Raw genomic sequence first — 70,390 nt, 5'->3', positions numbered from 1 at the left:
TTGATTAAATAAATTTTTTTTAACTCTTAAAATTCGAAAGGTACAACATAAATTGAAGTCGATGAGATATTTATTAGGGTTTGTGTTAATAAATTATCACCCCCATTAATTATATTTTTAAAATATAAATTTGAATATTATTACTCACTTCGTTCACTTTTAGTAGCCTAATTTAGCCTATTAGTTTTTTACCATAGTTTACCTATATCACAAAAAGTAGAACAGATAATTTAAAATAAAAGCTATTTTTAGTTTAAGAAATAAGTTTTTAAAAAAATAGAATAGTACATTTTAGATTATGTTATGATGGATGGTTGAGCTCCATTCACAAAAGTACTCTTTTTTAAAAAATGTTTTGGATATGTCTTTATATATTTTTAAATTTTTGTGTCAAATTATACAAGTTACTTCTTATAAATTGAGACAGAAGGAATATTATGTTTAGTTGAAAGTTCAACAATACCCAATAATTAAGAAGTTATAATCTCAAAACTATATGACCAATCTAGTGCTTGGTCATCAATTTTGAATCAAATGTTGATAATTAATCTTTAAATATCTATTTAGTTATATTCATCAAATTGTATAATTTTTGTCTTTAAATATTTTCATAGTTCTCAAAAATTGGCTCGAAATAGTTTTTAGGATTTTCTACTTACAGATCTCCGAATTCACAAATAAGCTATATTTTTTTTTGGATATAATTTTAAAAATTTATAATTAAAAGAAAATCAAATATTATCCTTTGAGATTCATGCAAGAATACAATTTAGTACAACACAGCAGGGTAAACTGCAACAGTGGAGAGTAGATTGATCATAGCTTTTTCTTTTTCCTTTTCCACCCAATGCCGAATTTCGTATTAGAGCCCCAATTAAATTTGAATCGTACACTGCAAAATCCATTCTGAGTGGTGCTCCTAATATGATTTTTGTTCATATCATGAACTCGAAATTTCTGATCAAGGGTGAGATAGTTTCACCACTGATACAACTTATATTGAACTCGAGTACGAGATTTTTAATCAAGGGTGAAACAGTCTCACTACTAGTACTAACGTTTGTTGGTGCTAATTAACTAGCTAGGTAGTATAATTGCATTGTTTGTGGTTTTGTTAATTGAGTTTTGTAATAACCTTGAATCTTTTTTTGGCTTCGATTGTACAACGTTTGTCATCGTGTGGTTCATAGTGAACAAACAGTTAGCCCACCAACTCTAAATTAAAGTTCTTCCTGACACGTTTGGTCGAGTGATGGATAAAGAAAAATAATCGTAACATAAATTTTTATTATTATTGTTGGGAACAAGTTATTACAGGATAAGTTATTTTAGAGGTAGCTATTCAGGAATTATTTATCTCAATACTATGATATAAATGGTGAATAAGTTAGCCCAAACATAACAACCAAACAAGATAAAAATTTTTTTTATCATATTACCGCTATTTTTAATACCTCGCACCAAACGACCCTATAATTTTAAGTTATTATTGTCTTGAGTGGAATAATAATGAATTAATGATGAGATAACTTATTTCACGAAAAATAGTTAAACAAAATTTTCCTCTTAAGCTCTTTTTATATTATCACTTTCACATTTACGAAGAATATCTTTGTAAAAAATAAATTATTCTTAAAAATTATGCTATACATATTATTTTTAATGCAACAAATCAAACATTCACTAAAAAATAACTAATCATAGCATCATAACTTTCTTCAAACCAAAACACCCCTAAATAAAAATACCTCACATATATGGAAAAATGCACAAGTATCCCCTCAACTTATGCCCGAAATTTCAGAGACACGCTTATACTATACTAAGGTCCTATTACCCCCTGAACTTATTTTATAAGTAATTTTCTACCCCTTTTCGATCTAAGTGGCACTAGCTTGAAGAAAAAAAGTCAATCAGCGTTGGTCTCACAGTCTAGTGTCACGTAAGCAGAAAAGGGGTAAAAACTTATTAATAAAAATAAGTTCAGGAGGTTTTAGGACCTTAGTATAATATAAATGTGTCTCTGAGATTTCGGACATAGATCGAGAGGTACTTGTGCATTATCCCTATATATAATGACAGTTGACACCATGAATAATTGACTTAAAAGACACATATAGAAACTTGATTTTTCCTTGCACTTTTTTCCATTTAGGAATTAGGGTTTCTTCTTTTGATGCTCTCCTGCATAGCATCTTTTAATTCCGAATTTAGACATTGTGAGTTTTCATTTACGCTTTAATTTTAATTTCAAATACCCCTACGTTTCAAAAAAGTAATTGTAAACGTTATTAATTCCATGTATGGTGTTATTGAATAATTTTTTATTAGATTAGAACTCGCTCTAAATCCGTCTCTTTTGAAAGATGGGGCGGTGTAGGGTGGAGATGAAGCGGATTGAAAATAAAATAAGCAGACAAGTTACATTCTCAAAGAGACGATCCGGTTTGTTGAAGAAAACCAACGAGATCTCTGTGCTATGTGATGCTGAGGTGGCATTAATTGTTTTCTCTTCAAATGGAAAACTATTTGAGTACTCTACTCAATCAAGGTTCATAATTATTATTAATTGATTAAAGGAATTTTATTAATTAGTAGTAAATTTTTTATTAATTTTTTTTCTATTTTTATATATAGCATGGAAAATATATTGGAAAGATATGAAAATTACTCATATGAGGAGATGAACTTGAATACAACTTATAAGGTACTATTTAATTATATCCTTCATTTAGATCTTTTTTTTTTTAATTTTTAATAGAGATTATTTATTTATTTATTTTTAATTGATCCTAATAAATTTTACTCTTCTCATATCTTGGTTACAATGGTTTTTTTTACTCCATTATCCATCTTCAATTTGTTGTATATAATTGATTTCTCATATTCTCTCTCAATAGTTATTATCATTTTTAAATCATTTTTTTAAGAATTAGAATCACCATGAAACATGATTTTTTGAGTAAATAATTATTGAGTGCTTTGAATAGAAGATGAAGAAAGCTATCCAATTAAATTGTGAAGAATTATGATTCTTCAAATCCCTAATTATCTTTCACAATTCCTTTTTTTCTCCTTTGCTATAATTGACTTTTTATTTCTTTAATTATCAAAGAGTCCATTCAATTGATAGAGAGATTTATTAGTTAACATTTTAATGTCTCAATTATGTGAGATGTTTAAGCACGATTTAGGATAAAAGAGAACATACATAATAATTTTATATTGTTTGGACTCTCTAATAATATTTGATTTCCTCGTTATAGATAACCTTTGAGATATTCGTTTAACTTGATCTCCTACCTCCACTATTAATAAGTGGTTGCAAGACTCGAATTCTGTATCAGATACTTTAAAGATACGTTACTTTTGAAAAATACTTATAACATTTTTGATAGAATCGAAGTAATATATAGTAGTATTCTTGAAATCTTGTCGTATGATTTCATGGATTGTTGTAGGAAAATTGGACTCTTGAGTACCCAAAGCTCATGGCAAGAGTTGAACTTCTGCAAAGAAATATAAGGTACCTATCGAAATAATTACTTTGTTTAATTTGACACTATTTTCTTATAAGTATGTTAAGAAAAAAGACACATTTCTCTATTTTTTCTATGAAAAGATTTTATCGCCAAAAATACATATGTTATCTCATGTTTAAGAAAACAAGTTTTAGAGATGTTGCAGCAAATTAACTCTATATCGACGGTCAAACAATTACTCTTGTTTCAATTTATGTGACACTTTTTGTAATATGAGAGTCAAATAAATTAAGTTTGACCGAAAATTTAATTTGTACATAAAATCTTCAAATCTTTTGAAATGAAAGTTATATATATATATAAACTATGTAAAAAGCACTACAAATTGTAATAATTGAATATTCAAAATATTTAAAAGATACATAAAAAAGTTATAACCTATTTAAATTTTGAAATCTAAAAAATTCAACATAAATGAGATGGAGGGAACAATTTAAAACGGAGGGGAGTTTAATTTTTATGCTAAAAAAAATTAAGTTGTTAAGTTTTGTACACTGGTAATCTAAATAACTTCACCTTCCTAGAATATGGAAATGAAACCTTAAAAATCAGATATGTTACTTGCTATAACAGGTAAATAAAAATGCGAATATATAAAAACTATTCATACTAACATCGTATATTTCTTTGATTTATATTCGTAATCGAAATCCAAATATGAATGCAGGCATTTTATGGGCGAAGATCTGGACGCCTTTAATCTGCGTGAATTTCAGGGTTTAGAGCAACAGCTCGATACAGCTCTAAAGCGAGTGCGATCTAAGAAGGTTAGTATTATTCTCAACCATTAATAATATATAAGAAAAAATAAGTAATATCAATGGTACTTTCCATTTTATTGAATAAAATGACATTTTACTTTTTTTTTCTTTCAATAAATTATTAATTGATTGGAGAAGCTAGAAATTCTATATAAATATAAAATTTAAGTTTGGATCTGTATTTAAAGTATAATTTTTCGATAAAATACGTTCGACTAACTAATACTAGTGGTTAATTATGTATTAATATGATGTTGTTTTAACCTAAAAAATAAAAAAGTGCTTAACATGACCTGTCACTGGAATTTGCAGAACCAACTGATGCATGAGTCCATTTCCCAGCTGCAGAAAAAGGTAAAAATTATTTCTTTTAACTTATAAAAACAAACTCATTAATATTCACGTATAGTTACTGAATTTTACTCCTATTAATTGTGTAAAGTCTAAAAACACTTTTTACTTTATTAAAGTAACTGCACTTTATTTAATATTTCTTTCTTGTCACAATTAATTATGTGATCTACGAGTGGATTTTTTTTAGCAATTAACGATGACGATAGTTGAATGATAAGTATTTCTTTATTCTTAATTAAAATACTGATATGTTTGAGTCTCCTGATATACGGAATTGTATTAGTTAGAAAGTGATTTACCATATCGGTGGGACTTTCCGGCGCGGTGTGAAACAAAAAAAAATTCAAAGCATACAAATGACTACAATGTGTATAAATACTATTTATACACGTCATTGTGTATGGTAAATGTACAATATTGTATGAGTACAGGTGCAAAAAAGTAAATAATTATGCTGATATAATGTGAAGATATGAGCTATGTGATGTAATTTATTTTTATAAATTAAAGTATATATTTTTTTAAAAAAATTTAATATTATAATTAATGTTATGGCATAATAGTTAATTTTGTCACATCAATTGCAGGAAAAAGAACTGCAACAGCGAAACATCTTAATTTCTAAGAAGGTAATATATACTATATTATGAGTTTTTTTTTTCCTTCGTTTCGTTTGATATTCAATATTTATATTAAAGCGCGGAACATGAATTAAACAGCTTAAAGAAAATGAGAAGAAGCAAATTGTGCAAACAAATCCAGGCCAAAGCTCTACTATGACTTTCTTGCTACAATCTCCCACAGTCACTAACCAAACAATTGGGTATTACTCTTTTTCTATCTTCGAGAATTCTAATTAAATCCATATATTTTTCAAAATAAATTTATATACGAATGTGAAACGTATGTTTGAATATAAACTTCTTGATTTAACATGTCTTCAAGCTTCAAAACTTCATTTTTTGAATCTTTAATCTTAATATATAAACAATATTGAGGTCATGTGTATATATTTTTAGGTTTTGTTTAAAATACCTTATTTACACATGACACACACATATAGGGGATAACATGGTGCATTGACGATTAATTTAATATTGTATATAGTCTTACCTTGTATTTCGACTTATTATTTTGAGATAATAAATTATCAGCGGTCCTTCTCAAGCAACGGATCAAAGTCAAAATCGCGATGGTTACAATACCTTGATGCCTCCATGGATGTTCCACCATGTCCACAACAAAGGATGAGATATACATATAAAATCACAATTGTATGTCTATAATTTGTTGTACCAATTAATTAGTTGTAATCAAATCTGTATTTAATCAACCTTTGTCTACTTGTTTTGCTAAATATGGAGCAGATGATGAGCTAACAAATTAAATAGTCTTAATAGTTTGTATGAACTATTAGAAATATCACCTTCATTTGTGTTTGGTACGATTGAAAATATTTTTTTCTACAATATGTTTTCAATGTTTGATAGATGGTTAGTGAAAAATATTTTTCCAAAGGTGTATATATATTAAGAATAATTTGAGAAATATCCCTTCAGATTTGTCTTCTATAGAATTTGTAATTTTGTGATGTTAGGTTTGTTAGGAATCAAAGAAACTAGAAGTTCCATAATATGTGTAACATGTAAGTGGATTTTTGAAATATGAATTAATGTTGATTTATTGTTGTTGTTTTCCAATAAATATTTAGTCCTTGATTTCAAGTTAATTAAAGTCTACTGACAACATACCCAGTATGATATAATATGCAAGTTTGGTGAAAATGGAATATATGCAGACCTTATCCATAACTCGATTATGGTGAGAATGAGGAATATATAGACCTTATCCATACCTCGAGCTAAGGTAGAGAGATGCGAGTTCGGTGAGGGTGGGGGGTGTATGCAGACATCATCTAGACCTTATTCATACCTCGTTAAAGTAGAGAGGCTGTAACGGAAAACAATGTGAGTTAGGTGAAAATAGGGTGTATGCAGACCTTATCTCGACTTTATTCATACCTCGTTAAGGTAGAGAGGCTGTAATGGAAAACAATATTTCTAAACTTTGCTCTAGTAGATTTTTATTTTCAAAAAGAATTGTGGGTTATCGATGAAAAAAACCTTTCACCAAACCGATGTTATTATAACAAGAGAAGAATCTGTTAACTATGTACCTGTAAACAACAGCGGAAATTGTATTTGGAAAATACACCAAACTGGGGGTGCAACATTAAAGTGAAAACCATATAACAACATGGAAACTCAAGCATTAATCAGGGATATGTTTCAAGAATTAGTACTTATTTTATATTTTACTGTACATGATAACATATATGAATTTGGCAAAATGGTATACAGACTTTAAATTTATCTGTTCTGGTTTTATAATCCCTTACTACTGCTGGTTTCACCCCTCCGCGACTGCAACTTCTTGAAGCAGAGATTAGGTTGTTTCGTCAAATGCCATCACCTACAAATCAAAAAGAGAAGGCCAAACTTGAAATTTTAGAAAAATGTTTTTCGAAACAATGTCTGCTGTATACGAGTATTTATCTATTAACACATAACTTTAACTGAAATAAGTACGATAAAACTGAAGGATTTATGAGGGAGCTCGAATTAGTGTGTTGCAAGGTCAAAGAGAAAAACTGGAATGCTCCTCCTACAACCTCATCTACATCTTACCATGTCTATGAAAAGTAAAGCAAACAAGAAGGCCAAGAAAGACGAAAGACAAATTATTTCCACCAAAATCATTTAAATGTGTTGCACAAATAATAACTGTATGATACATTAAGTGTATCTGAATCAACATAATATCCTAGTTGACTCCCTTTTCTTTTTTCTTGTTTTCTCATTCCCGGTGTTTTCTGGTGCTCTGTTGCTGTCTATTCTTGTTTTAATCCAAAATCGACAAATCTACTATTTAAAAGGGACATGTGTTGTAAATTAGTCGCACACGGTGAAGCACTGAAAGAACTAAAGCAGATCTGTGATTCTTGAGCGCGAAATTGCAGCACAGTCCACTTGAAACTGAGATTGATAACTCTAACTTCTACTGCCAAGGATATAATATGATGTATCGAGTTCTAACATGCATATGTGGTGCAACTTAGCAAAAAGGAACCTTCTTCTATTCATGAGACAAGGAAAAACTATAGCAGGGAAAGGGCAGCAAAGGCCCTGAAGAACATGGCACGGATTTAAAAAAAGTAAAGGAGGGTGTAGGGAGGAGAAGCAGCCAGAGTATACTCTTGTGACTTGCCACATAGGTGGTTTTTATAGCAACATTAACATCAATTGAAGTGTTCGGTCTTGTAGAAGACCCATTGATTTTTTAATTTTTTGGGGGTTAACAGAACTGAAAGTGTCCCAATGCATATCTTTGAGACTGCATGGTGTCAAACCTTGGTGGACACCAGAAAACATATTATGGGCCCTATACGTGGTCCTCTTTAATTTTACATAAGACTTCTTTAATCTTTGCTCTATATTAGAGGTGTCAAATACCACTTATCTGTCGCGTAAACCCTGACATAAGCTAATAGATGGAAATTAGCTAGATTTACCAAACCTTTTCATGAATCTCATCTCGACAACTCTATTAAAATCAACACAGTTAGAAACTTCCAATCACTTTCACGCAATATCTGGTCGCAAAATTTCCCAAGGAACATTTCCATGTGCATTATCAATAATAGGCCCTACAGAGATTTGTGGATAAGCATGAAAAAAGCCCAAAATAAATGTACCTTAAAAGGGTGGACTGGTTGGCTAAAGCCAACACCAGATCACGGTACAGCATTCTGGTGCGGTTTGACTTAGAAAGATAAGTAGGGAATAAACTCTGTTTAGACTGCCTTAATGGCCCTGACAAGCTCTAAGCAAAATTTTGGACCCATCCAACCATAGACTAATTTAGTTAGCTCAAGCATAAGCCTGAGTTATTGCACCAAATCAGGTCAGGCAAACAACCAGAATAGTTGCCATTCTTCATCGTTCACAAGTAGTTTGATTGGATACCTAAATCCATTTAATCATTTTCACCACATAAATTGGGATGGAGGGAGTACTTGTTAGGGTTATAAAATGAGAATCGAATAACAAAGCCAGAGGAGGTGGCATCAATCACAGAGGATGAGAAAGTGTGGCTGGAAAGACCGAGGAATCTGAAGCACTTGCCTCTACAACAGAAAGTGCTTCAATAAAGCTCCGGACCCTGATGGATACACCATGACATTCTACCAAAAGGCATATGTAGTGATCAAACATGATGCTATGAAAGCTTTTCAGCACTTTCATCAATCAAGAAACATGGTCAGATCATGCAATGCATCATTCACAACTCTAATTCCTCAGAGGGAGGGGGTTGTGGAGTTGAGAGATTAAAGGCCAATCAATTTAATTGGTAGTGTGTATAAAATTGCCTTAAAATTTTTACAGTGAAAATGAAACTGGTTTCAGGGCATCAGCATGCATTTATCAAATCAAGGTAGATTTCTGACGTGGCCTTGTTAGCTAATGAGGTCTTGGGATGGAAGTTGAAACCTGAACAGCCTGGTCCTTTTTCAGGACATTGTAAGCTATGATCAGCTGAACTGGTGATATCTATTCTCTCTTCTGAGGAAAACGGGATTTGGAGAAGGATGGCTTAAGTGGATCAAATTCAGTTTTTACTACTGTTAAATACTATCTCAATAAATGGTGGAACGTGTAGGCTTTTTTTCTCTCCTCAGGTAGGTCACAGGCAAGGAGATTCCCTCTCCCTATTCCTATCTATTTTAGCTATGGAGGAACTCAGTAAAATGATTGAGAAAGCCAATCTACTACGTTGGTTGGAAGCTTTAAGGTTGGAAATGATGCTAGGAACTCTGTCAAAGTTTCTCATCTTCTCTATGTATATGAGACACTAATATTTTGGATAGCTGAGAGGTTACAGCTTGAATCTCACACTTATTCTCTTTGAGGCCTTATCAAGACTAATTACGAACATGTTAAAAAAGCACCATATACCCAGTTAATGTAGTCCCTGAACTGGAGGTTCTATCTCAGATATTGTGCTGCAATCTGGGATCCTTCCCAGTAACATACCTGGGCTTCCCACCAGGTGGCAAGATGCAAGTCACAGGGAATAGGATTATTGTGAATTTGAGAAAAGATCGACATCTTGAAAAATACAGCTACTATCTTTTGAGGGCAATTAATTAAGTAATAGTGAGTTGGGCAGCATACATACTTCATGTTCCTTTTACCAATACCAATCGAAGCACAAAAGAAGTAGAACAGCTAAGATGAGAATGGGGAATGAAATTGATGGAATCAGTGTTGTCAAAGGCATGCATAAACCCGGAAGTGAGGCTTAAAACTTGTTGAGAGCTTCACCTCACTTAATGTGAGGTTTAGTGCCGTCATCAAGGCACTAAGACATATTTTTCCTTGCTAATGAGCGTTTTCTGAAAGAGACTGCACTAAACTATTGATATTTCCCTTTATTGTAAAAAAAGTTCAAGTTCATCATCCATATATTTGTTATTTAACCTTGTATACTTGGACTAAACATATATATTTGTGTTTTTTTCTCCATTTGCGTCTTTTTCATTAAAGCTCATGCTTTATTTGTGCTTAAAGCCCCAACATACATTAGAGCTTTTTTGAGTTTTTTGCTTTTGATAACACTGGCCAGAATCACAAATTTCATCTGATCAAATGGCCAAGAGTAGTGAAGGTTAAGTTTAGGGTTTAGTGTATGACAGATCTGGTACTACATCGCAAAAGCATGCTAAGGAAATGGCATTGGCAGTACAACATGGAAAATCTAGGGTTGTGGAAAGCCGTGATCAAAGGAAAATACGGAGAGCTGAAACATAGGTACACAAAGCAGAGCAGATTACCCAATGTCACAGGTCCTTGGAAACATATTACAAAATTGTGGGATGAGTCTAAAATCAAAATTCAACGCAAGAAATGAAGCAAAGGTAAAAGTTTGGATGGACAAGTGGTTGGGGTCCGTGGCTCTGGAAAGTGAATTTTCACTTCTCTATCAACTGGCATCAGATCCAGATTCCACTATAGAGCACTCAGAGCAATATTGGCAGAATAACCAATGGGACTTTCAGTTAGGAGAAATTTCCAAGATTGGGAGTTGAAAGCATTAATGAAACTGTATGCCAAACAAATAAGCAACAGTTAAGGTGAAAACAAGGAGAATAACATCCTACCAGTACACTAACTAATACTAGAACGCTTGGCTAACTATTACCCTTCTAAGCTTATCCTTGACCTCCAAATCTTTTTATCTAAGGTCATGTCCTCAATAAGTTGAAGATGTGCAATGTATTGACTAATTACCTCCCCTAATTCTTTCTTTGACCTGCCTCTACCTCTACTAAAACCTACTACAGCCAACCTATCACACCTCTTCACCGATGCATGCTCCTCTTCTTTCATATGCCAAAACCATCTCAGTCTCAATTTCCCACATCTTATCCTCCATGGAGGCCATTCCAACAACCTTATCCCGTATAATCTCACTCCTAATCTTATTTCTCATAGTATGACACATTCATCTGCTACATTCATTTCTGAACGTGTGCACTTTGACTAGCCAACACTCTGTCTCATGCAACAAATCATGCTTAACCACTACTCTATAGAAATTACATTTCAGCCTTGGAAACACATTCTTATCACACACTGACACAAACCTCCATTTCATCTACGCTGCTCCAATAGAATGTGCACATCATCGTCAATCTCCCAATTTCCTTGGATTATAGACTTAATATACTTGAAACTTCCTCTCTTGGGTATAACTTGTGTATCAATCATCACTTCCACCGCCACTTCATGCGTCACATCACTCCACTTTCACACCAAGTACTTTGTTATAGTCGTGTTTAACCTAAAACATTTAAATTCTAGGTCCTAAAGTCTGTCTACAAACCTCTTCTATCAATAACTTTTTCTCATATCTCGTCGATCAATATTGTGTCATCTGTAAATAACATACACCACGACACCTCCCCTTAACTTTGTTGCATCAATTTGTCTATCACTAAGGCAAATAGATACAATTTAAGGGTGTCTAGTGTAACCCCATCTGACTCGAAAGTATTATAAGTTGCCTCTACTGTTTTTACTCGAATTTTGGCTCCATCATGCATGTCTTTAGTGGCCCAAATGTAAGCTACATGTACACCTGTAGACTCCGAACATCTCCGTAGAACCTCCATAAGGGCTTTATCATATGCCTATTCAAGGTCAAGAACACCATGTGTAAGTCTCTTCTTATCTCTGTATTGTTCCAGCAATCTCCTTACAAGATGAATGGCTTTGGTAGTTCATAGCCCAAGCATGAATACCAAATTGGTTCTGGGAGGTAGACACATCCCTCTTCATCCTCATCTCGACCACCTTCTCCCAAACTTTTATAGTAACTTAGTAGCTTATTACCCCTATAGTTGTTACAATTTTGAATATCACATTTTTTTGTACATACAACGGAAAAATTGTACTCCAACTCCACTTATCTGACATTCTAGCCCTCTTAGAAATGACATTAAACAACCCAGTTAGCCACTCCAAACCTATTTCGCATGCTTTCTTCTAAAACTTCAACGAAATCTCGTCTGGCCTAGTCGTTCTTCCCCTTCTCATCCTCTGAATTGCCTTCTTAACCTCTGTAATATTTATGCACCCACAATACCCAAATCCCTATGACTCTTGGACTACTCCGACTCTCCCAGCACACTATCCTTCCCTCATTCAAGAGCTTATTGAAGTACATCTACCATTTTTGTCCAATGTGAGCTTCTTCTACCATTATTTCTACATTCACATCCTTGATGCACTTCATTTGGTCCAAAGATCACGAGCCCTCATCTCTCTCGCCTTGACGAGCCTATACAACTTTTAATCCTTGATGCACTTCCAAGTATCTTCTTGATGCTTACCAACGACAATCCCTTAATGAAAAGGACGGATCTTTTAGTTTCTCACTGAACTTTTAATCAAACAACTTTTCCAAAGAAAGTTGCATGTGACATCTCCCCCTGAATAATCTATCTAATGTTGTATCATCTCCAAATGTTTACTTAACCTCAAGATATTGTCCTCATTAATCGTTAATTTATTGTTGCTTTGGCTATTGGCATCAATTTTCATCGGTCTGATGAACTTCTTTTAGAGACCATTTCCCAAAACTTACAATTTACTCAAGATAGCCACACATAGTGGGCTTTGACTATTGCACATGTTTAACTGCATAACAAGCCACTAGACTTTGGTACCATAACTGAGAGCACTTAAAGAGACCTTGCAAGTTGTTAGCCAATCTAAAAGCATGGTTATATGAAGTATCTTAAGAATAGGACAACATTTGAAACAAACATGCACATGCAATATAATTGTCAGTGTTCAGGTTGTATCACTCTACCACCTCGTTTAGATTCTCCACACTTATTCAGAATTTATTCTACTGTTCATTTAATGTTATTGACTTGCTTCTGGCGGCCTAGAAATGCTACAAGTTATGAAATCCTTGACATGCTTTTCTCTGCTCAGTTCACGATTCAAGCTCTCACACTACAATTGGTATTTTACACTAAACCTTCTATACTTGACAGCAGTTTGGCTGGTTTCACTCTCATCACCGGCACTCATTAAAATAAACCTATCCTAGAGATTTTCCGATAAACTCTTTTCCCGTGTTTATTCCATAAAACTACCTTTGATATAGAAAACCTCAGTATTTCATCTAAAGCAGTATTAATGCAGGAAAAGTTAAGTTTGCTCATTTGGGAATAATTACCAAATAGAGAAAAAGATAACTAAACAAATAAGCAATGAGCCACTCCTCCATGCCAAAACAAGCTAATGATGATAAAATAGATGCTAGCTATATCCCATGCAAGTATTTGTAATGAGTTGGCCCATGTATCAGTAGTTTTTCCTGAAGAATGTCAGCTCATGCTTTTTTGTGCACCAAGAAGATAATCTTTGACAAACACAGGAGTGTAGCTGAGAATAAGAACTGGGTAAGTCGTGAAAAAGAATCTTAAACTAATAAAAACGAGGGAGACATACAGTTCCTTACAACCCCCCTCCCTCCGGGTTTTTTTTGCCTTTCCTAGTTCAGACTTTCTCGACAATATGAAACAAAAGACAAGAAATTTTAGATGTTCCTATTTTTATCTATAAGAAATAAATTTAATCTTTACACCATGAAATTGCTAGAACTGCCTTTTATTATGGATCCACATTTTAAGATTAAGCAGTGAGGGAAGGATTTTTTTGATTAAGTGAAATTTCATCAAGGCATCCAGTAGGTGTGAAGTTACAAAAGGGGGATCGGTCAGCTCAGAAAGAACAAAAAACTTATAGAGCTAAGGAGCTGAAAAAATCCAGGTAGTGATCTAAGTTATTTACAGGGGTAGAGTTAGCCCAGCTAAAAAGTGTAGGGAGGATTTGTGCAGCTTCATGAAGGGATTTGGGTCTATATTGTCAGGCTATAACGGCTATATGTTAGAACTACTTGATTGCCACTACGACAGAGAGGTCAATGTAGAAAAATATAAATAAACATACATCTCCCTTGGACAGCCTGGGACCTGTGCGTAGCATAGCAGAATATATAGGATAAGCTCAACCATAACAACAAATCAAACATAAAGAAAAATAAAAAGAGAAGGAGATGGCACATAAAATATAAATGATAGCACAATTACCTTGCCACAAACTGGACAGCTGTCACTTCTTTCCATCCACTCATATATACAACTCAGGTGGAAATGGTGAGAGCATTTTGTTATTATTTTTGGATTTTCCTCCGTATATTCTGAAAGAAACAGGATCATCAGGGTCATCTTTAGTTTTGATAAGGTAAGATTACAGTATCATGAAAATTAATATTCAAAAGATACCTTGAACCTTGCTATCAAATACTATTGTTCGTTTTGAGTGTTTATTCTTTAACAAATAGTATTACACCACTGATTTTAGATGGAAAAACGAAAAACTATAACAGTGACTTGGGTAGTTAAAATTTCCACTGTCCACATGATAAACTAATGTCTAAATTACGCTACCAGAGGGTGGGACAAGAGGAGTAGAAGAAGACTTTTTATAAGGCTCTGTGCAGACGGCATGCATTAGACTACTTGTTACATCCAATGAAGTAGAACATAAGGCTATAAAAAATTTACCTTCAAGACATGTTGGGCAGACATCTTCATCTTCTGAATAATAATAGCTATGAGCATCTCCAGAAGTCATTTTAGCAGTTGAGAATTCCACAGAAGACTTATTGTATTCTTTTGATCCTTCTTCAAACGTAGGCAGACTCCATTTATTTACATCACTTAACGATTCAGGGTCATTAAAACTTCTTTGTAGTGGTTCAGTTTCCTCGTGTGAGCGGCTCGAGCCTTTCTCCCTTCTTGAGACTTGTCCATCTTGTTGCAAGCGGAAATATCTTGGATCAGCATCATATGGCAGTGGTCTCGGAGGAGAACGGTACATGTCAGATAGTGAGTCATCAAGAGTGGCTGTAGAACTCAAAGATGCTGCACCTTGATCCGATGAAGGAATGACATGTCTTTCTCCTCTATGGAAAAGTGATGCATACTGCAAGATAAGAATGAGGAAATGTAAATTCTATAACTCATAAAGGGAAGTAATTATCATCAGCACCTATTCAGTGAATGAAAAAGGTCTTGATGTGAAGCTGATGATGATCTAAATACAAGACCATACACAAAGATAATATTTTGTGATACAAATACCTAAACAGATTATGCAGAAAAGTTCAGCTACCAGACACTCTCAAAAGATTTACGAGTAATATTAAGCTCCTTACTTTCCATGTGTCAGCTGTGGATGATGAGCCTTACTGAAATAGTAAAGTTGTTTCATCATCTGATAAGAGGCAGAGAAAACCTAATTGCAATGCAAAGGAGGAATCCCATGGACAGGATCCGCTAGCATATGCAATCTAACAATTGACTGCTTTCCAGAGCCTGAAATTTGTCCCTCCTCTCGTTTCAATTTCTTTAGCAAACACAGTATATCTTAGTGATTTAGTACAAAGCCACAAAAAAACCTAACTTTTCAAGCAAAATTTAGCAAAAGAAACAGCCAATACTACTCCAGTGAGTTTAAGCAACGGCAGAGTTAGCTAACAACTCATTGCAAATATGCGCATTCCTGTTAAACAGATCAAAGAAGTAAATGAGTTTGGGTCTCATTGTTCAAGATACTCGAGTATCAATTTCTACCACCAAACTACTGATGCTATCGGTTCACAAAACAAGTGCCGCTTACAACTGAACATTGTCCCTTGACAAAGCAACGGTAACAAGACCAATTTGAAACTCCCTAATTACTTCAGGTGGAAATATTAGTTAATGATTCAGAGTAAAGTCACTAGAAAGGTACTATCCATTGATATATGACTGTGTAAGAAGCAGTAGTGTGTTCAAAAAGAAGGAACTGTAAAGTGATTATACAAAAATGTCTTCGAAAAGCATACCACATGCAAGAAGTTCTGAATAAGAGTTGGAAAGCATATACAGTTCCTATAAATTGAGCTGTTTGGGTTGGCAAAATCTTCACATTCGTCTCGCAAGCAGCAACAAACTGCACCCATTGTATCTCTTTCAACCTATGATAGTACCTCAAAAACCTTTTCAAGTGTCATTGACAATTCCCAATTGTCTCTATTTCCTGATTGTGGAAGCAAAACTTATGGTGATCGGAAACTTAATAGAACTGAAAAAAGGCCTTCAGCAAGCAAATGCAGAAGCGAGCCAATTGGGCACCCGCTCTCTTCAGGAAATCCCGAATGAGTGAATGCCCTTTCTGATCAAGGCCTTAAGAAAGAAAAGTATGATGCTCGACACCTGTAACAGCAAAGACCATTAAACTATCAGAACTAAGATATATACAGCCGAATGGTATACTTTAGAAGACACACAAGTCACAACACTTCCAAACTTGCAGCTCTCGAAGAAATACACACCTTAATTCCAAACAATTCTTGTTGTCTATATGAATCCTCAATATTCATTCAACTCCACTTGGACCCTTTTACTTCCAAAACTCAGAGTGCTCAATACAGTAGTTAAATGTGATATCTTTTTATGGCAATTGTGAAACTCAGTCAAAAATTTTACTTTCTTTGGTAATCAAGCCACTGCATAGCAGCTAATTGAGGCAGAGCATAATTTCAACTTTATGGGTTTTAGATTTTAGAACAACGACTAAATGGGTTCTAAATAATGAATTTCTTAACACCATACACTGTTTAAGCAAAAGCTATTAGCCGTGAATTCAATCAGAACTTACAACAACAAACACTTTAGAAAGTAGATACGATTATAAAACATCAAAAATTACAAAAAAGATTACTTTTTTCTCCTACTGTTTTCTAAATGGGCATCAAGGGGTTGTTCATTCACACAATCTTAGTAAGAAAGCAAGGAACCATAAACGATCAGCTAAAGAAGCTCAATTGTCACAATCATAAGACAAACAGACAATCAAGAATTGGGTAATTTTAATTTCAGAATTAATCCATTGTTGAGTCAAAAGACAAAAACTTTAACGCAGATATATCTGTTAATCAACCAATTGAGACGATACCAATTTGCAGGCTAAATAACAAAGTAAAAGATGGGAAAAAGAACAAAAACCTCAAAATAACGGAGACACAAAGACAAAGCGATGGAATAAATGGATGATTTTGTTGGAGAAAAGACAGAAGCCCAAAGAATTCTTGAAATCGGAGACTCGATGATTTGGATTTGTTTATAAATTTTTTTCTGTGTTTTCGTTCGCCAACATAAGCACGGTTACGCGTCAATAAAGAATACCTCAAGCGGCCAAGCCTTATTAGGATTTAATTTGCGATATGCTTTAATTATTTTTATATTTGACGAAATTATTTTTGGGAAAATTGCATGGGATGGTAAACATCCGTAAGTAATTAGTTAACAAGTATATAGTTTGATTTAATAAGAATATAGTTTGATTTATTTACTCTTAGTAATTTTAGTTTTAATTTTTTTTGTTATAATAATTGGGACTCATCACCTTTTTGCCTTTATATATAATTTTATACAAAATTAATTTTATCTCTCCTATCATCATTCTATATCTTTCTCCTAAAATTACTCTTTCAGTCCTATTTTGAATTGGGAAACTTTCATGTTCTCTCTTCCGTCTTGCTTTCAATTTTCGCAGGTAACAACAAAAATCAACCCATGAATCGGTTTTTTTTTAAATCATAATCATAATTCAGGTATTTCAGATATACTAAACAATTGTATACTATATTGCAGTTCAAAACATGAAGTTTTCTCAATGAAAAATTTTATGTCGTCGAATATATCAAAATATTGATTAGTCTGATGCTTCAGTGATGCGCAGAAACAGGTTGGGATCGTCTTTCTATCGCTTTAGAATTCTTTTTTCAAAAAAATGTTTGATTTTGAATGTTTAGCTTAAATCATGACATTATTTGAATTTATTCTTACCGTATTTAGTGCTACTATTATTATTAACTGAAAAAATAAATTTTGTATAAATTAAAAACAAAAAAAAGACATTTTATACAAATTTAAAAATACATAACAAATTAAACTATACCCATGAAATGTTATTTCATAAAATATGTTTTCCATATATGAAATTTTCTCAATTATTTTTTTTTAGTATAATAGCTCCTCCAAAGGACCAAGTGAGAATTTTAAAGAAGACATTGAATTCATCCGTGATCTTCTAGCCATTTATTGTTATGTTATTGAGCTCCAAATTTAGTTACTTCTTTTTTTAATTTTTTTTTTAAAAAAATCAATTTGAACTTAGAATGTTATTAAGTTATCAATTTGTACCTCTTATAGAAGAACAATTATATATATAAAAAAAAAAGTTAACATCTATCACGTTCAAAAGACGTAGTCCAATAGATAAAGTTATTTTTTTAAAATCATAATTATATATTTCAGGTTTGAGCTCTAGAAATAAAAAAGTCTTTGGTAGGGGAGCGCTTCTCCTTAATGGTATCTTACGTGGCACAAGTTCGAATATAGTTGAGCTTCAATGCGAGTATCTAATCAATATGGTTATTTGTAGTTATGGTTAAAAAATCAAAGCCACCCGCAAGCCAAACCCAATCAATTTAAAAAAAAAGATACTTGATTTGGTCAGGTTTGGTTTTAAATTTTGAAAATCGGTAACTATTTGGTTTGTTTTGAATTTACCAAAAAAATAGTTGCAAAAATAACCAAATCGAATCGATAAATTAGATCTGCAAATTTTATAATTATTTATATATTTTCATAAATAAAATATAAATATTTTATTAAATTTTGAATAATTTGAGTATTTAACTTTACAATTCACTCAATTTCAACACTTAAATTCTTGCTTAACTATTACAATCTATGTTCAAGTCCAAATTCATTATTTCAGTCTTTATCTATCCTACCTCACATAAGATAATCACATTTTCTCTTAATTGAATCACTATGTTCGTGGAATAATAACTCTTGTATTGCTTAATTGTTTAATTGAATCGACAGTAGCTTTCTTGTGGACTATTCATGTACTAGTTTGTGTCCATCAATATATGTATGTCCTAAAACAAATTGATTACTTTCAAATCGGAAAAAAAAACAAAAAAAACTAAATCAAACTGACGATAATCAAACCGACCTTTATTTTTTTGGTTTGATTTTGGGAATTCAAAAAATCGACTAGATTGGTCTGATTTTGGTTTTAACTAATAAGAGATCCAAATCAAACCACGAACACCCCAGACACCAAAATAAAAACCAAAAAGAAAGTCAACATCGGATGAAAATTGATTAAAAACTAACACCTTGTTTTGATGGTTGTTACCCTATTATACTGTAGTTTAAATATAATGTTTGTTTTGAGAATATTTTACCAAACTAAGTCATTATATAAAATAATTTATCAAAATAATACATTTTTTTCAAAATTTTACAAAATTAGTATAAACGTATTTCACAGTAACGTTTTAGGGTATATTTCAATTTTTAAAAACTAACAGCGTTAGGTTGATATACGTTACTGTGAGTAACGTTTTACTCCTAAAACGTTTTTTTGAGTAACGTTTTACTCCTAAAACCTTACTGTAAGTAATATTTTAAGAGTAAGACGTTACTCACAGTAACGTTTTAGGAGTAAAACGTTATTGTGAGTAACATATATCAATCTGACGCCGTCAACTTTTAAAAAATAAAATATATCCTAAAACGTTACTGTGAAATACGTTTATACTAGTTTTGTAAAATTTTTAAAAAAACATATTATTTTGGTGAATTACTTTATATAATGGCTTAGTTTGGTCAATACTTCTTGTTTTGATTGTTACTTACATTCTATTATATCGTATCAATTAAATTCATTGCTACGTAATGACAAAACGATTCATTTTATTTAACGGTCAATTTGGTGTGAATGTGTTGTGTCTTAATATTCTCTTCTCATTTTGTCTTTATTTATTACTTAACAATCATATTTAATGTGTTGTTCTTATTTACATAGTAGCTCTACGATGTACTCTATTTTTTTTGGTAGGTCTATCAATCAAATTATGGATGTGTGACAAACATTATGTAACGATGAAAAACAATACAATCTATCCAAAACAATTTATACAATATAATATGATACATTATGAAACAATACGTAACAACCATCCAAACTAAGTGTTAGAGGTGTGATTTGGGTGCGCTGTTGTTTCAGACTTTCTTGTTGAGGTTAGTTTATATATATATATATATATATATATATAATAGAGAAAAAGGGAAGAGAAATTTCAATTGATTAATGATAATCCTTAAAGGTATACATGATCAGATTGGTTCATATTTTTCAAATATCAAATTAAAATATTTGTGTCGAAATTTTAAGTCTATAAACCAAATCAAAGAAACAAAACTTAGATTTCAACCTCATTATTTTGGGGGGTTTCATATTTTTTTTGGGATTTTCCCAATAAAGTATTCTAAAAACATATAATAAACACTTGCACTTCAAATGTATATAAAAATACACTATATAAGGTGTTTCTTAAGAAAAATAATACAAAATATGAGATAAGGGAGTACACTTAAATACTCAACAAAAAATAATATTGAATTGAAATCCCATAAAAGAAATATTGTAAATTAATAAGACATAATGAAAACGATCATAATTTTAAAGTACTAAATCATGCTAAAATAAGTCTAATAAGTATTAATTATGACATGACTAAATAGAAAATTTCTAAAATTAAATTATAAATGTCTAAATCAATGTAAAACTAAATAACACACATTCAACATTATTGTCATTCGTAGTGTTGAATTGATTCTTTTCTCCATAAGCATTAGTATTAATTTGAGTTTGATTTGAACTTTATTAGAATTACTAACATCTATGAACTATAAATTTTATTTGATTCAAAATTTTATTCAAACTTGAAATAGTATGTTTAAAAATAAAAAGCATAAGAAATATTTTAAAATTATACATAAGTAAATATTTTTATGCATAAGATAAAATTTTAAAATTATATATAATGTCGGATTAGTTTAATCTCGAGTTAACTTTTAATTAAAATCAAACTAAGTATAATTGAGATGTTTTTTCAATACCAAACTACTGATCAAACTTTTTTTTTTCAATTTGCTCGATTTGTATTTTGATTCAATTTTCGGGTTCGATTTTTGTAACCCCACCTTATCCAAATAGGGGTTCATGCACCAAATATAAATTAAAATTTGGGCCTAACTTATAAACAACTAGTGAGAAGATGCGCATAAGCTAATAGCCATGCATTTGGCCTAATAATATATAATTATATATTAAAATTTTAATTTAAAATTTGTCCTAACTTCTAAATAACTGGTGAAAAGATGCGCACAAGCTGGCATTGGCCTAATATGTATTAAAAATTATATTTTTTTAAGCGTACTAATTAAATATTTTAAAAAGTTATGATCTAAAATAACTCTAATAAATAATGAAATAATCGAGTGTGACCAATTAAATATAAAAAAAAAATAATCGACCACCAGTTTTTAGTAATAAACCAGGATAAATTTGCAAAAGTAAGGGAAAAAAAAAGCACGATGGAAATAAACAAAATAAGTAGAAATACCACATATTTCGATAGTAAATATGCAAAAAGATTCAAGTTTAGTATTAAACTTTTATGTGTACAGATAAGTAGAAAAAAAAAAGTACTACCGAATCAAACAACTTAAGTTTTCAAAGTAGAAAATCAATAGCCATTTTGTAAATAGAATTTTCAAAGTGTCATTTTGCTTAATCATCTAGAGTTTAAGAGAGGAAGTATCTCAAATTTATGGGAAATATTTTATTTTTTTTTAGAATCAATAACTTAAGTTTAATCAGAAATTTGCGTATGAATTCGTCAATTCTTTTGTAACGAAATTCATATATTTGTAAACTACGTAAGAAATACTAAAGGCCTAAGTCATCCATAGCCACTTAAAGTTGTCCTCATATTTCACTTAAACACCTCAACTAAGGAATGTACCTATTGAACACTTAAACCTTAAAAAAATATACCTATTTGATACAAACTGACAATCAATTGAAAAATAAAAACGCGTATATCTCAAACGCGAATTCATATTAATTTTACCAATAATATGATGACACGTGGCATTACATTTAATTTTTTTTATAACCTCTATATAATTAATTCATAAAGTATTTTAAAAAATTTAAAAAAAATCTATTTTTAATTAAAACCTCCACCCTCCCCACTTTCCTCCTCCTTCTTCAGAAATACCCATTTCTGATTTTCCATGGAGTTGGTGTCGCTGCATCTCTTTCTTCTCTTCCATGGAGCTACAATGACACACCATTGTTGTCTATTCAAGCTAAATATGCATTCTCTTTCATTTTGATTGCATTAAAATTTTTCACTCATTGTCTTCATCTTTTATACATTAGAAATTATTTATTAGAATTGAAAAAAAATTAACAGACTTTTGCCCAAAAAAATCTATTCGTATTTTTTTTTATCATTGTAAATGAAACTTCTTCGAGATATTTGAGACGAAAATCCATATAAGAAAAAAGAGGAAAACAGGAAAGAACAATGAGCGTGAGAGAAAGAGAGGTGGAGGGAGTGTGGTGTGCTGTGTTAAAAAAAAAAGATAAAAATGGTGAAAGAATAATATGATAGAAAGAGGGAAGAAGACAACTCCTTCTTCTTTTTTGTTAATTAATTTTTTTTAAAATTAACTTAGGGGTATAAATTAAGAAAAAAAAGGAAAAATATTATTTTTTATAAATTAACGCGCTCAAAGAAAGTGAATTACACGGTTTTTGCCATGTCAGCATTTTGTGTCTAATAGGAATGACTTTTGAACAAATAAAGTGTTCAATTGGCACAAGGATTAGTTGAGGTATCTAAATGAATTATGCGGACAACTTTGAGTGGCTGCAGATGACTTAAACCAATACTAAAAGTCTCAATGATCTCAATGATTGACAATATAAAGGTCTAATCCATCGGTGGCCCTCTAAACTAGGCAGCAATTTTCACTTAGACACTTTGACTAGGCTTTGTTCATTTTAGACACCTCATATCAGGTTTCATTGTGTCATTTTGACACTTTTTTCAATAGCACATGTTGACTTCAAGTGCGTGTTAACCAAGCACGTCCACGTGAATTGGATGTCCAATTATATCATGCCAACTCATTAAAAATCTATTATATTAAAGAGAAAAAAATAAGAATTAAAATACATGACAAAGTAACCAATGAATAAATGACATGTGGTCTTTTTATCCCTAAAAAATAAATAAAATACTTGCCAAAGAAAAATGCAAACCCCCATAACTTCCTTAGTGAGTTAATACCTCAGATGGTCACTCAACTTTGCACTATTCTCTCAGAAAGTCACTCAACTTTCAATTTTTCCTCAAAAGTCACTCAACTATGCACTCTTCTCTCAGAAAGTCACTCAACTTTTAATTTTCCCTCAAAAATCACTCAACTATCTACTCTTTCCTCAGAAAGTCACTCAACTATCCACTCTTTCCTCAGAAAGCCACTCAATCTATTAAATTATTTTTAATTAAAATTTATTGATATTAATTATTTATATAACAAACCAAAAATTTTAAAAAATAAATTAAATCATTTAGTGATCCACCCACCTAATCCGACCCATTAAAAAATATGATATGACCCATTTTATTTTATCTTTAATCCTAAATTAATCCTAATTCAAGGTTAAAGAGAGGGATTAATTTAGGATTAAAGATAAAATAAAATGGGTCATATCATATTTTTTAATGGGTCGGGTTAGGTGGGTGGATCACTAAATGATTTAATTTATTTTTTAAAATTTTTGGTTTGTTATATAAATAATTAATATCAATAAATTTTAATTAAAAATAATTTAATAGATTGAGTGACTTTCTGAGGAAAGAGTGGATAGTTGAGTGACTTTCTGAGGAAAGAGTAGATAGTTGAGTGACTTTTGAGGGAAAATTAAAAGTTGAGTGACTTTCTGAGAGAAGAGTGCATAGTTGAGTGACTTTTGAGGAAAAATTGAAAGTTGAGTGATTTTCTGAGAGAATAGTGCAAAGTCGAGTGACCATCTGAGGTATTAACTCCTTCCTTAGTCATCTTCCTCATTCATCTTCCCCATTCATCTTCTCCATTGTATTGCTATATTTTTATTATTTTTAATCTTAGCTTTATTTTTTTCCCATAAATCCACACTCACACAATCTACTCTATCATACTTCTTTATTTTCATTAATTTTTCTGTCACATCCACAACCACATAACCATCTTTACTATTTTATTGCTCTTTTCATGATATTTTTTGTCATAATCCCCATTTGTTGCACCCTCCCTTCCATTTCTTCATTTGATTTAGGGCTAAAAGGTGCAAATCTATAACAATAATGGTTCATATTTTTAAGATTGCAGTCTTTTTTCTTTAATTTTGTGATATTTGTAGTTTAATTAGGCTCAAGATTAGTGAGACTAACATTTACATAGTAAAAATTAAAATTTTTTTTGCTCCTATTTTAGGATTATAGTGGGTTAACTTCATATGATTTGGGGTGTTGTTGATTTATGACTTCGATTTATTGTTTCTTTTTGGGTCTATATGTGTTTGTAGTGTGAAATTAAAATTGAAATTATTATAACAAAAGATTTAGGATTTACCCTCCATTGAAGTTCTTTAAGTTTTGAAAAATAATGGAAGAGATAGTGGGTATAAAATGAGAAAGAAGAACAGAAAAATAAAGTAAAATAGACTAAATAAGTCTCACGCGTCACTAGCGACTGTATAACATTCACTTTGGCATGTCAGTTGAAAGTGTCAAAATGACACAACGAAACCTGACATGAGGTGTCTAAAATGAACAAAGCCTAGTTAAAGTGTCTAAGTGAAAATTGCTGCCAAGTTTAGAAAGTCACCAATGAGTTAGGCCCAATATAAAATATTTACGATAAACAATAAACTTATTTAAATATCAAAATCTGAAATGTGTTACATGAGTTAGACCAAAAAGCCTAATATATAGCCATGCTCTATTTTAACTTGGAGCAGAGGCGGCTCAAACCCGTTGGTGGCCTAAGGCCAAAATCAAACTAGAGGCCTTAAAAATTTTTATAAATGATTTTATTTTAAATCTATTTTTCTAACTTTTTGAGATGCAAAGTTGTTAATATTTTTATATAGTTAATCTCTTCTAATTATTCCTTTTCAATCGATAATATAACCAAACCACTTAATCTTTCTTGAGACATTAACGATTTTAAACACTATTTACAATATCAAATAAAAAAATATAATAAACATAAGACATAAAATAAAAATAATATTAGAAATTAGAATGATATTACCATATTCAAAAGTTATGAAGACTTGATTTCCGAAATGAATGGAGTTGTTGTAATATATTTTTTCTCCAAATTTAAAATATAAAAACTATCATTAAGAGCAAGTAAGTTCTTAAACTTTGAATAAGAGATTAAGAAAGATATAACATTAGAAAGGAGAGAGTGAGAAGAAATAGAGGAGAGGAGGATAAAATATATAAAATTAAAATATAAAATAAAATAAAATTTGTATATTAAAAAAAGTACACAACTTTTTATTAAAAAGTTGAAAAGTCAATCACTTCAGCCTTTTAACATTTCCACTTAATTTAATTTTTTTATCCGTTTTCATTTATTATATGAGACTTTATTTTTTTTAATTTAACCTAATTAAATAAAAAATAGAACCCCTAAAATTAAGAACTTGAAAGGGAATGACTTTTTTTTTTAAACTAACGAGCCGCCCCTGTTGGAAGAAACTACCACTCAAGAATGTTAAAGAGCTAAATTACTTGATAAACATAAAAGTGTGCATAACGACAACAAAGATAGGAACTGATCGAGTGCATGAAAAATATGATCAATCACACAATCAACATGGATGACTTCTCTAGAATATTCACAAGAACACAACTCAAACCTTTTCTTTTCTTTTAAGAAATTTGATATAAATGTATATTTAAATTAAAAATATTGACGAATCGATTAATTACCAGAGCATATATCGGGAGCTCAAATAAAAACAAACCTGAGTCGAACATTATATTAAAGAATGGTCTTTGAGCGTTTAATACAACACAAAAGCTTGTTCAAATATACATAATCAAACTACTCGTTCCGAATAAAATCACACACAAATTGAGTTGTGACAAATTATCCAAAATTTTAACACAAATGTGAAATTCCCGCCAATGAAACAAATTAAACATAGATATATGGAGGAGAAAAAACGTGAGGATGGTGTAACTTTATTTAAGAAAAGAGAATAAAATAATAACAGACTCCAGATTACTATCACACATTTCTTGCTTATATAAAGCCCATTATATCCTCAATTCACTTTCAAAAAAAAAAAAATTGATTATACAAACAACAATAATAGTTATGGAGAAATTCAATTTTTTAGCAGTGATTATAGTCCTGTTGATGTATTTTGAATCAGTAAAATCAGATATTCCTCTCGCACCAGCATTGTATGTATTTGGGGATTCAATATTTGACAGTGGAAATAATAATGTTTTGCCAACTTTAGCTAAGGCTGATTTTAAACCATATGGTTCGAATTTTGACGGAGGCAGAGCAACTGGAAGATTTACAAATGGAAAAACTGTTGCTGATTTTATTGCTGAATTTCTCGGATTGCCATTTTCTCCGCCTTATTTGAGTTTACGAGGATCGTTAAAGCTCACTGGGTTAAATTATGCATCTGGATCCTGCGGGATTTTACCTTATACAGGAAATTTCATCGTGAGTGTATTTTTTTTTTTTAATGTTAGTAGAAATGGATGCACAAAATTCTTCAAATGAAAGTTTCTTTTGTTTTTTTTGGTAGGGAAAGTGCCTGCATTTTTCGGAGCAAGTTGATTTATTCGAAAGAACGGTAGATCGAGAATTGCCCAGAAAGTTTGATGATCCTGAAGAATTTTCGAGTTATTTGTCTCGATCGATTTTTGTGGTGTCTACAGGCAACAATGACTATGTAAATAACTATTTACAGCCAAATATTTATGGGACGAGCAAACGCTATACGCCTGATTCATTTGCTAAACTTCTCATTGATACACTCTCTCAACAACTTCAGGCAAGCTTTTCTCATTTTTACGATTTGGAGCTGATATACTCTGAGTTTTAAGATAAATGATTTTATTTTGATATGGATCATTTGTGCAGAGATTATATCGACTGGGAGCAAGAAAGATAATAATGTTCGAGATAGGACCAATTGGTTGTATTCCATCATTTACAAAGAAGCTTCGACCTAATGGACGTTGCAACGAAGATTATAACGCTCTCGCAGTAATTTTCAACAATCAGCTGAGTGACATGCTAAAAAATCTCAGTTCGACTCTTCAAGGCTCTGCTTTTATTCTTGGCCATGGTCACTGGCTCGGCTACGATGCCATCATTAATCCTTCTGCTTATGGTAATATTTCTTTTCTCGTCTTAAATTACTTGTCATATTTTTTTCAAACGTCAAATTGTATAAATATTAGCCAATGTTTAAAGTGTATTGTTCAAATGGAAATTGAAGTTAATCATCTTTGAGATCCGGCTATGGAGAAGATTCTATTGGGAGTGGATCTGTAGATAAACATTTGGTGGATAATTTTTATTTCATGTGAAATATAGAATAATTAGCATTTAGCTTGATGTGCTTTTATTTGTTACAACAACTTATTTTTGAGTTGGTCATAAAATTGATTCTGCTAACTTAAATTTATTTGAATGACTTGTTACTCTAATAAGGATATTTCTTCCTCCGCTTTAATCCTAAAGTCGATTAAATCATGACATTTACTTTCTCAGTTTAAAAAAGAATGACCCTTTTTCTATTTTGGCAACACTTTAACTTTAACTTTCCACGTGGCATGTTTAAGACCACAAGATCAAAGGACATTTTGGTACATTTGACATAACTTTAATTTAGAACCACAAGATTAAAAAGTCTTCTTTCTTTTCTTAAATTCCGTTCCAAGTCAAACTAGACCATCCTTTTTAAAACGGAGAAAGTATTCGATAAGACGACTATAAAGTGATTCAAAAAACCTAATCAATGAAATTTGAAACATTATTAACATCATTTTTTTTTTAATTATTTCTGTGTTTGTAGGTTTAATGAATCCAACAAGTCCATGTTGCATCACTTGGGGAAATGGGACATCAGCATGCATACCAGAACTTGTGCCGTGCCGAGACGCTGATAAACACTACTTCTGGGATGGTTATCATCTTACTGAAACAATATACAGAGTTATAGCTACTAAATGTTTCAATGGAACATCTCTTTGTATTCCCAAAAATATTAAGGAACTTGTGGAAGATTGATATCACACTTTTTAATTTATTTATTTTTATTGAAGAAAAAAAATTACTAATAAGATTTGTATATGCTGAGCACTTAATTAGTTTGGACAAATTACTACATATATGGTGATAATGAAAAATTATTTACTATTGATTACAAAATTTAAAAGTATTATCACATTATGAAAATGGCTAGGGGATATGAGTTTAATTTTTTATTTTGAAAGGATATGTATATAAATTTTTAAAAAAGGAAAATTATGAAGTTAAGCAAATTTATATTATTTAATTACTTATTATAGTTATATTTTGTTATAATTATCACTTGCAACTAACATTATATATTAATTACGTGACTGATTTTGCGTTTACATAATTAGTTACGTTTGTATATGTATAATTCGCCAGAATATACACATACATATGTATAATATACAATTATCTAACCGATGCACACATACAATTTATCTTTCTCCACTCTATGCCCTCTTTGACTCGCCGCTCTCCCCTCTCCCAATTTCGCTTGCTCTTTCTCACTTGCCATATATACAAAGGCAAAATGGTCTGGTAGACCCTTATGCTTGTATCAGTTTATATTCTGATTAATTTTATTTATTCCTTTATCATCTGGACCCTTAAACTCAATTAAAATGAGACTTTTCAGTCCTTTCAACAATGTGTATAGCCCACTCTCCTTTATATAATTGACATGTCATATCCACGTCAGATATATTAATGCCACGTCATAATTATTTAATAACTATTTTAAAAATTATTAACCAAAATTATTTTAGAAAATGTAAAATAATAACATTTTCATTTATTATTGACATTTCTATTTCTCCTTATTTTCACTATTTTACAACCAAAAGAAAGTCAACGCCGCCGGGTCATCGGTCATCGTCATTTTTGTCGGCAAAATCACATATACTTTCTCCCTCACCTGTCTTCATCTCAGATGCACACCATCACTATTTTTCTTTCCTCCTCCAACCTCCACAATAACAACAACATGCAAATGGATATTGGTGGCATTACTCCGATGATCTCCACTTTGATCATTTCTAAATTGTTGCCGCCATCCATTTTTCGGTCGCCGGCTGCTGGTGGGGTTTGGGAGTGTTGAAGTTTTTCAAGGTTTGTTTTGGAAAATGTTTGAAAAATCTCAACAGAAACATAAATTTGGCGTAACTAGCCACCACACATTAATCTGGCCACGCACGACCAGATCTGACCAGAAACATTTCTGTAATCCAACGCTAGCTACTATTTTCACACTCTAAATTGCCTATAAATACAGTTTCACAACAATATATGTCATGAAACTTGTCGAAATTTACTCAAATTTTGCCTGAAATTTTCTTGAGTTATCAAAATAGATTGAAAAAGAAATGTTTAAGGGATTGAAAGGAGACTTGGAGGAGATTTCTTGAGTTATAAAAAGAAGATATCCAAAAATTGCAAGCGAAAGAGATTAGAAGAAGACAAGTTAAAAGGATTAAAAGAAGATTTTCTTGAGTTGAAAAATTCATCCAGAATTTCTGTGAAAGATTGAAAATATGAAAGAAAAGAAAGCTAAAGTTGCCGAGAAAGCAATTAGCTTTGGGAAGAAAAAAATACCTTTTTAATTAACTATTTTTTTTAATAAAAATTCTTTTATAATTTTTTTTAACCTAAGAAAGTTGTTCACTCGCTTTAAAATGCGTAATGTCACGCACTTTTGTCAACTCGGCCATTTTAAAAACACATAAGTTTGGTCAATGGTCAAAGAAATTTATTAAATTGTGTTTTATTGAGTTTAAGGGTCCAGATAACCAAAGTGTAAGTATGAGGGTTCGAATACAAACTGATACAAGTATAAGGATCTACCAGACAAGTTTATCTATATACAAATATATATGTAATAATATACAATTATCTAACCGATATACATATACAATTCACCCATCTCTCATTCTCTGCCCCACTCTTGCTCACTTCTCATTCTTTCTCTCTCAATTTCGCTCGCCTCTCTCCTTATGTAGATACGAATTGTAACATTAAATTATAACTATGAAGAATAATCTGACAATTGTAACATTAAACTATAGCTATAAAAAATAATCACAAGCAAGAAATAATAATGAAGAAATGCAAATTATACAATTTTTTTTTGCATTTTTCATTTTTATAGGGCTATACGGACTCGAACCGTAGACCTTCTCGGTAAAACAGATCAAACTTCTTATTATTAAAATGATCTGAACTGTTTCAAAGACCCAACATGCATTTTTTTTTGCATTGGGCTCCTTCATTAACTAATCTAAATATCAAATTGTTCATTTGAAAAAATTGAAACCCTTCTTATTGGACGATCATGATACTTCCCAAAAATCGAAATTCTTGATAAATGGTGGGAATTTTTGAGTTCCTCTTTTTAAAATATGGTCATGCTATTTCTACGTACATAGCTGTACAAATTTTACAATCTACTACGTGCTGCCACGTCTCGACAAAACCACCACCCAAATTGAAAAACAAAATATAATTTTCTCCAAATATAAAAAAAATGGGAAAAAAGATCTGATTTTCTCCGTACAGCTCCCATTCGTCTCAACCCGTCATGATCATCACTCGCCGGAAAACCTTACAACCATCTGCATAAGAAATTTGCAGGATTTTCATGTAGCTATTCTGGTAATCTTTTCAACATTTATAGATTTGGGGGAGGGATGGGAGCTGTAACGTCGTCTATGGCGGCAAAGTTTGCTTTTTTTCCGCCTAATCCACCGTCGTATGGGGTGGTGGTGGAAGAATCGACCGGAAAACTTAAGATGACAGAGGTGGTTCAAGGGGAAGACGTTGACATTTTGAAGCTAGAGACGAAGAAGGGGACGGAGATTATTGCTATGTACGTGAGAAATCCGGCCGCGAAGTTGACCGTGCTTTACTCACATGGAAACGCTGCTGATTTAGGGCAGATGTACGATTTGTTTACAGAACTCAGTCTCCATCTCCAGGTCAATTTGATGGGGTATTCTTCTCTCTGTATTATTGAGATTCAGAATATTTGATAATTTAGGTTGTGTTAGAGAAAACTTTTGTGTTGTAGAGTCAATTGGAGACATACTGTTCCTTTTTTTTTGCTGTCTGGTAGAGTTGGTTCAGGAATTCAAATGCAGAGACTGCACTTCGATATCAGGGAAGGGTCGAACCACAAGGGTCTATTGGACATAGTCTATCTGTAGTTCGTGTTCGTGACTGTATGTTACATAATAATTCCTGAATCTGGATTAGCCTCTATTTCTGACAGTGGGTTACATAATCTGTGACTATTTTATGTATGTGTTTGACAATTTAGAATAGAATTAAGCTACCTTAAGCCTAATGAGGTGCATCTAGTGGCTCAGGGATAAGCTTGTACATGCTGGAGCAAACCTTTTTGTATCACAATAACATGTGTCAACAACGATGATGCGAATGTGATATCTACTGTTCTTAATCACTTTGTTTGTGATCTTTACATGTGAAGAGAAGGCTAGTTGATAACTGATGTTCTAACTTTTGTGATTGATAGTTGTTCCCTCTCTGCAAAGTTGATATTGCTGTTAAACTTTGAAATGGATTTGGGATTTTGCTTTCCAGTCTGACCTGGTGTATATGCATTAATGTTGATGAAATAATGTTTCGATCGTTAAGACATAAGCTTTGTTGTTTCTTGGTTGTGTGGTTTATACAAAGTGACACATTTAACTTTTAACATATGCCAGCTCGCATATTATTTCGAGCTCATCTTGGGAATCAAATACATTTTTCCTTCCCATTTGATCTCTTCCTTCACTCCTTTATACGAAGTACCATATTATATTTTAATGGAATTTGGAGGAATAGAAGCTGCGAGGTTTAGGAAAGCTTGCTAAGTCTTCTGTGAAGCAATAAAAGTTGTGACTTTAAATCCGGTCCCTAATGTTACAGTTGAAAAACAATAAAAAGGGATGCCAAAAAGGCTGTACATATTTGAAGTTAAACTCACCTTCATATTTCTGAGTTTTCTCTCCTTTCTGGCAGGTATGACTATTCAGGGTATGGCCAGTCCACTGGCAAGGTATGGAATATTTTTTAGATGATTTAATTAAATTGTTTGAGATGAAAGTATATGACTCTGTGTTCTTATTTTTCTGTAGCCAAGTGAGCAGAACACTTATGCCGACATAGAAGCTGCATATAAGTGTCTTGAAGAGACATACGGGGTGAAAGAGGAGGATATAATATTATATGGACAGTCTGTTGGTAGTGGACCAACAGTAGATATGGGATCCCGCTTATCAAGATTGAGGGGACTGGTTCTGCACAGCCCGATACTCTCTGGAGTTCGTGTCCTGCATCCAGTTAAGAGGACATACTGGTTTGACATATTTAAGGTTAGGCTTCTGTTTGTGGTAGTTAAGTGGAGCTCTATTTGACCAAATTTTAGTTTTCTGTATTTTCTTCTTCTAATTAGCTGTTTTCTTTCTTTTCCTCATTCAGAACATTGACAAGATACCATTGGTTGAATGTCCGGTCCTCGTTATTCATGTGAGTATCCATATTCCCATCATAAGTATATCATACCTGATCCTACCTTAAATGTGTTTTTTTTCTGTTGTCATGGATTAGTAACTGTCAATAAATTAGCCAAATTGATTCACTTGTTACTCTCTGAGCTTCGATTAGGGACTGATGAGTCACTTCTATTTCGCGGTTGATTCTTTTGTGGGGAACTAATTAGAGGCCGGATAAATCTCACGAGGGATGTAACAATTCAATTTACTCCCTTATGCCTCTCCTTCTCTAGTCTTCCCCTGTCAGCTCCTACGCTTAACCACTATTTTCTGGGAATTTACTTTCTTCATCTTTTTTTCTTTTCCTTGCATGATTTCATTGATAAAAGTCTTCTTTTTAGTAATTAATCATGAAGTTATGCCCTCGTTTTTCAATTGATCGTTTACCCAGCTAGAGAATAGTATAATAGCAGGAAAACATTATTCTATATCATCTAGCTATCCTCAAGAAATGAGTCAAAACCAGAGGGAATGTTAGAGATAGAAGGCCTGTAGTTTGGATGTATTGACTCCTTAGAACTACAATGGTGGCGCTTGATTCTACAATTGCCTGCTGACATCCCCATATGACTTTCTTGACATTTCTAGGGCACCGCAGATGATGTTGTGGATTGTTCCCATGGTAAGCAGCTGTTTGATCTATGTAAGCAAAAATATGACCCGTTGTGGGTTGAAGGAGGTAACCATTGTGATTTAGAGCTCTATCCCGAGTACATAAAACATCTGAAGAAGTTCATATCAGCTATTGAGAAATCAACAGTTTCTACCAATGGAAATGCGCAAAGTATGGACCAAATAGAAAAACCTTGAAAAGTCAAGATAGCACAGATTGTAGATGCAAGCCATGCACATAGCAGACGGAGAAATCTAGATCAAGTACAGAAAAGAGAGTGAAAAGCATACCAGCAAAACACTGATCGAAGAGATATATAACGAGAACTAGCATGGACATGAATGAAAAGTTTAGCAAGAACATGGATCCAGAACCACCAAAGAAAGCAAGAAACAACATTGATCTGTTATATTATATTAGCTGGCTAAGAGTGTTTTGCGTCTTTTGTTTCCTTGTACTAATTAGCATGATCTTATATTAAGCGTGATCACTGCTTTAACAAATGAAGGATGCTACTGGTGGCAATTTCTTGTTGATGTTATGATCTTGTATTAAGTGTTTTGCATTTTCAATTGCTTCAAGAGTGTAGAATTTTCCAGTTACTAATGAAAATTCTTTCTCCAGTTACCTGTCTTTTGAGTGCTGTGGTGATTAACTGTTTTTGTAGTTGACAAAAAGTATATGTTCTTTAGTTCCACTTCCCTTCATCTTAGGAAACACCATTCATGGGCGAAAGCTTAAGTGAGTCCATCTCATTTCCATTTTTACTTCTCCCAACCCAGAATATAAAACATCAAGAGCATTGCAGCAGACGAGAAGTGAGAACACGTAAATGTAAAAGAAGAGTACAGACATTATCTGAGAAAAAAAGTTGAAGGCAATAAAAAGATTCATATAAACTGCAATAAGATGAACAAGCTAACTGAAAAAATATCATTCAAATACTCTTGTTTGAGATAAAACGGTTGGTAAATACATTTTCTTGCTATATGTATGGTGCTGCTTGATAACATACAAAACCCAAGTTTGACTCAATCAAGGAACAGGTTTTAGGGTATTGCAATGGAAACAAAAAGATAAAAAAAGATACTGTTGACTCATGGTGGAGGAATTTGGTAAGCAGATTGCACTTTGGATTCCAGCAGTGAAACATACTTGTCTAGCATCGAAATTACAGCTTCAAATTCTGTAACTTGCTGTTCAATTGTGTCAATCTGTTGAACATACTCGTCAAATCTGCCACTCTTACACTTCAATTGCTCCACAAAGATGGTCAATCCTGAAGCCACATCTCCAAAGCCTTTATATTCTTCAGCAACTCTTGTATTCATTTTCTCCACAAGTTCAAGTACATTGTTAGTTTCCTGGGAGATAATGAACAAAGCAGCATAAGATCGTTCTGCAATAATAGTTCTCAATATACCAATGGTAGGAATGACAACTATGAAACAAAAAATTTCCAGTATTTTCTCCTTGCAATAAATAGTTACATCATTAATTGATCATTTTTGAATTACACATTTATCACTCTTCAAAAAGCAATTTTCCACTTGCAAATTATTTCTAAGCTGACTACTAAGGTGAATTATTCAGTTCTTATGGGGATGGAAGCATTGCAGTAGGATTACTGTGAGAAACATGTAATGGATGATTAATTCCCTTCTAAAATTCGGTCCATCCTGCTACATTTAAGTGCAACACTAGTGACATATTTAGCAAGACACAAAGGTTTGGGAAAACAAATGAAAATGAAGAAAAACTAACATCTACCGAAGTCTATCAACTCCTGTACATGAGAACCCCTGTAAAAAAAAAAATTCTACCAAAAAAAAAAAACCTCCTGTAAATGAGAACCCCCTCTCTTCACATCCCGAATGAAAGAAAAGAAAAGGGAATTGACGATATATGAAGCAGCACTGTTGGGAAAAAAAAAACAGACACAAAAACTTTCTTATACCTGGAGCTCGCCTCTAATCATCGTGGAAACATTTGTGAATAGGTCAGTGAGTGACTCAGCCAAGTGGTCCTGCTCCATCTTTCGCAGCAGTTCACGTTTAGGAGCCTGAGGGGTGACAAAACTTGGTTAATGATGGTAGATATAAAATTATAATTATAACCAATCAAAAACAGAAGATATGAACTTTGGTATTGGAGTTCTGTAAACAAATAAAAGAAACAAAATTGCTTTTTATATTCCAGTAAAAATGGAAGAAAGAAATTTTTAATGTGGAGATTGACTTAAAACAATTATGTCTGAATGGGTAAAAAAGAAAAAGAAAATAATAGCCAACTGCAGACAACCCTATGAAGGGTATTTGACTGCAGACTGCCTTCAATTATTGCTGGAGAGCTTATGATACAAGACAAATAAAGGAATATCTAGATTGAGAAAAATTACTGCAGAAGTCAATTTATAGCCTAAGTAGAGTAGAGTAGACTAGGGAAAGTTCAAACTAACACATCAAGATAGTATGTATATAACAGTTATTGCTACCCTTTTGTACAGATTTTGCCTCATGTCCTGAAGCCATCATTGCTAATACAAGCAAAATAATAGCTGGGATGTAAGATATAAAGAGTTGTCAGGACTGGAAAATTGGAAGTCTAGCCACATAGAGTGGTTATATGAAGGCGTAGACACTTCGATATGGAATGGTGAATGATGAGAAACATTTATAGCGAAGGCATGTTACAACACTCTGTCCAAGCATATGATATTTTGCCTTGCATATGTTTTTCGATATTAGAACTCCACATAAAGTAGCTTCATTGGGTGTAATTGTGTTGCATTATGGTTGCCTAATAAAGGACAATTGGATGAAAAAAACTAATTGATCTCCTTTCCCACTGCTCAATAGCAACAGAGAATTGGAGCATGCTTATGATTCTAGATAGTGTCTAGTGGGTGAATACATATTAAGATCTTATATATTGGAGCATGCTTATACACTCCATTTAGCTGGAAAGTAAGAAAACCCAAATAGTAAATACATATTAAGATCTTATGAATACAATCCCAGCTTTCCACTTGAGGTTAGTGTTGAAGGATAGGGATTGCATATGTTTTGAAGGAAGGAGAAGAGACCCAAAGCGAGTTTGAAATTTAGTACTACAATTTCAAGCTAATTCTGTGCAATTTAGAAGTTGAAAATGATAAAGCTCTTTTAGTAGATTTTTTATTAGTTCATCACGTAACTGAGTAGGGGAGGAAACTTTTGTACCTTTTATTACATGTGCAAAAAAAAGTATGTCAAAAACAAGAGCGATTGAAGAAGGTAACCCACACAGAGACGCATTTGTATATCTTTGGGTTTAAGATTGGGGAAGGATATAGCACGGATTAATTAGACTATATGTGTAAATTTAGTAAACAAAAGGTTTTTGTTTCAAATGCAAAAACCTGTGTCATGAAACTGTGCAAGAACCTATGGTATTAACACCTTAGCTTATCCAACTAGATAGAGAGAATAATATCTAAAGACTCTTACCACTTCCCAAATTGTACTCTTAGACTCTACCTCTTTCCAAATTGAACCAAGAAAGAAGAAAATAGGACGTCTTTTGTTTCTTGTGAAACCATGAGATTCCAGGATACTAATAGTAGAGTTCCTACTTTTGTTATACCACTTGTATACAGGGGATTTTCCTATTTAAAATCATCAGATTCTGCAACGAATCATCAAAACTCACAATGCTATTTTCAGTAATCTATGTACATGATTACAGGTCAATTACAAAAAACCAGACTATTTTAACTGTATTTTTCTAACTAGAGAAAATTGCTAACAGTCCTTATATAAGCAACGAATAACACCCCTCAAGCACGAGACTTCGATTTTCCCTCTCCTTTGGTCGGAGAAGTTGATCTAGCTTTCAACAAAGTATTAAGCAATTGTTCATCTGGTATAAGTCTGCAACAACTTTAAAACATCATCTCCATCAGTTTCATCTGTTTCCTCATCTCGATCTATTGACATGTTCCTTTCTAAATCTCCTTCTAGTCTCTTCTATTATCATTTCTTGAGGAATTAGTATCACTCACATTCTTCTTAATGTTCTGTGTAAATATATTTTCCATCATACCGAACACACCTTGAGTCGTTGGCCCATTAGATAAGTCATTTTCCACTAATTTTAGGAAAATTTGTACTGGAATAAACCCATAATATGAAATTCCAACCAAAACCAATTCTAATCTTCACCAAATATCTTAAAATTATATATAATTAAACTCCTAATGATATTATCAATCATTTGCAATCCCTAATTCAAAATAATTAATAATAATTTCACAAAATTAGGGCTAATAAATAATCTTCAACAAATGGATTGCAACTCTTCCCCGTTTACTGAAAGACTGAACTCTTAACTAATCGAGAGAAACGGTAGAAAGCTTAAAGTAGTATAGATACCTTGTCGAGGACCGGAAAGAGACAAATACGAAACGGAGACCGCCTCCTTCTAGATAGGGAGAATGAGCGAGCCACCACAGAATCAATGATCGCCGGTGAACAAACGGAGAAATACCACACACAAGGTATTATTGACTATTGTAGGTTAATTATCGAAAATACGTTAGTTTCGTCCCTCAATTATTTACAATCTAAACCACATTCATATACTTGTCTAATTGTATGTAAATACACCACTAATCTCGGCAAATGAGTAAAATACACACTTGAATTCTCGCTAAGTTTGGAAAAATGTTCAATGTTTTCTCGCTTTTTATCAAGAGTCTTACGCTCCTACAAGAGTTTAAGATCACTTGTTATGTCATGTGACAGACCGAGAGTGTATTTAAGTTAAGTTACTCACATATAGATATTGTGTTTTTAAGGCTGTCAATATTTCGAGAATGAAACTAATAATTCACGCCAAGTCAGAGGTGTTTTCAATGTTTCTCTCTAATTTAAGTGGATGTATTAGAAGTTTCTTAATTTTTATTTTTTCTAGGGAAAATGCACAAGTACCCCTTTAACCTATGTCCGAAATTCCAGAGACACACTTATACTATATTAAGATCCTATTACCCCACTGAACTTATTTAATAAGTAATTTTTCTACCCCTTTTCGGCCTACGTGGTACTAGCTTGAAAAAAAAGAGTCAACCAACGTTGGGCCACAAGATAATGGCACGTAGGCTGAAAAGTGGTAGAAATTTATTAATAAAATAAGTTCAGCGGGGTAATAGGACCTTAGTATAGTATAAGTGTGTCTTTGAGATTTCGGGTATAGGTTGAGGGGGTACTTGTGCATTATCCCTTTTTTTATATATATACAAGGGGTCTAGAGGGTAGGTTATGCATGTGTTTAATAATGTATAGTTAGTTATTATTGTAACACCTCGAAAACCAAACTTAAAAAAATGCAGCAGAAAAATTACCCGAACTAGTGAACCACGACAGGGTTCACGAATTGCGATAGGGTCCACGGTCCGTTGAATTGCCCATGAACTTAGCACTTCTACCAGAGGTGGACCATGGGACCCTTCACAGGCCGTGGACCACCTCACGCAGTTCGAGAACTTAGACGTCAAACGATGGGACCCTTCACGAGCCGTGATCTTGACGACAGGGCGTGGTGGCGCCCGTGGAAGCCCTTCACAGGAAATCACCTAAATATAGACCCACGGCCAAGCCCACTGTCTGTTGGTCAGACACGGGTCGTGGTCCTGCTCCGTGGATCAGAACCCAAGTTCAGCCTCTCTGGAGTCCAGTCGACGGTTGACAGAAGGGACCATGGGTCAGTCTATAGACCGTCAGTCAGCCCATCGGTTGGTCTCACCAATTTTTAAGTCAGGGATCATTTGGTCATTTTCTTATGCGTTGAACTCCTAAACTACATTTTTTAACTCCTAAACTAAACAGTTTTGACCAGTTTTAGCCTAGAAACTAAATTAGAACCTACGGTAGTCAATTCATTCTCCAAAAGTTCATCCAATTAGAACAAACGAGAAGAAATCAGTCGAGCAGCCTTAGTCCAAGAACGCAATGAGTTCTCGTTAGTTCCAGCCCCGAAATTGAAAGATTTCTCCGTGAAATTTATCATCATGGTATGTGGGATTTAATTAGTGGGTTACTTTTACCCATTAAGTCCCTAGAATTTAGTGAGATTCTTGATTCCCTCCATATTATCTAGGCCTAGGGTTTATGGAATTTCAGCAAATTAGTTATTTTAATATTTCTAATAACGATTATCACGTAGTAGTCTTGTTTTGCGCAGATTCATGCATAAACTCTGTATCCTAGTTATGCAGAACTTTTAGTTCATAAATTACATTGGCAAGGACATATAAATATATATGCATGCCTCAGTTTTGAATGTTTCATTATCAGATATACATGTTGCATTAGCAGATTTTTGCACGTTAGACTATTGAGCTATTCAGTTTACTTAGTATGTTACAAATTTCATATATTCAGTTGGGAGTAGGCTTTAGACCGAGTTGGACTAGGTTCAGTCACTCTCAAGTTCCAGAACTACGTGCGTCGTAGGTTATAAGTCCCTTTTGTGGGCATCAGTTTAGTGATCACACCAATCATGCCTTTATACCACTGACCGGGTACATTGGGTCCTATCGATGAGGCGTAATATGTTGCTCATGTGATTTTATATCGGTTATTAGTAGCTCGACAATGCATTTGACCAGGTTATCAACTATAGGATGTTATAAAATTGGTGATTGCATTTGGTTAGTTCATATTCAGTATTTTCAGTATAGTATCATGCTTATCTTATACCGTTGCTCAGTTATATGCTTTGTTCAATTATGTGTATTGTTCAACTTTATATATCATGCCTGCTCATTGCTCAATACCTTTTAAGTACCGTCTCGTGATGTAGGTTCAAGTCATCAACTCTCAGATTACACATAGATCAGTTTCTGATCTTCAGCTCAGCAGTATCAGAGGTGAGTCCTCATCCTCCGAGGACGACATATGTGTTTCTTATCTACATTTCAGTCCTTAGTTTTCGATTTTTGCTAGATTTAGTTTAGGCATGTCCTAACATTTCTAGTCAGTTAGATGTTTTACTTCAGACATAGTTAATTTAAGTTTTAGCTTTGCAGTTTGATATTCCAGTTGTCATTAAACTCACAATTTATTTATTTAGGTAGTAATGGATATTCCCCATCATTTCATTTACATGATGTTTTAAGCTTCCGCACAGTACTTCCTTGATTCAGTTATCTTTAAGTATGCTTATGATATGCCAAAAGAGTTAGCTTGGGGTCACTCATGATCCTAGGTCCCGTGTCCGCGTGTTGGGGATAGCTTCAGGGCATGACAATTAAGGAATCTATTTATTATTTGGTAGATATTAGTTATATATATATTAATTATTTCATATTACATTATGTATAAAACAAGACATAAATTCTCTTATAACTTTCATATGTATTAGTTATGCGGGTTTCTAAATATTAAACCAAACATAATAATATTACTTTTATACATAAGCAATTACTTCCTAATTAGTTGCTCCTTCTATCTCTAATTACTTGTCGATTTTGAATTAGCACACCTATTAAGAAAACAATGATTGACATAATGAGTTTACCATTTTAACCTTATTAATTATGAAGTGGATGTATTAAAAAAACTTAAGAGTTTCAAGAAGTTCTACATTCAAAGTAATTAATGGAGGGTATAATATGTAAAAATATATTGTTCTTTCTTAATTTGCCAAAATGGACATGTAATCAGGAACAACTAAAAAAAGTGGACAAACAATTAGAAACAGAGGGAGTACCAAACATGTAAGTATTACTTTTACGAAATTTAATACCCACCTTCAAATCAACTAATATTTTCAAATGATCAAATATTGATTATGTAGATAAGTTAACCACATAAAATATGATATATTTTTTTATATTTCTAAACCACATAAAATAATTTAAACTTCTGTTTTTTTATCTTAATTTGTTTGAATTTAGTTCATTACTCCCATCTTTCCAAAGATGTTGAATAATTTTAAGCTTTCACTTGTAACATATCAAAATGTATTTCTTTTACCATTTTTATCTAACCAGCCAGCATACCTCTAACAGATGACTAAACACTCCATCAACATTTCATATAGTAATATGAAAAGGAAACAACATATACTTCTATACAAACTCAGCCATATCCCACTGGCTGTTCTCTCATTCCGTTAAACAGACGTCATTTTCGTCATACGATAGCAACATGAATGACAGGATTTGATACATCTTGAGCAGAACTACTCAAGTTTTAATATCTAGTATATATAAAAAAAAAACCTTATTAAATCGCGAACTAGGAAATTTAAGGAAAAACACCATCTCCTGCACACCATAATGATCCCATCTTCAGTCCGTCTATCTTCCCCGGAAGTGCATGTGATGGTTCCATCTCAATTATTGCTAGCAGGGGAAATGAGAAAATCACTCACGTGGTGATGAATTCTTCTTAATCAAGGAATAGGCATCGCTATATATGGCCACCACGTTTGAAAACACAGCAATGGCAATCATAAATATACACAAGATCTTGTCCTTCTTTGTTGCTATGCCATAGGGATCTCTGGAGCATGAAAAGACAGCAACTATATCAGTAACTGGTTGACACTATACATACAGGGAAGGAGAAGTATTCAGGGGCGAGAGAGAAGATCTATGGCAAAAGTAAATTGACAAGTGCACACGATCCTAGTAGATCTTGAAATTCTGACAGTAAAAATATTTGAACATCGCATTATAAGTGAACTTACTTGATCATCAGCAGTACCAACCAAAGCCAAAACTCAAAATTACAATACCAAAAACTCCTTAGCCTCGTTTAAGACACAATTCAAGGGCTTGGCAGGCGACATTGATAAAAGAAAAGGATAGGAAACAGAAACACTTTTTGCATGTTATATTCTTTAGATTCTATGTACACAGAAACCTGTACATAAGTTGCCCAATTCTGTTTCTCTCAATGGATTGAAAAAACGAATGACTTAAGACTATGTTCTACTAGCATACATTTGTCCAGACGTGACTTTCTTTACTCCTCAAGAAGACATATATAAGCAGGAACCTTCTAAACTTAGAAAATATCTGTTGTTTCCGGTGAACGCCCTCCCATACAGAAGTTGGATGCATATGTTAATAGTTTCAATTTACCATTTCAGAAAGGAGAGGAAGTCCATTTAACCAGGAACAACTAGGTATAGAGTTAATGGCTTCCATCGCAGGATGACAACCTAAAGTTGCAAGTTCATCAATGCACTAGTAAACGACATTAATCTATTTTTATCAGTCACACTGTCAGGGGATGACTGTAAATATGTCTCAATAAAAATTTGCAAGGACATCTAGGAAACAATGTAGCTGTTCTTCTACATTCCACGAACTCTAGTAAATGTTTAACTCCAATATGTGGAACTTAGATTTCCTCCTGATGGAGCATCCTAATGTTCCCACTTTATCTTTTGGTCGGGCTGAGGAGTTAGCAAGATTTGGATCCGAGGTTTTGGATAAGAAAAATATCAGAACAAGTAAACAAACAAAAATGGTTTACCTGAGAGTAACAGAAGCCGGAAATATGTACCCAATGCAAACAGCAGCAGTTGCCCCAGTGAATTGAAAAGCATCCCAGATGCTTGGGATGAAATTTGCACCCAGAAAGATGATGGCTATGAGCCCACTGCTGATTGATGCAAATCTCAAATTGTCACAAGTCAGAGGCCTTGCAGAAGGAAAGAGAAGACCATCCAAATTAAGCCTCAATGGATAAAAGACAACGGGAAAGACAAGCATTAGGTGGGCAGCATAGCTGACACGAACGACATCATTGAGCAAGGAGCCTAATGGAATTCCAAGATTTGTATCGAAGTTGGCAAGCACATCATCAAGGGTTGCATCACCAAATAGGAGAAAACCAAACAGGCTCGTCAACACATACACACTCGAGCAAAGAGCAAGAGAGCTTTTCACCACTGCTCTGATCTGTGTTCTGTCTTCAAGTTCATTTTCTATGGAGTGAACTGCAAAACTTTCACTTTCAGAAAAAGAGCAATTCTTAATGTTGCATTTCTAATTTTAAGATGAAGAATAACTCTCCTTTAGCTATAAAATCTTCCAGTCAGACTAGCATTTCGATCAAAGAAGAAAAGTGGGACAAAATATTACATTGAAGTCAATCAGAGATGCATAGACAATATATAAAGTAGACTAGTTGGTTGAATGAATGTAGATTAAGACCAAACTAGCACCCAGTAGGATTATTTAAGCTAATACTAATTTTTCAAGAATGTATGTGTTTCGATTAACTGACAAATACAAATATTAGGATAAGACTAAAAGAAAACAAATAGGGAAAACACATTAATACAGGGATTTTATCAAACTTGAAAGATTAAATATCACTGACGAGAGCCTTTGATCATCAAGGATTAAAAATGATGCACCAAATAACCAGAAGCTGGCAATAATAGAACTTTCAATACAGTAAATCCTATCTGCACTTACATTTGAGCAATACTTCTGTTAGAAACTCCAAGGACTATGGCAAAGCATGAAGCTAAGATTTACCAGAGGCAACTAATGTTATGATAGAAATGCCTCATGTTATCTTTTTTCTAATTTGGCAGAAAACTTTTATAGCTTTTCTTTCAAAGAAGCATACGATGGCGACATATGTAAAATGTAGTTGGGATACTGGATTACATACCATTATAGTGGCATATATATGCAGTAACGAGTACAGGAACCACTGTAAAGAGCTTAAGGAATGATGTTATATCATACACATCAGAAAACAATCTGGGCATATGAATGCTTCCACTCATTAGCTTGAATAAGGTAATTCCCACAATCACAACCAGGAATACAACAGCCAAGGCAACTGATAATGCAGACGTAAATCTCAATGAATCTGCACAGCAAAATAAGGAACTTAGACTTGCTACCCTGCATCGTTAAATTCAAGAAGACAATACTATTGATAATAGAACTACTGATGGATTGCTCTAAATAAAAGGATGAACCTGCACATCAACTCAAAGGTCGAAGTCAAAAATATCTGATGTGATCGTACTCCACAATCAAGTTATATATATATATATTAAGAGTGAGAGAGAGAGCAAAAGAGATGATTATTGAAGCATGTCACCTCGAATCTTAATGCTAGTCAAAAACTTCTTCAGTTGATTTAAAGAACTGAAAACTGAATTCTACCCTCATTTTTTATCTTCATAGTTCATATTTATTGAAAAAGAGCAGGATTCAAGCCACATTTAAGAGTGACTGCTAATCTGGGCTTGTGTTTATAAGGAGCCAGAAATAGAATTTCAAACAACTAGTAGGAATATATACACAATCAACTAATTAATTCTTCGATTCAAGTAATAAAAATAGCATTAAAGATAACGATTTGGAAATTAAAGTGTACTTTCGAGAACCTAAGATACATCTGGAAAGAACTCACCTATACGCTTCAAGGAAGCCAATGGTGCAAATATACCAAGAGTGGTGACAAGAAGAATAAAGAACCGACTATTCCACCAGTGAGTTCCAAACCAGCCTTCCAGGACACCAGCATGGTGAACTCCGTTTGAATTTGTTCCAGAGAGCACATCACCTTTAAGAGGACAATATGAAAAGTGATTACTATAACTATTATGGATTAAAAGGCGAAAGAAACAACCTTAAATAGAGTATGAAAGTTGATAAATAAATGTAAGTCCTATTGAGCTATTTATCTACACCTACCTATTATAATCATGTATACAACAAGAACACCTATGTTGTTTACAAGTATACATATTTGAAGCAACATCTTCCCATACTTCCCAAAGGTGTCTCCCATTAGACCTCCATAAGAAGCAGATTTAGAAGTCCTGCTAAATCTAATCAACAACTCAATTGAAGCTTCTGTCAGAAAAGCCGTGAAGATGATCATAGCAATCCCAGGAATAAGACCTAACGACTTCATTGTAGCAGGCAAGGCCATGATTCCTGCACCAACAATTGTGGTTGATAAATTAAATACAGCTCCACTAAAGGAAGCCCCATCGAACTCATCGAATCCAGCATCTTCCTTATGCTTAGTGGGCAACAATGGTGATTGCTCATCAACCACTGCTTGTTTATTATTTCGTGATTTCTTCTCTTTTACTTGTTTTAGGCTTCCAATCGTCATATTTGAATTCAGAAACTCAGCGATCGAGGATTCAGAACTTCACCGACTTGATACACACAAGCTTTCACTTATTGGTTTCTTTAGAAAATATCTGCACATGACAAATACCAAATATCAGCCATTATTATTATAGTAACAACATATTCAGTCTCAGCTTGGTTAATTTAAATAGTACTATCAGCGATTATAATAAAATTCTAATTCACAAGAATACTAATATAAGATACTTCAAACTACTTTAACAAGGAATTGAACATGAACTCCAAGAATACCAAACTAGTTCATTTTCCCAAAATAAAACATATACTAAGAAACAAAAAACAATTCTTTTCTTCTCTTTGAAATCTTAGTAACTCGCTACCTGAACTTTCAACTTATTGGTAGGGATTCCATTCCTCACCAAACATGACATTCATACCAATTACCATCAATGATATTGCTAAAGATCAGGTAAATTTTTCATTTTTCATGGAGAAATGAATAAAGCAATTAGCACTAGACATAATTAAGCATTAACCAAACAGAATCAATTTGTTCTACACACTTTTAACAACTCAAAACTTAAAACCTACCAAAAAAAAATGAAAATTAACTAAAACGCTTAGAAATCGAACAAAAAATTAAAAACCCAGAACAGAAATTGCTCAATATATGAGCCTGAACCTTTAAAAAAAAATGAAATCAAAAATCAGTATCCAATTAGGAAAATAGTAAAGACGAAGAAACCATACCACAGATCATATTGATTAGGGTAAAAATCAATGGCGTTCGTCTTCTTAATATAAGGACGAAACGTTGCACTGCAATTATTGCTATTATATTATTCAAATACGTACAGTTTCCATTGACAGCGACGTTAAAGAGAAAAAGAAAAATCAGTAGGCCTCACAAAAAATTGTGTGGCAGTGAAACGATTCAAACAAAAATTCATTATCCAAACTAATTGAAAATTAATAATACCTTTTTGATTTGTGCTTAAGATGAGAAGCAGGGTGTGTCCATTAACAAGTTGTTAATAGATCCACCCTTCTTCTTCTTCTTCACGATTCAACCTTTTTTTGCTGCTGCTGATCTTAACAAACTGCTATTATCTGCAAATGATAGGTAAATTCCAAAATTCAATTGTTAAAAAAAAATAAAAAAAAAATTGGTTGGATCTTTTATTTATTTTTTTCCCAAAAAAATGTGTAACCAGTACAACTACCTGACTGCTTTCCAATTTTATTTTATTTTTATCTCTGATAAAAAAATATTATATTAATATCAATTTTGTTCTCCGTTTACTATTTTGTATTTGTATAAGAGTTTGATTATTCTCTAGTCTCGCCATATATGTGCTCATATGGGGAAGCTTTATCAATTTTTATTTTATTTTTAATATTTATAGCTCGAATCTGAAACCTGATAGCTTTCGTTCACATGACCATATTTTTAGGTGGTCTATTTTAGCAGTTAGCTATTGTAACATGGAACTTATTTTTATGTCTACTATTATTTGCATGGGATCAAAACCATATAAGTTCAAGAATCATGTATCAAAAATAAAAATCTTCTATAATAATAGTATCGAATTCTGAATTTTCATTAAATATATTTAAAATATAACAAAAATAAATAACGAAGATTCCAAAGTAGATTCGAATAATAATTTAAAAAAAAAAAAACTAAAACAGGTTTTAAAAAAAAGTATTTGAATAATGTTATGATTTTTAAAGCGATAAATATCGAAATAATTTACCTTCGTAATTTTAATCTTTGAATCATTTTCAGAAACAGTTCCTCTAAACTAAATTTTAAAAATTACCTGACTATACTTTATATATCAGTAATTTTATAAGTAGTACTCGTATTAACATTGCATTAACCATAACCACTAATTTATTTATAGATTAATGAAGTGGGTCCTATTATTTATTTTGAATGATTAGATAAGAGAAAGTTGTGGTAAATTTAAGGTAGTTCAGAGTGACATCATATTTTTACTCTTTTTTTAATTTTTTATGTCATATTTTACCTAATTGTTTTTTATTAATTTAGAGCATATGTAGCTAACTTAATTATTTATTAATTGCATCCCCCTTAATAGAGACAATAGTTTAAAGCTGTATAACAGGTTCTTGGTACACAATAATTTGATTCACAAAGAATAAAAGATTCCAATGTTAGATGCAATCCAGCTGTTATTCCAAATTTGCACCATTTTTTTTTTCTCAAAACTGTTTATAGTGAGATCCTAATTTATTTTCAGAGTGAAATTTGTGACATAAATTATTTTAATTCGAAAAAAAATAATTAAATGAAGAGTGACTCCACATCATTCCACCGCAATCATGGTATATATCTTATGATAAAAGTTTGGTTATAGACCTTAATCATTCAGATTTGATTACAAAATTAGAAAATAAACATATTTAATGATTAAGATCTGAATAATTAAAATTCAAAAACATTGAAAATAAGCCTACTTAATGACGGAGATTTGAATAACTAAGATTAATACTTTCCTTTCTTTTTTTTTTGGCCAAATATATAAATAGATTCCTAAATTTGTTGGGTTTTTCCCCTCAGGTACCTCAAATATACTATTTTCCTATTGATCATTGAACCATTCATAATTTGTTCCTTTTAAACAAACGTTGTTGGCTGACGTGGAATCAGATTTTGTGAGGAGTATTGATAGAGGATACATATGTTGTTCCAGAACTCATTAGTCCAATTGATAGTAAAAATATTCGAGAATACTTGTGTTTTACTTCAAGTCATTTGAACATTTTAGAGAACAACTGAAATTCACACAGTTTGTTTTCATTCCTTCAATCAAAATCATTACAATACAAATACAATTGAACACAATTACAATAGAAAAGTCGATCAAAATCAACCAACGGTGTTTAAAAGGAACAAATTATGGGTGGTTCAATGATTCAATAGGAAAATGACATAGTTGAGGTACCTGAGAGAAGGAACAAATTATGGGTGGTTCAATGATTCAATAGGAAAATGACACACTTGAGGTACCTGAGAGAAAAAAAACCCAACAAATTTAGGAATTTGTTTATGAATTTTCTTCTTTTTCATATATGACGGTATTTGTCAATTTCAATTGACAGCATGGAATACATTAGTATAAGTTTTTAAATATAAACACTTGGCTATAGTTGTGACAAGCAAGAGATTAGTGAGTAGATTAACAAAGATCTACGCAACTAATTTCATTGGTAAGTTGTGATTCATCAATTTTTAGGACAAAAAATGATCATAATAGACGATGCTTGTTAATCCTTGTCATATTTCTTACCTAAATTGTTTTAGCTTACGTAGTTCTTCGTTTTGATTTTTGAGTAGGTGTGTCAAAATCAAACTCTATTTGTTTATTTTTTAATCTGTTTAAGAATAGGCGGATTAATAATTCGTACATTTATTAGCTCAATTCATTTCGATCTAATCCATTTCAATCTATTAAAAATTATGTTGATATGTAATCCGAATTGACACATGAAAAGTCTTGTAAAAATATTTTAAATATTTTTTTTTACAATATAATATGTTGTGTATAGCCATAATAAAGAAAAAAGAATAATTTTATTAGGTACTAAAATAATATAAAAGAACGAATAAAACAAATAAGTTTAGTAAAAGTTGGGTTGCGTTGGATCTTGACCGTAATGTAACACATTATCTGACCATTTTTACCCAACCCATTTTGATCCTACCCGTTTAGACCAAAGCAAATTGGGATTGGAATTGAGTCTTGACCTAATTGTTGTCTTAACATATTATGGCTCGATCAAATTTGACTCACCCCGTTCAACACCCCAACTTTTGAGTAGTATATTTTCTGTTGTTAAAAGAGTGAAGTATCAAAAACACTTTTAAATTATTTCTTTTTTCTTTTAATTTCATACATAAATTATTTAGAGTGTGAGTCACGCAGGTAAAATTATAATTATCAGTTTGAAATATACGCTTCATAATGTGTGATGATGATTGGTGCGTATATTCTCTTTTTATAAGTATAAATAAAATATCGTCACGTGGATTACCATATGAAAAATAATTTCAGAATTGAGGTATGTTTTTAAACTAATGAGTGATAATTTATGTATGTGTTTATAGTTAGGTATAAAATTCAAATAAGAAATTGAATAGCTTAAGTCTATTTTTGACACTTAACTTAATAATAATAAAATATATCAACATAAAAAAAAGGCAGATAGACTAAAAATTTGGGCTAGATGCGCCTAAGTATGCGTGTATATATATGTACACACATTTAATCTGATTTTTATTATGACGTGTTTCTCAAATTAATAAATAATAATGCACCTATACATCTCATTAAGTATGAAACCAAAAAAATTAATAATTTATATATGTACATTGACACTTTTAACTCATATCATAATAATAATAAAAATGTATAAAGTTGTAGAATTTCTCATGTCAAGTGGATAGACTTGAGTCGTAATTATTTCTAGACTTGTTCTCGTATTATATTTTATTAATTTTTAAAAAATAAAAATATATATTAATAATAATAATATATTTTCAAGTATTTTAGAGTGATTATATTTTTCTCATAACACTACTAAATCAATCACTCTTCTTAAAATACGAAATTATATACGCAATTAGATTATATATTATCTGTTATGCGATAAAATAGTCCATTAACATACCTTTTTTGCATTTGTACTTTTTGCTTAAAATATTACAATAATTTGTGCACTTTTTTTGGAATGAACGAAAACGTGCATTAGTTAGTAATTTGATTTTGAAGTACCCTAATCTAATATAATTTGTTGCAAATGTCAGATTCGTCGGATTTTTTCGATTTTTTAAAAAACATATCTTGTATAGACATTGAAATTTCACAAAAGTCGTGAAATATTCACACATCAAATCTAAATCATTTTAGTCTGAGAAATACGTCACTAACGGTCCTCAAATTATGTAGATCAAGTCCAAATTATCTTACGTCGAGAAATACGCCACAAACGGCCCTCAAATTATGGATAAATATATAATGAGAGAAAAACCAAGGAATCAGCAGAATTGTACCCGCAATCTTGATGGATAAAATTATGTTTCTTCATATTTTTTTTGTGATTATAATTTATTTTCTGTCACTTTAAAATTTGTTACAAACATCTTGAAATAAGAAAAATTTTTGAACAGCTACTATTGATTGTTGAATGTTAAACTCACTATTCTTTGAAAGAAGTGTATTTTTTGTAAATCAAAAGTGGAAAAAGGGAAGAAATGCGTGAAACAGTGAAGTACGGTTGCAAAGGAGAGAAATGGAGAAAAAAATTAATGTGAATTGAGCTTAATTGGAAAATTATGCTATAATACTTATTATAATTTTAAAAATTACAATTTGTAGCTATACATAGAATTTTATAGCGAATTTCTTAAATATATCACTGCATCGTGATAAACAAATGGCATAACTACGTTGATTTAAAGAGCAGTCATTTGAACATTTTTGTCAAAAAATTATAATATTCATATAGAATATAATAGCACTATATATAGGCTAAGAATAGCATTTTAGATATGTATATACTAAAATTTTAAACACCATTAATAATTTTTCTAATTTCACAATAAATTAATCACTCTGACACACACAAGTCATGTCTTTAGATTCATAAAATAAATGTGAGAGTCCTAATTTTCCCATACTTAGCTTATGACCATATCACACCATTCTTTGAGTTAGCCAAGAAACTCTCAGATAAAGGTTTTTCCATTGATTTGTGTTCAACTCCTACTAATCTTAGTTTGATCAACATATTTTTTTAACAATAATTAGAAAGGATAATAATGAAAGGGTAATGTCTAATTAATGTTTTCTTAAACATATACAATACTTTCAATAATCACTTATTTTGAATTGGAGAAAGTTAATATTACAATAACAATAGGTAGAGGGTAGAGGTAAATTTAGAATTTGAAGACTTCGGGTGCACAGTAACTAATAGCTTAAATATGAGTTCTAAACTAAACTTAAAATAAAAATAGTAAAATATGGCTCTAGCTGGATTCACACTCTAGCCTAGTCTGGTAGGTAGTTCCTCTAACTTGTACCAGCAACACAATGATACTCCTATACTTTTCATGAGTGTACTGTTAATTATATTCTATTTATTTTTAAAATATGCAAACCGCAAACACCAACCAACCGCCTATAAAGAGAACCAATTACACAACCACTTGAGAGAAAAAGTGTTGGCTGTAGAACACAAAACAAATATGAGAGTTCTAATGTTCCCATACTTGGCTTATGGCCATATTACACCATTTTTTGAGCTAGCCAAAAAACTCTCAGATAGAGGCTTTTCCATTGATTTGTGTTCAACTCCCATTAATCTTAGTTTGATCAATAAAAAATTAACACAAAAGTACTCCTCTTCAATTCATCTAGTCGAATTTCATCTACCTAACTTGCCTGAACTTCCTCCTCATTACCATACAACAAATGGCCTCCCTATCCATCTTCAATCTACTCTCTACAAAGCCATCACAATGTCAAAACCACAATTTTACGAAATCCTTAAAGATCAAAAACCGAATGTGTTAGTACACGACGTAATGCAACCATGGGCAGCAGGGGTTGCATTTAGTCTCAATATCCCATCAATTAAATTTTGCGTTACGAGTATAGCTATGTGTTGCTATTTTGGTCATTTTCTTCTTAAAACAGGGGTGGAATTTCCTTTCTCCGCGCTCTATCTGAAAGATTATGAGAGAGATATAACGCGTCCCTATGACGTTGAAGTGAAGGAAGAATTAGGCGAAAACAGAGCAATCATGTTGGTGAATAGCTCTAGGGCAATAGATGGAAAGTACATTGATTATCTCTCGGAAATTGGAAAAACAGAGATTCTACCAACTGGAGTAGTTATTCAAGATATCGCCATTAATGAAGAAGAGATGGAAATCGTTAAATGGCTTGGGAATAAAAAGGAGAATTCAACGGTTTATGTTTCGTTTGGGAGTGAGAATTTCTTAACAAAGGAAGAAATGGAAGAGGTAGCTTATGGATTAGAGCTTAGCAATGTTCATTTCGTATGGGTTGTAAGGTTTCCAAAAGAAGAACAAGTCGTAAACCTAGAAGACGTACTTCCTCAAGGTTTTCTTCAAAGAAATATCGGAGAAAAGGGAAGGATAATTGAACGTTGGGCTCCACAGACGATAATTCTAAGGCATCCAAGTATTGGCGCATTTGTAACTCAGTGTGGTTGGAACTCGACTCTTGAATGCATAGAGTTTGGTGTCCCAATCATAGCGTTGCCTATGAACTTTTACTCCGATCAGCCTCTGAATGCTAGATTGATTGTGGAAAATGGTGTATGTGTTGAAATGGCTAGAGATGGATATGGAAAGATTCATAGAGGTAATGTAGCTGAGACTATCAAAGATGTGATTTTTGGTGGAAAAAATATCGGGGAGGGTTTGAGGAGGAAGGTGAAAGATCTTCGCGAAAATATAAAATTGCAAAGAGAGGAAGAGATGGATGGAGTTGTTAACGTGTTAAAACAGATTTGTGAGAAGAATGCATGATCGATTTAGTTAAATCATTATACTTTGTTTTGTATAAAATAAAATTACTCAAATTTAAAATGTTTATCTTTCAAATTTACTTAACTAAATTTTGTTACATAACAGTGTGTACTGTGTTTGTGTCCAGAAGTAGCCTTCACAGGAGGTGCATTATCAGAATTATTATTAATCCCATAATTTGAAATGAGTGTGGAATTTATCTTTTAAAACATGAAATATGATACTCTTAAAACTTTGAACATTCCTTACTTGTTTTACTTGATAATATGAACAACTCACCAGATAACAACTTGTGCAAAAATTGGTTGAAATCTTGTGTGATACTAACATTTATTTCATCATAATTTAATCTTTATATTATAACTGGGAATATACAAGTCATATTTATTGTCTTGGCAGTAAATACAAGCCTAATAAATGTTATTAGGCACATAATGCCACCAAAAATATAGAAACTGTTGAACAAAGATAATACAACGCATAAGGCGTAACTCACACTCAATTGCCCACCAACACATGAGGCGTAATGCATATACTCCCTCCGTTTCACAAAGAATGACCTGGTTAATTTTAGCACTGAGCTTAAGAATATAAAAAAGACTTTTAAATCGTGTGATCCTAAATTGAAGTTAGGTCAAATGTACAAAATTGTCCTTTGATCCTGTGGCTTTAAACATGCCACGTGGAATATTGAAATTAAAATATTTCCAAAAAAAGAAAAAGATCATTCTTTTTTAAACAGACTAAAAAGAAAATGAGGTAATTTCTTTTTGAAACTGAGGGAGTAGTAAGTAAACATGTGATTTTCCTTGTACAATTTTTCCCCTTATGAAATGACAATCTATCTCAATATGCTTCGTTCTCTCATCATGTACTGGATTTGCAGCATACAAGATTGCTGCTTTGCTATCTGTGCATACTTCTACAGGCTTCTGCACTTCAATCCCTTGTCCTTCAGTAATCCCAACGTCCAAATAATTTCAGTTACAGTTGTAGCTATGCTCCTGTACTCAGCTTAAGCTGAACTTCTGGACACATTAGATTGTTTCTTAGATTTCTAGGAGACTATTGAGTTACCAAACTTGATGAAATAACCTGTTGCAGACTTCCTTGTAAGAGGACAAGATGCCCAGTTAGCATCACACCGTGCTGTAAGTTTGTTGTCTTTGCTGCTTAATGAAAATATCCCTTGGCCAGGCTGACCTTTTATGTATCTAACAATTCTTAGAGATGCTTCCATATGACTCTTTCTAGGTTGTTGTAGAAACTGACTCAATGATTGTACTCCAAATGCAATGTCAGGCCTTGTCATTGTAAAGATATAATAGCTTCCCTATTAATATCTGATAAATGCTTTAATCAGCTGGAGGATATTCTTTGTCATCTTTTGAATTGACATAATCATCATATTGCTATGAAGTTAGCTTGTTGTTGTTGTCAATAGGAGTTACTGCAAGTTTTGCATTTCCCAATCCAATTTCAGCAATAAGTTCTAATGCATATTTTCTCTGATGCATCAGTATGCCTTTACTTGACCTTTCAAACCCAATCCCTAAGAAGAACTTGAGTTCACCTAGATCCTTCATTTTGAAGGCCTGGTTCAATTTGTCTTTAGTTTCTTTAATAAGCTGAACACTACTTCCTGTAATTAACATATCATCAACATATATAAGAACAAACACTGACCCTGTTGATGTTTGCTTGATGAATAAGGAATGATCCTGTTCACTTTGCTTGAACTGAAACCTTAGTAATGCCTCAGACAATTTTGCATTCCACTGTCTGGGAGCTTGTTTCAATCCATAGAGGGATTTAGTGAGTTTGCATATTTTATTCTCCCCCTGACCCTCAAATCCCTGAGGTAGCTTCATGTAGATTTCATCTCCCTGAAGAAATGCATTGAATACATCCATTTGATGTATCTGCCAGTATTGTTATGCAGCAATAACTAAGACAGTCGTAAAAGTTTTCATCTTTACTCTCAACTTGTTCTTCGTCCAACATACCAGCTTGACCATGTTGATGTGAGTGTCTCCTTATTTAAACTCCTTCCAACTTATTAACCTCATCATTATTACCATTTTATGTTAATATAGGAACTGTTTCTTTGGTAATAAAGAAGAGTAGTTAGCAATCCTAACTAACTAATGGACTAGTTAGTTGTTAACTTACTCTAACTAACTTATAACGTCCCAATGGTGACTAGTTCTCTTAGCTTTGCTTACTAACATTAACACTCCCCCTCAAAGCTTGGAAGTGAAAATGTTCTGAACTCTAAGCTTGGACTGAACAATAGATGTTGAACTTCAGTCAGACCTTTGGTGAGCATGTCAGCTGGTTGTTCATGTGTAGGAGTGTACTTAGTACAAATTATATATGTATTTACTATACACCACTGCAGTTTAAAAGCATTACAACTCGTAGCTATAGTTAGGATTTTATAGCAATTTTCTCTCTCCCTCTCTCTCCTCTTTCGCTTGTCTCTCTCCTCCTATCCAAATCTTGCTCACCTCCTACTCCTTCTAGCAACTAGTTTATGGTACAAATTAATTGTATCAATTGTATACATGATACAATTATTAATTGGATATACAAATCGATTGTGCCTCCTTCCCACATCTCGCTCACCACTCTCTTCCTTCTCTTAATCTCACTTGCCTCTCTTCTCCCTATAAAATGTATCCAAGAGTCATAATCAAGCAAAATATAGCTTAAAAGAACCCCGATTATGTTTCTAGTCTTTAGTTGTTTTTGAAATTTCCTCTTATAAAATCCCCCGGGGGGTTTCATGGGCTGGGTTAATAGCAGACGAGGCACTCAATGGGCCGATATATCAGTTCTTTTTATAGACGGCCCAGTTAAAACCTTTTTGGTAAAGCTGACAATAGAACACGTGCCCTATCATGTGACCATCACGTGCATAGAAGATGATAAAAAAAATACAAAAATAAACAGAATTTCAAGTGAATCAAAAAAATAAATCAATTTTGAGACTAATCACTCTGTAGAACCCGCGAATTTACGGCAAGGAAGGTATGTGACTGATGAACTTCTCTAATCTTTGCTTAGTAAATCCTGATATTCATCTAATAGCTAATAATTGTTGAGCAAGTAGACAAATTCCTTATAGTTTCTTCATCCTGTAGTTTTTTTAATCGTTAAAATTGATCATTTCTTCGTTGTGTTTGATTTGTTTTACTAATTATTGAGATGGGTGTTGAAAAGTTTCATCTTTTAAGTGTTTGGGAGTTAAATTTTTCTGATTTGGATCAGGGGTCTTCTCAAATGATGCGAATCTTGAGTGGAAATGGTTTCTTTTTCTTTTCTTGGAATGATTGATTTTACGGTTTATTTTAATTAATTGTTGCAGTTGGGTGTGTTTATAGTACTTTAATGGATGAGAAATCTTTAGTTTCCACTGTTTATAGCTGGGTATAAAAGTAACTAATATTTGGTGGATGTGAGGATAGTGTATTGGTGATAATTTTGAGTATTATGGAGTATGATTTGAGATATTTGTCAAGGAAGGACTGAATTGGTGGAAAATATCTTCAAACACATTTCCAAGAATCAAAGGTAATGCACAAGAGGAAATGGTTTCCCATATGTTGTGTTGTTGTATCTTCTTATCTCTTTCCCTTAGATAGTTATTGAAGTGGCACATTTGCTGTTAATTTTTTTATCTATACTAGCTGCACATTCGTGACTTGTTTTTTAACTTTTATGGGTAAGAATTGCTTTGGACTCCCATCCCAATCTACATAACTTATGACAGCTGATCTCAGAAGCAATATAGTTTTACCACCATGGAGTTTTTAGTATATGTGAACAATCACTTTTTAGCTTTAACTGTCGTGGGAAGCATCTGTACTCTCATATCCTTTAAACCTTATAGTTTCTTTCGGTTCTTCCGGTTTCAAAGAGGATATGTTTACCAGAGATTTATTTATTGCGTGTTCATCTGTGTTATAAAGTGTCACGGCTCGTCCCTTAAAGCCATGAAGTGATGCGAACTAGGTGAATCACTTTATGCACTTCTAACGAGTGAGACTGGAAATCCCAACGAGAAGTAGTCAATTCTTTGAATCTCACTTTAAAATATGAGAAAATAGAAGAAGAAAATTGAGATTTTGCTATTTGAATAGTAGGGTTCAGCTCCATGTATGTTTCCACGTTCTCGTTATTGTTATTGTGCTCTTTTTTTCTTCTTCTCGAGTTTGTAATGCCTATCCATCTTGTTTGTCATTTGTTAGTAATGTCTATCTATCCACTACTTATGCTCTTGTAGTTCTTTGGTTTCTGTTCTTTCTTCTTCATTTTCTTCAAATAAATGACTCTTTTTCTTCTAGTATGCAAGTCCTCTGTCTCTGATATCTTTTAATTCTGGGCTTCTCTTTTGCCTATCTCCTCTATTCTCATAGTACAATTACTAAAGCAACCAAATATGACATTGCATTCTGCAAATTAATTTACTTAATGGTTGATTAATTGTAAATGAGAATTTGTTTAACGATTGTAGTTATCTTTTGATGGGCTTGTAGAATTATTTTTGAATGATGTTTCTGAGGAGTTGGATTAATATCATCATTACTGTATATTGGATGCTGATATCAGTAATAACAATTGCGATTTGATTGTTGTATGTACTAAAACCATCTGTTTTTACTTTTAGTATTTCTATATTTTCGATAAACTGTGCACTTACTTCAAAGAAGCGTGTGTTTCACTTACTGCCTTTTACCTCTGAGTTTCCTGCACCTTCACATTTTTTTTCCTTAAAAATATTGGTATTGGTTTATTTTCAGGTTAAAAAAGGGGTTAGACTAATGAATGCTGACACAGCGAATAGTGCAACTACTTCCACTGAAGGTGTTAACACCAATGAAGTGGAGGTAGAATCAAATACAGTAGACTCTCTAGAAGTTTTGTCATCCAGTGGTGGTAATGTCATGCAAGAAGTAGGAAGAATCGGGGAGATTTTAACCAGGCTTGAACTAGACTTGGCATGTATCTCTGAGAAACTAGTTAATTTGGATTTATTTGTGATGCATGTGGAAACAAGAGAAAGTGACTTCGAGGCTTTTGCCTCTGAGAAGGAGGGCACTTCAAATGACATTGTTGAGAAGGCAATAGAGTTTGAACTCTTATCTGGGGTCCTGGATTCAGAGGTGACAGAGCTAAGCGGTTTTTTATCCTCTGTTGCAACGGAGATTGACAATGTGCGGAAGGTCATATCTTCACGTGGCTATGCGGATGAGGCTTTCATTTTAATAGAAGAGAAGTTATACGACAGTGAGAAATCCCTCAAGCAGTTGCAGGACCACCTTTTGGAATTGAGGGCGCAATGTACCAACTTCCATGGAATTATGCTCACCTCCCAGGGGGACCGAGATTGTGAGTTTATTTTTATTTTATGTTAATTTTGAAGGGATGGTTTCTTTACAGCATCCTGCTATCATTAAAAAAAAATTCTTTATATCCTGCGTAATGCTGAATAGCTTTTGGAGCTTCAGTTAAAGAAATCTTGGGTTATGCTGCTCAAAATCCAGTGTGGTCAGTCCATTTCAAAGCAATCAAAGATGGGCTTCGGCGGAACCAATGCAAAGTGAATAGATCAGTCGAACTAAGATTCTACTTAGATGTTCATGCATCATGGGAGCACGTTTATTATCATATTTGTCGTCATTATCATTATTATTATTATTATTATTATTATTATTATTATTATTTTTTATTTTTTTTATTTTTTTGATGACCGTGGTATTTGGGCCAGCTTTTGAGCACCTTAATTAATTCCATGGATACCTGGCACCTCCCACTAGGTAACTCTGGGCAGAACAGATGGAAAGAAATCACCTAGTGTTTTTGTGTCTCTGGACTTGAAATTTGAACTCAGGACCTCAAGGTGCTCAATTCATTTCATTGATCACTAAGCGACACCCAAGTGGATGCGTGTCCTTTCATGTTGAGCAGTATTTAATGTTTTATGCTCTACGCAATTTACTTATCACACAAACCTTTTCGATGCTGATTGACCACCCCTTTGGATAATATATGGAAAAAGGAAGAGAGAGGAGAAAAGAAGAATGTCTGCAAATATTTAATGATTTTATTTCTTCTAGCCATGCATGTCTGGACAAGGAAATGTGAATTGGTTCTCTCTGCATGAGGCGTTTTGTTGCTATTATGTGCTTAACTTAAAACAAGTAACTTTTGTGACATTAATCATCCTTATATAATCATACTTCATGCTGATGCATCTTTACAGGGCAAGATGGCGAGGCAGCAGACTATTTTAACAGTGATGCACTTTTAACTCCAAAGACGAAGATAAAAATGCAGACTGTTGAGCAGCAGAGACACATTCTGCGGATGCTGGAGAAGTCTTTGGCCAGAGAGTTAGATCTTGAGAAGAAGCTTACTGAATCTAGACAAGTTGAAGAAGAATTAGAAGTCAGGTTGCAGCAAGAAGCTTTCTGCATGGAGGAAGAAATTGAAGATGCTTCGCAAAGGTTGTTTGAGGGAGAGAATGCTGCTGAAGTTCTTTTAGGAATTTCAAAATCACTACTGGGTCGACTCCAGATGACACATTTTAATCTGAACGGTACTGTTCAGAAAGAAAGCTACTTACAATCTAAACTTCAAGAAATGGAGGAACATTTAAAAGCAAAAGACAACTTACTAGGGAAGTCTGAAAGCACTTCTAAAGAGCTCGGGGACAAGGTTAAATCTCTTGAGAAACGGTTGGAGGACTCTGAGTTCCAGCTGTCCAATTCAACATCTGCAAGGAAAAGTCAGGAGTTAGAATCTAAGATCCTTGAAATGGAGGATATAATCAATACGTTGAAGGAAAAGTATTCTGAAGCAGAAAGAAGAATTGATACAGCAGAAACTGAGTGTAAAATATTGAAGGAAGCAAATGTGGAACTTGACAAAGAGCTGAACTTCCTGAAAAGCAGTAGTAGCATTACTTCTGAGAGGATAATTGTGCTTGAAAAACAGCTGAGGGACTCTGAGCTTCAACTTCAGCACGCAGTTGCATCTGCTGAAGCTAGTCAAGAGAAGCAAATCATGTTGAATTCTACAATCAAAGACATGGAAGATTTGATTGAGGATCTAAAATCAAAGGTTTCTAAAGCAGAAAGTTTGATGGAGAGTGCTGAAGATAAGTGCATTGTCTTGTCAGAATCTAACTCAGATCTAAATGAAGAATTAACTTTTGTGAGGGGTAGGTTGGCATGTTTGGAGTCATCGTTACGCCAAGCTGAGGAAATGAAGAAGGCTACTGCCCGAGATATTAACTTCCGCAGTAAATTGATAACAGATCTAATTTTGCAGTTGGCTCTTGAAAGAGAGAGACTTGAAAAACAGGTTTGTCACTCCTTCCTGACTCTCATTCCTGTTATGACTGGAATTATCTTGATAACATGTACGACTTCCCTTTTCCTCCATCTATCCAGTTATTTTGAGTTTTTTTGTCTATTCACATGGTTAATGGCCTTAAATGCCGATTGATGACTGCGTAATTGAATACCAGTTACTAATCTGAAGCAGCCTAAATTATGCCTAACTATGAGATGGCATTTGGATAAGACGAAGTTTTGTGTCAAAAAAAAAAAATATTTATTATTCATGCACTTTGGTGGAATCTTAGCAGCTTCATTAATTTAATGACTTCTAAAATGCAGTTGTTGTGTGTGCAAGCTTGTCTGTATAGTTGATGCATTTTGTCTTTTTCCTTTTTTTACTTGTTTTAGCAGCAATATCTGTTCATTCGATCGAGTTTGACATTTTCTCGCTCTGAATTTAGTCAACTTTTCAGAGTTCGTGACCATATAGATCACTCTGTAATCATTAGAAGTATTTCTTACTGATAATATATATGCATAGACGCGCACAAAGACCCCATGCACACATTTTCTTGTTTGATAAACAAGTATTTTAAACGTCAGGTATTCTCGAGTTTCCAATGATCTCTACAGGTTCACATATTCAGGTTTTATCCTTCCTATAACACTAACACTTGTACCACTTCCAGTGGCTTCTTTCACTGAGCAAAAACAGTCATGGTCAAAGGAAAGGAATGAAAGTGGGCTGAAGTAGCGCAAGTCTGTGCACACTTGAAAGTTTTAATGGTGTTTGTTGATAATTATTACAGCAACCTCCCGTTGCAACATTTGCTCTTATTGTAGGAAGAAATTGGCTTAAAAGGAAGAGTTGAACGAGCTATACAAGACGATTTTGACCATTATTAATAAAATTTGCTCTATATTAAAATTAGTTAGTCAGATTTTCAAAATAGTTGTTTTTATAAGTAGAGTATGAGTTGTGCTTAACTTGTGACAAGTTATTCAGTCCAGCTTGGCCTTTTGTGGTTAAAGTTGGTTATTCTTTCCTGCATGACTTCTTCATGGAAGAGAGTTCATTTGGACTAAATGTTAGAACAAAAGCATTGTTTGAAAACTATTATCACATGGGCGTAATTGTATAATTTTTCTCATCTAGATTAGTGTTTTTTCTGCAAAAAAATGTTCAGATAGCATTGCTGATAATGGAAAATAAGGCCCAGAAGAAGCCTTTTCAGCAAAAGGATAAAGTTCCTTCGCCAGCTCCCGAAAGTGATGGCAAAGATACCAGGGAATCCATGCTTCCCAAGGCTGAGCTTTCTGCTGTAACTTCTCTGAATGAATGCAAGGAAGAAAAAGCTAAGTCCTCATCAATAACTAATGTGGTACGTGCTTTTTTTGGTCTTATGCTTATTTTTATACACGACTCACGAGTCATATGTTCTTCTGGTTATTTCAGTATTTGAATTTACTATTTTAGATACCAGTCAACTATTATATTTTGATGCTGTACATCCCATCATCAGCCAAATAACCTTAGCTGTGTGCCTGTGCCTATAAGTGAAAAGATCTTGAGTACTTTGTTTTACCCAAAGCTAAACTTGTCTGGTTGACAACTTAGCAAAGGAAAGATGCCTAACTCTGTTGTGGCACCATTGTTTCTGTTAATTCATTTTCAGGAAGAGAATGTTTATGGTGACTTTATGTCGAGCAAGTCAAAAGAGACTGATTCTTCAACCAGACTTGATGCCTCGCGGGACATAGATGCAAGACAGCTTAGTTGGAAGTATGTCCTTACAGCAGTTCTCGTGTTTTTGATATCTGCAGTGGTAACCTTTTTAGTGCAGAACCAGAGTATCCAGCTTTGATAGTGCTTGAGATTTTTGTTACTCGATCAAGAGCCCTTGGTATTAGGCACTTCTCCGAAATCTTTAGGCCTACCTTCATCGTGTTCGTGTCCTCCCTTACTGCTTATCACGAGTAGATATCAGTGTGTAGAGTGATGTTTTTGCGCATTTCTCTTCTGTAACTCGCTCCTCAACAGGCTTAAACGAGCCCCCCTCCCCCTTCGTGACTAAAATAGCAGTTTCTTACAGATGCACAGTTTTGCTATTCAGATTTTGTCAGCTTTACAAATTAGTGTTCAGGAGAAGTTTGAAAGTACAAACAGTGGCTCAGCCATCCAACAGAAGAATACAGAAAACCTTGCACTTGTTGTACACATTTGAAGGCTACTTGTTCCTCTCTTTCTTGTTTCTTGCCAAGTGCTTTAAAGGTCATTTCTTTATGTAGTTAATCAGCTTAGGCTCATTTCGTATGTGGGATGTGATAGATAAGGATATCTTACGGGTTGTGCGATTCCACTTTCTACTTCATGCACATTCTGAAGCATTTTATAAAAATGAATAAATCAATGTTGCATCATTATAATCATCAGAACAACCTAGAGAAGCATCAGTGCATCCTTTTTAGAAACATTGTTAACATATGCAAACATAGTAAGAATTTTTTCACTTGTGTAAACTAGCACTCGTTTTGTTATTACTACCTTAATTGCTACTCAGATTTGATTTGACACGAGATTTAAAAATAAAAAAAGGTTTCGAGTTTTAGGTGTGTTTATGTTTTTCATGGAAAATAATCTATCGGTTTATAAGTAATATATTATTTTAAAACATTGTATATAATCTAAAGAAATAGTATATAAGATGGGGATGTAGTAAGGTGTAGGATGGTGCCATGATGGGAATGGGGATATTGAGTGTGTTACATTTATTTCAAAAATTCAAGACATTATATTGAATTGTATTATAATTTAAATTTAATATTTATTCTGATTGTTATTTAAATTTTATTATAACGTATTATTTATTTATCGTAAAATAATGATAAAAAATCTCATTTTTTCATGACGTATGTTATTTTTTTAAGCGACGAAAGAAAAATTAATTTACTTTTCTACCACCCAAAGTCAGAGAAAGGGTGAAGACAACCGAAAAAGATTGTGAAACCAGCAAAATTGGATCAATGGCAACTCTCATTTTCTCTCAAGTTTGAAGTTTGAAGTTTGAAGTTTGAATCATCACTTTGTTTCTTCAATTCAATGGCGGAAGTTACTGGAATCCACCGTTTCCACCTCCCGTCTACCATCTATGCTACCGTCGTTGATGATGATGACGATGACGATGACGATGAAGAGTATCCACATCCGTTTACTTTTGATTTCGACTCCCTTTCTCCTCCTAATCACACCCTTTTTATCCACTCTCATGATTTCAACTATAGCCCCAATTCGGAACCCGAACCCGGTTCCCTAGATTCAGATTCAGGTTCGGATCACTCGGGTTTGCTTGCAGATCCGGATTCCTTTGTTGTTGATGATGACCAAATGAATTTTGTTACTGATCTGTTTGTGACACCTGATGGAAACGTTTCAGAAGATTTGGGTTTTGATGATGGGAATAGGGTTATTCTGGAGGATGTGTATGGTGATTTTGGATCTGATTATGATGGGGTTCTTCTGCCCTCAGATTCCAACGGGGTTGATACGGGTGATGGGATTCGGGTTGTGGGTGTTGTTGGGTCGGACTCTGATTCGCAAGAAGTGGAGCTGAATGTTGGGGAGATTGATCAGGCCAATGATTTTTGGAGTTGTCTTCGGATTGATGATCAGAGGGATGTGAATGAAGAGTTTGAGTGGGAAGAAGTCAATGAAAGGGGTGAAGATAGAGACTATTTGAGTTCTGTAATTGATGGAATTGAAGAAATATCAGTTTCTTCAGATATTTCATCTTCTGAAGGAGGGAACTCAAATTCACATTCAGTTGATGAGCCTGTGAGGAATCTAGAGTGGGAAGTTCTGTTGGCCGTTAATAATATCGAAAGAAGCCTCGAACTTGATGGAAATGATGATGGGATTGCTCATGTAAATGAAACTGATCGCGATGCCTTGTTTGGGCAATTTCTGGAGAGTGAAGGGACTTTGAAGGGTAGTCCACCAGCAGCTAAATCTGTTATTGAAAATCTTCCGTTGGTGACTTTGAAGGACGAAGAGAACAAGATAGCCTGTGCTGTTTGTAAAGATGAGATTTTGGTTGTCGAGAAGGTGACTGAGCTTCCTTGTTCCCATTATTACCATTGGGAATGTATTATACCATGGCTAAACATACGTAATACATGCCCTGTTTGTCGTCATGAGTTACCCACGGATGATACTGATTATGAGAGGAGAAAAATTGGAAGGCGTCCCGGTGCTGGAGCTCAACTCATTAGTGACTTTCAGGTTAGATACAATTTTGAAGTTGTCCCCTAAGACTTTTTCTTGTTCATACACAGATATCATAGGATGTGCATATTCCCTTAGTGGTGAGTATGTTGATTCTTTTTATAGACTGTTCCTTTCTTTAACTTTTACTTTGGTTACAATGTATGTATGTAAGATTTTCAGTTTGTTTGACAGTATGAAATTTATACTTGCTGTAATTGTACCATTAGACAGTGAGACAATGTAAAAAGATTATCGAGTCATTAATACTACTATAGACTATAGAGATTGATGAATGTTTGAAACAATTTGGGTGCATTTTGACTTTTGAATTTATGTTACCAATAACCTGTTCATATTGAATTAGAATAAAGATGCAATCTTTCTCAGTTCTTTTTGATATATTGGAGTCAACACTATTGAAAAGAAACAAAGGAATCATCAATCATTGCCCTGTCTAGTGAACTGGTGGTTTCTCTGTTATAACCTCAGGCTTCAGTTTGTGCGTTATTACATGGGTCTGTTCTAACCTCAACTCAACTTGTATGGTGCCTATGATGCAATTTGCTAAGATGAATGGCAGCCAAGGGAGGAGCTGAAGGGAGGGGCAAGGGGGTTCAATTGAGTTGTGGAAAACGTTTCTGTACAAATAAGGCAAAAAGAGATTTTTTTGGGGCTATATATGAATCGTTGAACCCATTATGTTACATCAAATGAAGATTCTAGTGAAGTGGTTAAGGGGGGTTCAAGAATTGCTTTAGGTCGTACATTCAAATCCTAGGCGTGAGTTGTGACACTCCAGTATTTGACAGTAGCAGCCTGTGAATTGCTTATAGTTCTGTGAATAAAACCATGCTATACAGCACAGAGGATAGTATTGAAGCGGTGCAGGATATGACAAAATTTAGAGAGAGACTAGTCCTTATTTGTTTCTACTTGGATAAAATAATCATGCTGAAGGATGATGTTTTAGTCTGATCCATCCTGGCCTTTAAGGTAATAAAGATGGCCAAATAATGAGTTGGAATATGTGGGTTTTTTTTAGTTTGTGGTTTGTTGGATAATCCCTAATCGAATGGATGCAACAGATCCAGATCCTGAGAGCATAGTTAGTCAATATTGGGGTCTCATGTTATGTTGTCCACACTTTATATGTCGATCCTTGAGCGTTTAAGGGTCTTAGATTTCCCATGTTGACTGAGGGAATGGATTGTCTCTGTACGGTATCTGGCAATCCTCACCTCATTAGCTATCTTTTAGAGCTCTGAACTCTAAAATTTAGTCAACTTTTGTTACAAAAAAGAGATCTAGCTTTGAGGATAGATATTGGAGTTAATAGCCCATCAAATTCCTCTGTCCAAACACACCACAAAATGTAAGAGGGAATCATTAGCCAGACTTCACCATAGGGGCTGTCAACTAACCAGAGAGACCACCTTCCAAAATCCCTGATGTTGTGTGGCATGACCCAACTTAGACCAAAGAAAGCAAAAATCTGATGTAATGGGGCAGTTAAAAAAAAGGCAGAACCATCGGTGGCCTCTTAAAGTTTGCACAAACTTTCACTTGGACACCTTAACTAAGCTTTGTTCATTGTAGACACTTCATGTCATATACCCCGACTTGTCATATTGACACTTTTTACTGAATTCACAAAGTGCATGTATTGCACTGATTTTAAGCGCGTGAAAAGCCTTTTTTGTGAAAAAAAAAAATATTTTTTTCACTTCATCTTCTTCTCTCTTTCTCCTTCACCTTTCACCACCATTATGTATTGATTTTGAGTAAAACAAAAAGAATCATATACTTATTGAAAAGGATTAAAAAAGAATAATAAATTGATTGAAATAACTTACAAAAGCTATTTTTAAAAAAAGAATCAAATCTAAAAAATAACATCACTACCTCATCGGGGAAAATGAAGATCCACCATTTTTGTTATCTCCCTCTCCCTCTTTTTCACCAAAACATATTTTATTTAAAATTAGAATTACAAGTTATAAAAGTAAATATGAGACGTCTTGGGAAAAAAAAAATTGAATCTAAATCTTCTCAATTTTTCCGGAGGAACTCTAGTTTCCGGTGAAAAAATTTAGATATGACTCTTTGAAATGACTTCTTAGAAATGAAGTCTTTTCTTATTGAAATGTTTTTAAAATATAAGTTTAAATGGTTTTTCTTTCTTCTTCTTATAATTATTTTTATTTTTTAAATCAAATTGACACATATCTTCTCATAATTCGTCATCATGCCATGTCATCCGCGGGTGAATTACACACATTTTTTTATTTTATGCTGATTGTTAAAGAAGTGTCAAAATGACACAATGAGACTTATCATAAAGTGTCTAAAATAGACAAAGCTCAGTTAAAGTGTCCAACTGAAAGTTGATGTCAGCTTTAGAGGCTCATCAATGGATTCAGCCTTGAAAAAATGGTTCCGTTAGATTCAAGACACATAACATCTGTTGGTTTCTATTGATAGTCTTGTGTTAGGTTGAAAATGGTTCAGTTACGAAAAAATACGCACAAAAAAAAAACAAATTCTACACAAGAGGCAACGATTAAACGAAGAACCATAAGCACTGAGCAGACAAAAGATAGGACATACATACACAAAAGAGAACACCACATCTGAATTTTTTTTATGACAAGGAAAATCACATGGTAAAACTTTCGTTCCTATTCAATATAGCTCACAAACAACAGGGTAATATTTCCGTTTTCATGCAATAGCTCACAAACAACACATGAGAATAACCCGCACTAGGCAAGTTCGGTTCGACGACTCGATCAGAAAGTAAATCCCTTGCTTTCGTTTACAAAAGATGTCGAACTTGAAACCTTCAACATGAACCCCGAAGGATACGCTATATTTGAATTCTGATGAAAGCCATTGTAATTTGTAAGAAGCACTGTGTTAACACTAGGAAAAAACAAAATACCGTAAAAAAAAAGTATGTATTTTTTGTTACAAATAATAAAACAAAATTAATAGTTTGTTGCTAATATTAATTATTACGCACATATTTTTGAAATTTTATTATTTATGTAATTATAATTAAAAATTACAAACGAACATAAATTTGCAGATACTTTTTATTTCTTAATTGATCTAATTCACTTTAATTTGAATCAAGTTTTAATATTGATTTTGTGAGATTGTTTTTAGTTCTTTGAGATGTTCTAATAAACATTTCAAATTCAACCTAATTAGATTAACAAAATAATTAAATCTTAAAAATTATTGTCTTTTAACTTTGAAGGTCTTCTAAAGATAATCATCACTATAATTTTAACTTTTGAAATTAAAAGTATTTCGAATTACGAAATATCAAATAAGTACAAAAATGATACTCTAATTGACATATTCAATGAAGTAAAATCTTAATTTTATATTTAAACTCTTTTAGAATAGTTTTGATGATTTATGTAATAATTGATTTTATTGAAAAGCTTTAAAAACTATAATCAGTAAAAGAGATTTAAAATGTGTGTTGTTATGTAACGTACAATAATTTATATATGTTTATTCTCTTCTTACAAAATATTAAGAAAAAAATTATTATTAAATTATAATCAATTACTATATTTTTTTTAACAATTGTGATGATAAAAATATATAAAAATTTTAAGTTAAAGTATATTTTGATTCGAAAGACGGAATGTTATTTTAAATTCAATATGAATTGTTATGTGTCTCTTTTTATAGGAAAACAGCATAAATAAAATAAAATATGTATATTCAAAAGAGAGAAAAGCAATAAATAAATAAAGTTCTATTATGTAGAAATGTCAGGATGGAACGATTAAAGGCAAAGTAGTAATTTCGCATGATTGGGAAAAAATTACTTATTTTCTCTTACTCTTCCTAGCAAATTACTCTTTTTAGCGAATTACACTTTAGGTTTGTCGAAGAATTTTATTCTTCATTCAAAATTCAAGTTTACCCAATTTATGATTTAATAGTAAAATGATAAATATAGAAATATCCATATATAGCCACTTTTCTGCTTTCTTTGTTAAATATCATAGTTTCTTAGATTTGAGATTTAGAAATGTGAAAACCCAAAATGAAAAATAAAGTTTATTTATTGTTTATGAAAAATCGAAATTAGAGTACATCCTTTACATGTGTGGAGATGAAAGTTCTTTTACCATGAAAAATCGAAATTAGAGTATATCATTTTGCTAATTGGTTGTTATTTGGGGAATTTGTTGATGGAACAGGAGCTTAAAGAAATATTGTCATCCTATTATAATTAAACAACAGGTTAAACACCAACCTAATGTTTGAGACGATTTTTGACAGAGTCTTGACATATAAAGAATAAGCTCTACATCATTGATATCGACGGAGCTAAAGCTTCGTCCAAGGCTGAACATACGAGGAATAGAAAAGTTCAGTAATAATCTAATGGGAACGTGTTCATAGAGAAAGAATTGAGGATTTGTCGGGTTGGGATAACCTTTTATTTCAGTTGCTTTCATTTTCTAGAATCTGGACTTAAGGTCATATATTTATTAAATCAGAAAACATCAAGATTACAAAAAAAGTAATATAAATAAATTACTAACTTTACTTTAAACAAAAAATAATGTTGGGCTCGTGTCTGGCATGGACTTCATTCATCCTGTATTTTATTTGAGAAACTTACCTATATCTCACTGGTTGAAGAGCTAATTATTTAGATACATTGTAATTTGTAATTTTGCTTATTTTATCAGAATTTGATACCTCCGGATATGGCCAGATAAATGCATCTTGTGATAAATGAGATTAAAATTAGATGTAATTTTCTCTAGATACACTATGTCTCAGTGGATTCACATATATCTGGGATACATAGATAAATCTCACTCTCCCCTCTCCCATGTATCTAGTATCACTGATACATGCGAATCACACATGATACATACAGGTACGTGTATCTAGTGTTCTTTTATGCTTTAGTAGAAAACAGTTCTCCCTCATTGGTGGTAGATAGAAAAAAGTTCAAGTGTTAAAATAAGGAAACATACACGTTTAGTAGTTGTAGAAAAGGTTGAAAAGAGGGACCCCTCACGCTGTCGTTGTTGCTCGCTCAGCTCTGCTTCGGCTTTGAAAAATGATCGAGAAATCATCTTTTGGATAAAATTTTCTTTAATTATCTAGTTAATTATTAATCAATTAATGGTCAATCATAATTGACCCAACCAAATCAGATCCTCGTGACCTTTGGTTAAACCGTTTTTCCTGTTTTATTTAAATTTTTCACCATTTTTAGATGACTGTTTTGAAAGG

General features: G+C 32.9%; 9 protein-coding genes and 1 pseudogene across 13 annotated transcripts; 6 read left to right on the top strand and 4 right to left on the bottom strand.

The window, feature by feature from the left end:
- Positions 1–2,111: 2,111 nt before the first annotated feature.
- LOC107008966 (truncated transcription factor CAULIFLOWER A-like) lies at positions 2,112–6,045 on the top strand. Of its 2 annotated transcripts, XM_027914973.1 has the most exons (9): positions 2,112–2,219; positions 2,367–2,551; positions 2,638–2,707; positions 3,462–3,526; positions 4,210–4,309; positions 4,616–4,657; positions 5,245–5,286; positions 5,377–5,480; positions 5,812–6,045. In XM_027914973.1, exons 2-9 carry the CDS (start codon positions 2,367–2,369, stop codon positions 5,906–5,908), a joined length of 705 nt encoding a protein of 234 aa, XP_027770774.1. In that variant the 5' UTR covers positions 2,112–2,219; the 3' UTR covers positions 5,909–6,045. The 2 variants fall into 2 exon arrangements, with proteins under 2 accessions (XP_027770774.1, XP_015063680.1); XM_015208194.2 differs by lacking the exon at positions 2,112–2,219 and having other exon boundaries at positions 2,227–2,551.
- An 844-nt stretch (positions 6,046–6,889) lies between these two features.
- On the bottom strand, positions 6,890–17,539 carry LOC107008965 (E3 ubiquitin-protein ligase At3g02290-like). 2 transcript variants are annotated; one of them, XM_015208193.2, is made up of 5 exons: positions 17,349–17,538; positions 16,187–16,556; positions 14,862–15,282; positions 14,385–14,494; positions 6,890–7,129 (listed from the first exon to the last, which is right to left on the bottom strand). In XM_015208193.2, exons 2-5 carry the CDS (start codon positions 16,301–16,303, stop codon positions 7,103–7,105), a joined length of 675 nt encoding a protein of 224 aa, XP_015063679.1. In that variant the 5' UTR covers positions 16,304–16,556; positions 17,349–17,538; the 3' UTR covers positions 6,890–7,102. The 2 variants fall into 2 exon arrangements, with proteins under 2 accessions (XP_015063679.1, XP_027770773.1); XM_027914972.1 differs by lacking the exon at positions 6,890–7,129 and adding an exon at positions 14,080–14,267 and having other exon boundaries at positions 17,349–17,539.
- Positions 17,540–26,655: 9,116 nt separating this feature from the next.
- LOC107010717 (GDSL esterase/lipase 7-like) lies at positions 26,656–28,604 on the top strand. The gene is made up of 4 exons (XM_015210003.2): positions 26,656–27,026; positions 27,112–27,360; positions 27,450–27,702; positions 28,390–28,604. Exons 1-4 carry the CDS (start codon positions 26,664–26,666, stop codon positions 28,602–28,604), a joined length of 1,080 nt encoding a protein of 359 aa, XP_015065489.1. The 5' UTR covers positions 26,656–26,663.
- Positions 28,605–31,113: 2,509 nt separating this feature from the next.
- Positions 31,114–34,403, top strand: LOC107011724 (annotated as a pseudogene). The gene is made up of 5 exons (XR_001455922.2): positions 31,114–31,596; positions 32,631–32,667; positions 32,747–32,983; positions 33,090–33,137; positions 33,752–34,403. The product of XR_001455922.2 is annotated as an alpha/beta hydrolase domain-containing protein 17B-like (transcript).
- A 283-nt stretch (positions 34,404–34,686) lies between these two features.
- LOC107011726 (biogenesis of lysosome-related organelles complex 1 subunit 2) lies at positions 34,687–38,378 on the bottom strand. The gene is made up of 3 exons (XM_015211331.2): positions 38,189–38,378; positions 35,734–35,838; positions 34,687–35,140 (listed from the first exon to the last, which is right to left on the bottom strand). Exons 2-3 carry the CDS (start codon positions 35,809–35,811, stop codon positions 34,874–34,876), a joined length of 345 nt encoding a protein of 114 aa, XP_015066817.1. The 5' UTR covers positions 35,812–35,838; positions 38,189–38,378; the 3' UTR covers positions 34,687–34,873.
- Positions 38,379–41,830: 3,452 nt separating this feature from the next.
- Positions 41,831–47,037, bottom strand: LOC107011117 (amino acid transporter AVT6A-like). Of its 2 annotated transcripts, none has more exons than XM_015210478.2 (6): positions 46,889–47,037; positions 45,499–46,019; positions 45,215–45,367; positions 44,459–44,662; positions 43,307–43,772; positions 41,831–42,325 (listed from the first exon to the last, which is right to left on the bottom strand). In XM_015210478.2, exons 2-6 carry the CDS (start codon positions 45,926–45,928, stop codon positions 42,187–42,189), a joined length of 1,392 nt encoding a protein of 463 aa, XP_015065964.1. In that variant the 5' UTR covers positions 45,929–46,019; positions 46,889–47,037; the 3' UTR covers positions 41,831–42,186. The 2 variants fall into 2 exon arrangements, with proteins under 2 accessions (XP_015065964.1, XP_015065963.1); XM_015210477.2 differs by lacking the exon at positions 46,889–47,037 and adding an exon at positions 46,660–46,787.
- Positions 47,038–52,138: 5,101 nt separating this feature from the next.
- On the top strand, positions 52,139–53,599 carry LOC107010730 (beta-D-glucosyl crocetin beta-1,6-glucosyltransferase-like). Its single transcript, XM_015210018.2, has one exon. It carries the CDS (start codon positions 52,187–52,189, stop codon positions 53,495–53,497), a length of 1,311 nt encoding a protein of 436 aa, XP_015065504.1. The 5' UTR covers positions 52,139–52,186; the 3' UTR covers positions 53,498–53,599.
- Positions 53,578–54,809, bottom strand: LOC107010011 (uncharacterized mitochondrial protein AtMg00240-like). The gene is made up of 3 exons (XM_015209291.1): positions 54,575–54,809; positions 54,373–54,449; positions 53,578–53,697 (listed from the first exon to the last, which is right to left on the bottom strand). The coding sequence occupies exons 1-3, from the start codon at positions 54,807–54,809 to the stop codon at positions 53,578–53,580; spliced, it is 432 nt and encodes a 143-aa protein (XP_015064777.1).
- Positions 54,810–56,454: 1,645 nt separating this feature from the next.
- Positions 56,455–63,270, top strand: LOC107011706 (WPP domain-interacting tail-anchored protein 1). Its single transcript, XM_015211306.2, has 5 exons — positions 56,455–56,530; positions 58,303–58,891; positions 59,766–60,868; positions 62,034–62,228; positions 62,523–63,270. The coding sequence occupies exons 2-5, from the start codon at positions 58,324–58,326 to the stop codon at positions 62,709–62,711; spliced, it is 2,055 nt and encodes a 684-aa protein (XP_015066792.1). The 5' UTR covers positions 56,455–56,530; positions 58,303–58,323; the 3' UTR covers positions 62,712–63,270.
- Positions 63,271–63,767: 497 nt separating this feature from the next.
- Positions 63,768–65,425, top strand: LOC107011707. Its single transcript, XM_015211307.2, has one exon. It carries the CDS (start codon positions 63,947–63,949, stop codon positions 65,153–65,155), a length of 1,209 nt encoding a protein of 402 aa, XP_015066793.1. The 5' UTR covers positions 63,768–63,946; the 3' UTR covers positions 65,156–65,425.
- The last annotated feature ends 4,965 nt before the right edge of the window (positions 65,426–70,390 follow it).

Source organism: Solanum pennellii, chromosome 2 (genome assembly GCF_001406875.1).
Source record: "Solanum pennellii chromosome 2, SPENNV200".
NCBI lineage: Eukaryota > Viridiplantae > Streptophyta > Magnoliopsida > Solanales > Solanaceae > Solanum > Solanum pennellii.
Note: the sequence above shows the minus strand (reverse complement) of the source record. Positions and strands in the feature narration are given on the sequence as shown.

Coding starts and splice junctions, on each gene's coding strand:
- LOC107011706 (XM_015211306.2), top strand. CDS start 58,324: ATGAATGCTGACACAGCGAATAGTGCAACTACTTCCACTGAAGGTGTT. Junction 58,892..59,765: donor CTCCCAGGGGGACCGAGATT/GTGAGTTTATTT, acceptor GCATCTTTACAG/GGCAAGATGGCGAGGCAGCA. Junction 60,869..62,033: donor GAGAGAGACTTGAAAAACAG/GTTTGTCACTCC, acceptor AAAAATGTTCAG/ATAGCATTGCTGATAATGGA.
- LOC107010011 (XM_015209291.1), bottom strand. CDS start 54,809: ATGACAAGGCCTGACATTGCATTTGGAGTACAATCATTGAGTCAGTTT. Junction 54,450..54,574: donor AGGTTATTTCATCAAGTTTG/GTAACTCAATAG, acceptor GGATTACTGAAG/GACAAGGGATTGAAGTGCAG. Junction 53,698..54,372: donor TCTTGTATGCTGCAAATCCA/GTACATGATGAG, acceptor ATGTTTTAAAAG/ATAAATTCCACACTCATTTC.
- LOC107011707 (XM_015211307.2), top strand. CDS start 63,947: ATGGCGGAAGTTACTGGAATCCACCGTTTCCACCTCCCGTCTACCATC.
- LOC107010730 (XM_015210018.2), top strand. CDS start 52,187: ATGAGAGTTCTAATGTTCCCATACTTGGCTTATGGCCATATTACACCA.
- LOC107011726 (XM_015211331.2), bottom strand. CDS start 35,811: ATGGAGCAGGACCACTTGGCTGAGTCACTCACTGACCTATTCACAAAT. Junction 35,141..35,733: donor TGATTAGAGGCGAGCTCCAG/GTATAAGAAAGT, acceptor ATTATCTCCCAG/GAAACTAACAATGTACTTGA.
- LOC107011117 (XM_015210478.2), bottom strand. CDS start 45,928: ATGACGATTGGAAGCCTAAAACAAGTAAAAGAGAAGAAATCACGAAAT. Junction 45,368..45,498: donor TGTATACATGATTATAATAG/GTAGGTGTAGAT, acceptor GTCCTCTTAAAG/GTGATGTGCTCTCTGGAACA. Junction 44,663..45,214: donor GGCTTCCTTGAAGCGTATAG/GTGAGTTCTTTC, acceptor TTTGCTGTGCAG/ATTCATTGAGATTTACGTCT.
- LOC107008966 (XM_027914973.1), top strand. CDS start 2,367: ATGGGGCGGTGTAGGGTGGAGATGAAGCGGATTGAAAATAAAATAAGC. Junction 3,527..4,209: donor CTTCTGCAAAGAAATATAAG/GTACCTATCGAA, acceptor ATATGAATGCAG/GCATTTTATGGGCGAAGATC. Junction 5,481..5,811: donor GTCACTAACCAAACAATTGG/GTATTACTCTTT, acceptor ATAAATTATCAG/CGGTCCTTCTCAAGCAACGG.
- LOC107008965 (XM_027914972.1), bottom strand. CDS start 16,303: ATGGGTGCAGTTTGTTGCTGCTTGCGAGACGAATGTGAAGATTTTGCC. Junction 14,495..14,861: donor CTGCCCAACATGTCTTGAAG/GTAAATTTTTTA, acceptor TGTTTCTTTCAG/AATATACGGAGGAAAATCCA. Junction 14,268..14,384: donor GCTGTCCAGTTTGTGGCAAG/GTAATTGTGCTA, acceptor TGCTACGCACAG/GTCCCAGGCTGTCCAAGGGA.
- LOC107010717 (XM_015210003.2), top strand. CDS start 26,664: ATGGAGAAATTCAATTTTTTAGCAGTGATTATAGTCCTGTTGATGTAT. Junction 27,027..27,111: donor CTTATACAGGAAATTTCATC/GTGAGTGTATTT, acceptor TTTTTTTGGTAG/GGAAAGTGCCTGCATTTTTC. Junction 27,703..28,389: donor CATTAATCCTTCTGCTTATG/GTAATATTTCTT, acceptor CTGTGTTTGTAG/GTTTAATGAATCCAACAAGT.